General features: G+C 59.5%; 4 protein-coding genes across 9 annotated transcripts; 3 read left to right on the top strand and 1 right to left on the bottom strand.

Moving 5' to 3' along the window:
- Positions 1–466: 466 nt before the first annotated feature.
- On the top strand, positions 467–4347 carry MED31 (mediator complex subunit 31). Its single transcript, XM_045083171.1, has 4 exons — positions 467–589; positions 1368–1445; positions 1733–1829; positions 3938–4347. The coding sequence occupies exons 1-4, from the start codon at positions 562–564 to the stop codon at positions 4128–4130; spliced, it is 396 nt and encodes a 131-aa protein (XP_044939106.1). The 5' UTR covers positions 467–561; the 3' UTR covers positions 4131–4347.
- Positions 4348–5553: 1206 nt separating this feature from the next.
- TXNDC17 (thioredoxin domain containing 17) lies at positions 5554–7555 on the bottom strand. The gene is made up of 4 exons (XM_004760495.2): positions 7340–7555; positions 7006–7087; positions 6552–6627; positions 5554–5734 (listed from the first exon to the last, which is right to left on the bottom strand). Exons 1-4 carry the CDS (start codon positions 7482–7484, stop codon positions 5666–5668), a joined length of 372 nt encoding a protein of 123 aa, XP_004760552.1. The 5' UTR covers positions 7485–7555; the 3' UTR covers positions 5554–5665.
- Positions 7556–7744: 189 nt separating this feature from the next.
- Positions 7745–50456, top strand: KIAA0753 (KIAA0753 ortholog). Of its 6 annotated transcripts, none has more exons than XM_045083166.1 (19): positions 7747–7915; positions 12673–12838; positions 15957–16548; positions 18944–19050; positions 20055–20117; positions 20720–20935; positions 22592–22796; positions 29349–29581; positions 30915–31081; positions 31992–32111; positions 32829–32921; positions 33211–33333; positions 35717–35795; positions 36669–36752; positions 39171–39356; positions 40237–40318; positions 42977–43097; positions 43487–43711; positions 49212–50456. In XM_045083166.1, the coding sequence occupies exons 2-19, from the start codon at positions 12743–12745 to the stop codon at positions 49327–49329; spliced, it is 2910 nt and encodes a 969-aa protein (XP_044939101.1). In that variant the 5' UTR covers positions 7747–7915; positions 12673–12742; the 3' UTR covers positions 49330–50456. The 6 variants fall into 6 exon arrangements, 5 of the variants coding, with proteins under 5 accessions (XP_044939101.1, XP_044939103.1, XP_044939104.1 ...); XM_045083168.1 differs by having other exon boundaries at positions 32832–32921; XM_045083167.1 differs by lacking the exon at positions 7747–7915 and adding an exon at positions 12159–12558.
- Positions 8145–11339, top strand: LOC123392922 (collagen alpha-1(I) chain-like). Its single transcript, XM_045083165.1, is given in 2 exon segments — positions 8145–11246; positions 11249–11339. Coding segments are annotated over 2 exon segments (3162 nt in total). The 5' UTR covers positions 8145–8174; the 3' UTR covers position 11339.
- Positions 50457–52201: the final 1745 nt, after the last annotated feature.

The following is a 52201-nucleotide window of genomic DNA, read 5'->3' on the forward strand; positions in this document are numbered from 1 at the left end:
GCCCGCAGCCGCCCTGTCCGTGAGCTCAGGTGCTGCAGCCTCCGGGCCTCGGAGCCTCCTGCGCCGGCCCCATGGAAGGCGGTTCTGGGGGTCCGTGGCGGGGCGGCCCCGGGGGCCGCGCGGTGAACGGCCGCATCCCGACCTCGCGCATCTGCGCCCGGGCCCAGGTCGGGGCGTCTCGGGGCGGGGGTCGGGCTCCGTGAGCGCGGCCGCAGGCCCCCAACACAGCGGGGGGTCGTGTCCCCGCTGCAGGCGCTGCCGACGCGCGGGGGAGCCCCAGGGTGAGCGTGACGCCATCGGGTGCAGTCACCGCAGGCGCCAGGATGGCAGCATCGCGGGGCTACGGGAGCGCGTACCCGGCTCCACGCGCAGGGGTCCCGCGGCTCCCGCGCTCGGGGACACGCGCTTCGCCTCGCGCGTGCGGGGTCGGTGGGCGGGGCCTGCGGAGGCCCGCCCCGCCCCGCATCCCACACTGCTCCGCGACAGGAAGAGAGGCGTGTCTTCCGGAACTTCCGGGCGGTAGCTGTTTGGGCGTGTGACGGCTTAGCGCCTTAGCTCGCGATGGCCGCGGCCGTCGCTATGGAGACGGGTAAGTGGGGCCCGGAGCGCTCGCGGACACCGCTGCCCCGGGCTTCGTGTCCGCGGCTCCGTCCTCCTCACCTCACCGGCGTCGGCAGACGCCGACCCCTTCCGGCCTCCCGAACCCTCGGCTCCCCGGCCACCCGGTCTCGACCCCCACACCCCGCCTTCTGACTCCCGGGCCTGACTCCCCTAGCCTCCCGACTCCCCCCCCTTCCCCGGCCTCCTTACCCCCGGACTCGACTCCCCCAGCCTCCTGACCTCCGGCCCGACTCCCCCAGCCTCCCAATCCTCCGGACGCCTCGGCTCCCCGGCCGCCAGCCACCCCGCCCCAGCCTCCTGAACCCCCGGACCCCGCTCCCCCAGCCTCGAACCCCCACTCCTCGCCCTCCTGAACCCCCGGACCCCGCTCCCCCAGCCTCGAACCCCCACTCCTCGCCCTCCTGAACCCCCGGACCCCGCTCCCCCAGCCTCGAACCCCCACTCCTCGCCCTCCTGAACCCCCGGACCCCGACTTCCCCAGCCTCGAACCCCCACTCCTCACCCTCCTGAACCCCCGGACTTCCCCAGCCTCCCGACACCCCCCTCACCTGGCCTCCGGACGCCTCCCCCCCTCCCCCAGCCTCGCCGGGAGCAGTAGCCCCCAGGGGTGAATACCCTGCCCGGCGGGGGCACGTGTGTCCTCGCTGGGGAGCCCTGCGGAAGCGCACCTTGCTGTCCTTCTCTTCTCCACGCGGGGGGACAGACCGTGACCCTGACTCCGGCCGGTCTGGGCTGTCTTACTCTAGACGACGCCGGGAACCGACTTCGCTTTCAGCTGGAGCTGGAGTTCGTGCAGTGCTTAGCTAACCCCAACTACCTGAACTGTAAGTGGTTGAGCCCTTGTGCCACCGGCGGCTTCGAGTGCGCTCTGCCTAGGCATCGCGGTGCCTGTGGTGCCTGTTTCCAAGTACTCGCGGTCCTGGGTCGCGGCCGCGTACACTTTCGGGCGCATGCGTGCGGGCTGAACCCGCCCGGGCTAGTGCTTGGACTTGGGGGTGTGCGGGCGGTGGGGAGGTTGCCGAGCGGAGGCTTTCCCTTGGGGGTCGCGCATCCATCGTCCGGGGTTGGTTTGCTCTACAGACTTTTTTTTTTTTTTTTTAATGCCTTTCAGTTCTGGCCCAAAGAGGTTACTTCAAAGACAAAGCTTTTGTTAACTATCTTAAGTACTTGCTTTACTGGAAAGAACCAGAATATGCCAAGTATCTAAAGTAAGTTTGCTTTTTACAGTCCTAATATGTGTACAGTTTGCTGTATTCCAGAACATGGATATCTCACATGTGCTCTCCTTTCACATTGGAAAAATACATTCTGAATCTCCACTTGTTTCAGTTGCCTCCATCTTAATACAGGACGTTCTCATCTCCAGCTGGGATTACTGCGGCGTCCACTCCCCGGTTGTCCCTGCTTCTGCTCCTTCCGCCCTCCTAGGTTCTCCCTCCCCCAGGCCAAACCAAGCAGAACAGTTTTCTACACAGAAGCCAGCTCCGTCTTTCAGAAGTGTAAATTAGGACACTTAGAGCCGTTCAGTGGCTTCCCACTGCGTGCAGAACAAGGTCCTGTCTTTTTCCCTGGAAGAACTCTGCGGTCTGGCTCTGTCCTTGACTTTACCTTTCCCCGTGTGTGTGTGTGTGTGTGTGTCTGTGTGTGGCTGGGGGTACCATGTATGAGTCTTAGCATCAACAATGCAGCTGCTTGGTTTGAAATAATGTGTCTTAGAAAATAGGAATGTATATATTCTTCACCCAGATACTGTAAATGTTCACATCTTCCTGGGAACATTATCTAGTCTGCAGACCTCATTCTGATTATGTCCAGTGGCTCATTAATGCCCTTTGTCTGGGACAGTATGTAGTCTAGGCCACTATGCTACGTTTTGTCTTTGTGTCTTCTTAGTCTTTAGTCTGAGTTTCTTGATCCCTCCCTCCCCACCGCCCCGTGACTGTGACCCAGAAGTGATGCTATAGGCTTCTTGTTGCATCCTGTCGGAGTCGTCTTTCCGACCTACTACCGGTGATGTTCATTTTGATCACTTGGTTGAGGTGATGGCTGCCAGGTTTCTCCTCATCAAGTTACTAGTTTTCCTTTGTATTTAGTAAGTATCTTGTGAGGAAATATTTTGAGACTATGTAAATACTTTGTTTCATATCGTACTTTTATCCACTAATTTTAGCATCTGTTGATATTGCCTGAAACAGTTTTTTACTGTGATTTTCTAGCATTCTTTCTACACTTATTAGTTGTAATTTAGGTTTAACGAAGGAACATTCTCTAATTCCTTATTTATTTGTTTAAAAGAGTTATATTAGCATGGATTCTTGGATTCTTATTTTTATTTTTTGGATTATAATTATGTGTTTTCTTGTTCTAATGATTCCAGATTTGGCTCCTCAGATTGACTTCTGAGTGCTTGGGACATATCCCCATAGTTTTTTGAGCACTTGACTTTCTGGTGCTACATAATGTTCCTGGTTCACCTTGTTCTTTCCCAGCATTAGTCCAGGAATCAGCCATTTCCCCCAAGAAACCCTGGAAAATGCTGTTGAAAAATCCACAATCTGGGCACAGAATATGCTCATTGGTACCATTGTCATTGCTTCTAGGCCCTTTTTGGCACACACAGCCAAGAAGGGGAGAGAGTGTGTGTGTACACTGTGTCTCCTTCTAATCCTTGTCTTTGTCTCTGTGCGATAAGCCAGGGGTTCATGCTGATGTTTTCAGTTGTAGCTCCGTAACACAGGGTCCATTCTAGCCTACCCCCTTCCTTGTCACTCCTTTTCTGATAGTTGGAAAGTTGGCTCTCTTTACACTGCACTTACTAACTCGGTTGTTCAGTCTTACAGTATATGAGAAGTAAGTCCCCGTGGAAGACTAGGACACAGGATTCATGCATAGTTCTTTGTGAAACAGACTCAGTTTTGAATAGAAGTTGTCCTTGTCACCATTGATGAAAAACCAGTAGTTACCAATTAAAAAGATGATTACTGAAGTTCCAAAGTGTACCTATTCCTGACCTTGGACACCACTAGAATAGCGTAGTTTGCCCCCAGAGTTTGCCTCTGCTTACCCGTTCCTGTGTGGTCTTGGGCAGTATTGAATCTTCCTGAACTGAAGTTTTCTCACGTTTGAAAATGTGGCTTCATGCTGACTTGGGATGACCGGCAGAAGCAGGACACGCAGAACCCCGTACTCCCAAAGTGAGCCGAGTTAGTGTTCGAGAACTGGTAGGCGGCCTATCCTTTCTGAATGAGTACCTGGATTACAGCTGGGCGTTTCTGACCTGAACCCTGTTGGTGATTAGCTTGTGTCCCTGAACCAGGTACCCTCAGTGTCTGCACATGTTGGAGCTGCTCCAGTACGAGCACTTCCGCAAGGAGCTGGTGAATGCGCAGTGCGCCAAGTTCATCGACGAGCAGCAGATCCTGCACTGGCAGCACTACTCCCGGAAGCGCATGCGTCTGCAGCAGGCCCTGGCTGAGCAGCAGCAACAGAACAGCGCCGCGGGCAAGTGAGGCGCGGCCGCCACGGACTCTTTCCTGCTCTCTTTGTGGGGGGTGGGGGGCACCCAAACCTGCGATGGGCCCTTGCCTCCGGCTACCTCCCTCCAGCTCCCTTTGTGTTGTTCCTGGGCCACTGCTGTCACACAGTTGTACTTTGGTTTCCTGTGGGTTTGTAAGTTATTAATGCTCAACCAACTGAATAAAGACACACGTCAGGTGCTTTAAACCACTGGAAGGCTGCAGTGACGGACGGGGTACGGGGACGGCCCCCAAATGTCCCAAACTCCAAGTCTAGCTCTGTTCCTCACGTACAGTGGGGCCTGGACAAGTCTCCTCTGACCTTCTGTCCCTCAGTGAGCTGCCCTACCCCTCACCTATAGAACGAGTACAAGGGAGTCGGTGATTTCCTTTGGCCAGAGATAGGACCCACAGAAGGACTCAGCTCTGAAACCGCTTGCTGTGCGAAGGGCGAGATAGGACCCACAGAAGGACTCAGCTCTGAAACCGCTTGCTGTGCGAAGGGCAGGGGTGCTTCAAGGACTGGGTATGGCTAGGCCTAGTGACGGTGGGGAAGATGGATGGTTAATGTCTAACTGGACTCTTGACTTGGACCGGTGCAGTCATCCAGCAACGCTGACATTTACGTGGTAGGGGCTATGATCCATGCGTCGTCCTGTTCACATCTCGCTTGCAGAACCAGCCTTGTCTATAAAGGAGGAAACGGAGGTATAGACTGGTTATGAAACTTGCCTCCTGTTACACAGCTAGGAACTGGTGATCAGTGGCACCGACTCCTGGGCCGGGGCTCCTGTCACCACTGGGTTCTCTGGGCTCTGACCGCTCTCTACCACTGGCCTCACCCAGAGTGGGAAGCACGTTCAGACAGCGAACTGCACTGCCTGCAGGGGCCAGACGCTGGGTTAGAGGTGCCCTGCTCTCCTCCATGGGTTACGCTAGCATTTACATTCTAAAGCCAAAGAAGATGCTATAGGACGAACGCTCTTTGTCAGTTTGTGCCATTGCAGGTAAAAGATCTGAACTCCTTTTGCGATTTGGAATTTGCCTTCTGCACTGGTAGGGGCTTTTAGATACTTCTGTCCCCTCTAGTAATGCATGCCCTTGTGCTATTACTGTCACTGCTGCAGACTTAGCTTACCTGTATTTTAAAGGTTCCCACATACTACAAGCAAACAGAAGAGTTCGTGGGCATTTTTTTTTTTTAAAGATTATGTTCCTTTATTTGACAGACACAGCGAGAGAGTGAACAGAAGTAGGGGGATCGGGAGAAGGAGAAGCAGGCTTCCTGCCAAGCAGGGAGCCCAATGCGGGGCTGGATCCCAGGACTCTGGGATCATGACCTGAACCAAAGGTAGAAGCTTAACAACTGAGCCACCCAGGTGTCCCTAATAGCACTTTATATTTAGACAGAAACCAGTTTGTTTCACATCATCATTTCTTTATTGCTAACATGAATTCAAAGCAGGTATGCAGTTGCCTTCGTACTAGAGCAAATCAGGACATCAAGACACAGTTGCCATCATCAAATCTTAATCTTCGGAGAACAACATCTCCACGAGGTTGGCCTGAAGACACTCAGATTCCACCAGTTTTTGGGGCTGTAAAAGAAGAATGGTCTAATCTTTTTTTTTTTTTTTTAAAGATTTTATTTACGTATTTGACAGACAGAGATCACAAGTAGGCAGACAGGCAAGCAGAGAGAGAGGAGAAAGCAGGCTCCCCGTTGAGCAGAGAGCCTGATTCGGGGCTCGATCCCAGGACCCTGAGATCATGACCTGAGCCCAAGGCAGAGGCTCAACCCACTGAGCCACCCAGGTGCCCCAGAATGGTCTAATCTTAAGCCACAGCTACGAACATGGTATTGGGAGGACAAGTGGCCTTCTGCCGTGAGTGACACAAATCTTACAGCAGAGAAGCCATGCCATTCAGAAGCTATCAACTAGTTGTAACAGGTCTTCGGAAATAGTTAAGCTGTTTGCCTTAAGATGAATCACTTGGCTCTGCAGACTACAAGAGACAGCAAGTCCAGTACCATTCTCTTCCCCTCAGGTCTTTAATTTAGGATCCCAGGGCCATGGCTAACCTAGAGGAGGTGCCCTTTCTTTTTGACCAGAGTGTTCTGGGTTAAGGGGAAAGCAACTGCTGGTGTTTTAAGGAATGCTGTGTTGAGCAGCTTTCCTGAGCCTTGCTTTGAGAGTTTTAAAACGGAGTGGCTTTCAGAAACCATGACAGAGACCAACTACCTAGATACGTGCATTATTAACAGTTTGTTGGGGTTGGCCATAGGGATGGACAGCCAGGTGGTGTATTTTTCATGCACTCTGAACACCAATGTGCTACTTGGGATGAAATGTCAAGATCTCTTCTAACGAGGGTGAGCTGAGGCCCCAGCACAATGAAAGGAAAGACACTTACTGTTCCGTATTTAAGTAGTGTAGGCACTGCCGTCACTTTCAGATTTTTTCTGAAGTCATTATTTGGATCTTTCCAACTATTTTGAAAAGAAGAGGTGATCAGGTTTCTCACAGGTTACTTAATATTCGATACATTCCTACATCTAGTCTGTTAGAACTCATTGCTTTTGTTGCAAACGTTTATTGAGCCTTGAGGACTATGACTTTGTGACTGCACAGTTTTCCTTAAGAGCGTGAGAACAATATAAAATAAAGTTAAAGACAGATTCTGGACTAAAACCAGGCCAGACGTATTGCATCCCCTGCAATGGCTAAGTACTCAGAATTTGTCTTTAATCACTCCTAACGGCGGGACTTACCGACTACACGGAGAACCGGGAACCTCTGTCCCGAGGCCCTGCCCACCCAAGCTGCGCACGTCTAGTGCGCGTCTGGAACAGGGAATCGGCACTTACTAGGGTTTCTCTCCCACCTGGCAGTAGATGAACACACAGCCCTCACTCATGTGCTTCAGCCCCTCTCGAACGACCGGTTCAGCTGGGAACGGAAAAGACCGAAGATAAGCCCCGACGCGCCGGGGCAGCCGGTACCGAGAGCCCGTCCGCTGCAGGGAGCGGCAGGCGGGTCCTGAGCCCGCTCCGGGCGAACACCGCTCCCCTGCACGAGCGAGTGCTCGGGGCCTGGCGCAGTGCGCGGGCTCCGGGCCGGGACCCGGAAGCGCGCCTGGCCCCCTCGTCCGCCGCTTTCCTGCCCCCGCCGGGCCCGTGGCCGCCCGCGAGCCCGCCTCACCCTGCACGCAGTCGGGGCACCAGCTCTGCCCGCCCGCATCCTTGGAGCCGGTGAAGTAGGCGAAGATGGTCTTGTCGCGGTGCCGCTCCACTGCCCGGCTGAACTCCTCGAAGCCGCGCACGCTCAGCTCCTCGCAGCCAGCCATCGCTCCGCCGGCCGGGGTCTCGGGGGGCGCGGCCGCGGTCTCGGGGCGGGGTCCCGTGCGGGGCGGGGCGCGGCTGCTTCCGGCCGGGCTGGCGGCGGGGCGGGGCCCGGGGCTCCGCGGCGCTACGGGGGCCTCGGGCGGCCACACCGCGTCGGCGCCGCCCGTCCGCGCTTGCTTGTCCGCGCCGTCCGCGCCGGCCCTGCGCAGGCCGCCGCGCCTCTGCCCGACCCGCCCCGGCCCCGGCCGCGGCCCCATGAGCGCCGGCCGCCCAGCCCGCCGCCGCGCAGCCCCGGGACCCCTGGCGGCTGGGGAGCCCTAACGGCTCCCAGGCCGCCCTGCGACGTTGCCATGGCGACCGGGCGAGCGGCCGGAAGCGCGGCCTAGCGGGTCCCCCGCCCGCCTCCCGGTAGCCGCGCCGCGCCCCAGGCCAGGTGGGCTCGGGCCGGGGCTGGGGGGGGTTCTGGGAAGCCGCGCCCGCAGCCGCGGGCCTGGCGCCCGGGAGAGCCGGAGCAGCGGCCGTCCCCGCCGCTGTCCGCGTCACTCGCGCTCCTGCGGCGGCCGTGGGCGCTCCCGGGGGGCCGGGCGGGAGCCGGGCGGGGGTCGGGCCGCGGCGGCCGGAGCGCGAGTGCGTGCGTGCGTGTGCGCGGCAGCCGCGGCGGCGGGCGGGGAGGCGCGCGCGGGGCTGCAGCCATGAGCGGGGCGGCGGGCCGCTGCGTGGGGCCCAGCCGGCTGGGGCGCGGGCGCGGGCGTCCGTGGGGGAGGAGGTGCGCCGCGGGGACCCCCAGAGGTCGGGGAGCCGGGCGCCGGCCGCCCCCCGCGGCCTGGGAGACGCGCTGCGTGAGCGCCGACCGCTTGCGGGACTGGCGGCGGCCGCGGGGGAGGAGAGGCGAGGCCCGGGCCGCGGGCGCCAACGAGCCGGCGGCAGGCGGGACCCCTGGGGCTGCGGGCCCAGCCGAGGCGGCTGGGGACCCTGGGGCCGTGTGGGTGGACGGGGCCGTGGGGGAGCCCCAGGTGGTGGGGCCCATCGGGTCAGTGTGGGTGACCGGCGCCGGGCGGGAGGAGGAGGGCGCGCTTGACGACAGCCCCCGGGGCTGTGAGCGGAAAGGCCGCCCGGGCTCCGCGGGGCACGAGAGCATCCTGGAGCTGTGGCTGAAGGTGCGAGCCATGAGGGCAGCCTCCGGCCGTGGGGAGGGAAGCAGGGTGGAGCTCCACCCGGTGCCTGTGGGAGAGGGCCCCCTCGAAAGGGGTGTCCCTGGCCGGGCTTCCTGGGTAGAGACAAGCCGGGCTGGCCTCACAGGCCCCTGGGTGAAAGGACAGGCCAGGGCAGCCCCCGGGACCCCAGGAGGATCTGCAGCTGTGGGGCTAGGGGTATCTTGTGCAATGGCCTCTGGCTCGTGTGGGCAGGGACAGGCCATGGGCCTGCTTCCCGGGAGTGTGCCTGTGGCCCTGGGGACAAGTTCCGGGATTATCCCGTACCTGTTGAGGAGAGGACAGGCTTTGGGGGTGCCTGGAGCCATGGGGTGGCCTGAGGCTGTGCAGAGAGTGGTGGGCTGTGGGGCTGCTCTGGATCTGTGGGATAGGGGGCAGCGGGCGCAGGTGCCGGGGGCACTGGCCCGAGAGGCAGTCTGTGGGGACACCGTGGGCCTGTGGGGAAGGGGACAGGCTGCGAGGATGCCTGATGCTGTGGGGGCACACAGAGGCGTGGAGGAGGAAGCAGCTTCTGGGGGTGCCCTGGGCATGTGGCAGAGGAGGCAGACTGTGGAGGAGATGGGCTCTGGGGGTGTCTCTGGCATATGGGGTGTTGGACAGCCTGTTGGCGTGCCTTGTGCAATGGAAGAGGAAACCAGATGTGAAGGTGACCCAGGATTCAGGGAAAGGGGACAAGGCGTGTGGGTAGAGACCGGGTCTGGAGGTGACCCAGGGCCATGGGCAGCTGCACAGACCGTAGAGGTTAGTGGCCTCGATGAGCAGGAGGTAGGCCCTGGGGGTGCTCCAGGCCTGTGGGGTATAGGGCCGGGAATGGGGGTACCTCCGACTCTGGGGAAGGAGACAGGCTTTGGGAATGTCCCGGGTCTCTGGGGGACCGAGCAGCCTGTAGGGGTGTCGCAGGCTGTGGTGGGACCACCAGGAACCCTGGGAGAACAGGAGAACTATGGAGGTGTCCCTGGCCCGTGGGGGAGGCAGCAGGCTCTGGGGGTGCCTCTGGCCGACGCAGTGCCCGGGACCGTTGGGGAGGATACAGGGTCCGGCAACGTCGTGAGCCTGTGGGAGAGGAGGCCGGCTGTGGGGGAGCAAGAGGCGCTGGTGCCTACAGCTTCAGGGGTTCCTGGGCCCGCGGATCAGGAGGCCGGCTGTGGCGACGACCCCTGTCTGTGCAGAAGGAGACAGGTTGTGGGATGGCCTGACCTGCAGGGGATGCCTGAGGCTGTGGTTTTGCCCAAGCACAGGTGCGCCCTGGCAGGGCTGCCCCCAGCGGTGGGTATGGCTGGGCCTGGAAGGGGCCCTGCCAGGGTGCCTGCCGCTGTGTGGGTGTCTGGCCCTGCGTGGCAGGAAGGCAGCTCCGGAGAGGTCTTAAACCTGTGGGAGAGGGTTCAGAGTGCCACAGTGCCTGTGGCAGCAGGGGTCCCTGCGGCTCCTGAGGAGCTGTGGTCTCTGCGGGAGGACGCTGGCTCTGTGGGTTTCCCTGGGTTGTGGGGAAGGAGACAGGCTATCGGGGTTCCTGAAGCACCTGGGCTCGGGGAGGAGACAGGCCCCGGGTGTGTCCCGAGATTTTGGGGAAGGAGACCGAGTACCAGAGTGCCTGGGACTACTGAGGAGCCCACAGCTGCCAGGGTGTCCGGTCCTCTGGGGGTGGAGACCGGCTTGCCAGGAAGGAGGCAGACTGCAGAGGTGTCCACAGCTGGTGGGGTGCCCATGGTCCCCAGCACACCTAGGCCTGTCCTGGAGGAGTCCACTGCCAGAAGTGTTGCAAGCCTGTGGGGGGAGAGGGAGACAGCGGGAGGATCTGTGGACGCCTGGGCTCCCACAAGGATGGGGGTGCCCAGCACCGCCAGGATGCCCGTGCCCACGGGGGAAAGTCTGGGCCCTGGCGGCCCCTCAGGCTTGTTGGGAGGGAGACGGGCTGCTGAGATGCCCACAGCTGCTGGCCCTTCCATGGCTGTGGGCACCTGTGGACCAATGATGGCTGATTCCTGCTCTGGGGACTTCTCAGGTATGTGGGGACGGAGACCGGTGACGGACGCGCCCACTGCTGCCAGGGCTGCAGGAGCTGCTGATGGGGCGACTGGCTCCGATGGGGTCTCAGGCCCATGGAGGAGGAGACCCACCGGACCAGCCACTGAGGCTGTGCGGGTGCCTTTGTCTTCGGGGGTGCTCGCAGCTATAGGGGTTCCTGTGACGGGACGCGCGCCTGCCGCGGTTTGGGTGACAGGGTGTACGGGAGAAGAAACAGCTGCGGCTGCCTCGGGCCTCCTGGCGCCGAGGAGACAGTCCATGGAGGGAGCTTTGGGGGAGGAGGCAGGAGGCCGAAATGTGGAGCTGGCCCGGGGGAGCCAGGTGGCGGAGGTGTCTCACACCCCTGGCTGTGGGATCAGGTTGTGGAGCTGCCCGAGGCCTGGTGGGGGAGAGGCCGACCACGAGAGCTTGTGCTCCGCATCCGGGACCAGAACTGCCGTGGGGGTGCCTGACGCGGTGGGGGTGTCCCTAGTTTCAAGGCCGGAAACAGGCGTCGGCCGTTTCAGGGTTCCCCTGCAGCAGAGTGGGGGGGCCAGGCCAGAGGAGCATCTGGAGGGAGGGGGAGCCCTCTGGGAGAGCACGTTGTGGGGGAGGACCGGTTGAGGGGGGCCTTCCAGTAGCACGTTAGGGAGCAAGTGGGGGGGTCCTGGGCTCTGTGGGAGGGGACAGGTGGGGGGAGGTCTGGCCTGGGTTATGGACCGAGACACAGCTTGTCGGGGTGTCTCAGGATCGGGGTGAGAGGCTTCGTAGAGATGTCCTAGGGGATGTCAGGTGACAGACCGGGAAGTTTACTGGAGTGGCGGAGAAGGAACAGGTTGCAAAGAGAGGCGTGTCCCGGGCATTTGTACAGGGGGTCAGTGTGGGGGTGGGTGTCCCTGGACTTTGTGTTTGTGTATGTGCGTGTGTGGCGTCACTCGGCATCACCTAGTGTTTCCTGGCGGAGAGTGGGAAGGGGCCGACCTCGTCAGACTTGCCGACAGGCTCACCCGCCTCTGCGGGCCACGTGATTCTGTGGCTGCAGCCCCCAGACTGTGGTGGGGTCAGCCAGCAGTGGGGTCGCTTGCTCACCTGCCCCTCCCATCTCGACAGCTCTAGGAATCGGGGGTCTTGAACAGCTGCCCTGATGTTCCTGCTGATGTGTCTCTGGAAGCAAATCCTATCTGCAAACGTCGGGTTTACTCAAAAGCTGAAATTAGGGGTTTTTTCTTTAAGACCTGGATTTCCCTATTGATTTAGCATAGGGTTCTTTGACAGAACAAATACCCCAGTACATTGAGAACTAGTCAGTTTGTGGAAAATCAGCTTAATTCAACACGTGTTGAGTTCATGTGTCTGCCACGCTCCAAGCACAGTGTTGTGGGAAATACTAGAGAAGAGCAGGACAGGTCCTTCCCCTCCTGGAGCCTTGTCTAGCCGGGAAGATGGGACTGACCCTGCAGCATAGGTAAATAACAGCGTGAGGCAAGAAGGCGATGAGCTCCTGCTGAGCACAGGGGTGCCGCTGTGTCTGGGGGTGGGGGCCCAGCCCACGGCAGCTCCCAGACCTCCTTCCTGTCTCGGCCCGCTGTGGGCGGGGGGCTCCAGCTAGCTCCGCAGACCCCACCGCAGGCTTCCTCCGAGTCCTGCACAGTCCCGGGAGCTGCTCACAGTTGGTGAGGCTGCCCTGCGGGAGGGTGCTTGCCTGCCGCGCTGCAGCTCCGATCTTCTGGGTGACCCTTGAGATCTGACACCTGGAGCGGCTCAGCAGCGAGTCGTTAGAACACTGTGACCCGTATTCTCTCAGGAGGATTCCCAAAGGGAAGATGCTTTGGTGCCGGTCCTGGAGCCCTCGCTGCCACACGTGAGGCCGCTGCGGGTGTCTCCGGAATGTCGCTGCACGGGCATGACGCCGTGTTGGCCGCCTCTGGCCCGTGTCGGAGTGCTGCGGCTCTGAATCGGCTTTCTCTCGTTGTAGGCAATGACCGGGGAAGAGCAGGGCCGGCCGGCGGCTGGGCTCTCGGCAGCGTCCCGCGCGCTCTGACCTGATGGGTCCGGGAAGGCCGGCCGCCGTCGCCGGGGCTCACCTGGCAGCCTGCGTCCAGCTACATGGGAGCAGCAACCCTAGGACCCTCCAGGCCCAGGTAGTTCTCTTGCCTTGCTGTCTTCAGATTTCTGCTGTGAAATATTTTGAACAAGAATGGGAAGAAAAGGGCAGTGAACACCGTTTAGACAGCCTTCAAGATTCAGTGGTGGTGTTTTCTCTTGGGTGCTTGCAGACCTGCTCCCAAGGCAGGAGTCACGGCGCTTCCTTTCTACATGTTCTGGAATACTCGGTGTTTTAGGATAGGCCTAAAAGTGAGCTCTCCTGCCTAACCAATATCACACCTAACAAAATGAGCCAAAAACCATTCCCTGATACGATCTAATAGCCCATTTTCCCTCCGCTTCATCCAGTTATCCCCAAAAAGGGTTTTCCCCCCAACACTGAATGTATGAAAATCTTCCCACAACGCTGGATTCTGCAGCGAACGCCCAAGTTGCGGGATGGTTGCGTTGTGTTTGTTTCATTGCGCATCTGACCTTGTCTGCCCTCCAGAGTCCGTCCATCAGCCCATCTTGCCCCAGTACACGTGGGAGTCGGGTGCAGACATGGGAGTTGGGTGCAGACATGGGCATCTGGCGTACCTTGGTGTGCACATCACATGCTAGAATTCGTTCTTGGAGCTCGTTCTGAGAATTTCAGCTTTCTCTTCTGATGCAAGCTTCACATCTGAAATGAATACACCAGAAAGTATGCATGTTGTCACATTTGCTGAGGTTTGACGAATGCATACGAGGTGTTGCATGTTCCTCTGTCAGGCAGGGTCTTTGCCGTTTCCCCAGAGAGGTCTCCTCCGCCCCTTCCTGCCCTCCTGTGGCCACTAGCATTGGGATTCTTTCCACTGTAGATGGGTTCTGCCTGTTCCAGGCCTTCCTGGAATCCTGTGCCACGGGATCTTGTATGTCAGGCCGCTTTGGGTGTGAAGTCTGGAGCTCTGGCAGCGCGGCTTCTCTGGACCACTGAGCGGCGTCCCCGGTAGGAGCTGTGACTGTTTGTTCTCTGGCTGCTGGTTTGGGTTCTTGCAGATGCAGCTGCTGGGGGCTTCCTGGTACATCTCTGTTTGTAAAGGTGTTTTCACATCTCAGGCACATACCAGGGAGTGAAGTCGCCGGGACATGGGACAGCGTGTGTTTAGTTTAACAAACCAGCAGACCTTCCTGGGGCTGTGCCATCTCCCGTCCCTACTGACAATGAACGAGTGCCCCAGTTGCTCCGCGTCTTAGCCAGCCTGGGTTGGTTTTTTAAATTAGGGCCCTTCTGCTGGGTGTGAAGGAATGTCTCATTGTAGTTTACCAAGAAAATTGAGAAAGAATATTGATGTAGTTTGAGACTGACAAGTTAGAGCAGTGGAATGTGGAATTCCTGGGCACGCTTCTTGCAGACTTCCCAAGTGTCAACCCTCCTATTACATTTCCCCTCCATCTCCCCTGTGTCTCTGCCTTTCTGTAGACACGTGCACTTACACGTATATGCACTCGTGTGCTCACATGGACACAGGCATTCATGGGCACACGTGTGCTCACACGTACACGCACACCTGTCCACACACGAGCACTCACGTACACACGCACCCATGTGTGTGTTCACACGTACACAGGCACCCATGTGAAGACATGCTAACATGTATACCCGCACACATGTGCAAGTGTGCCGTCACGTAGACATGGGCCCATGTGTACACATGCGCTAACACGTACACATGCACACATGTGCAAGCGTGCCATCACGTACACACGCACACATGTGCAAGTGTGCCATCATGTACACATGCACCCATGTGTACACATGCGCTAACACGTACACACGTGCAAGCGTGCCGTCACGTACACACACACCCATGCACACACGAGCTTGGGCTCTTACACACCCCCCAAGGCATTCTGGTTATTTTTACTTCTGCGGGTTAGACTTGTCCAGACAAGGCTGTACTTCTCACGGGCTGTCCGTCAGTCCTCGCCCTTTAGACGACGACCCTTTGTTTCTTCTCTCAGAACTTCCAGGGAGGCCTTAAAGTTGTGTCCGAAATACTTTCCTGAAGTCTGACCACAGTGGGTTCATTTTAAATGGACCCTTCATCATGTGACACACAAACACCCTCTATTACGAGGCTCGGGAGGCTGTCCACGGGGCAAAGGGCTGGCAGTGGAGGCAGGGACTTGGGCTGCTGACCTGCCGTGGGGCCTGCAGTCATAAACTCGCTCCTTGTCCTTGACTTGTAATCCTGGAACAGGTACTCCATCCTAAAGAAATTCTTTAAAATGAGAAAAAAAGGGGGGCTTGGGAGGTTCAGTGGGTTAAGCCTCTGCCTTCGGCTCAGGTCATGATCTCAGGGTCCTGGGATTGAGCCCTGCTTCCTCCAGTCTCTCTCTCTCTGCCTCTCTGCCTGCTTGTGATCTTGGTCAAGTAATTAAAACAAAACAAAACTTTAAAAAAAAATGAGAAAACAGCTGAATGCGTGGAAATATTATTTTAAGTCCTATTTCTGTTAGTGGAAACCTGGAACCATCTAAGTGCTTAAGAAGGTTAAGGGCCATTTGTGGGATTTTGGAAAAAGCCTCCATGAAAAATGACAATGTTAGCTTTTGGAAACACGCCTTTGCTCCTTAAGGGAAAAACCAAACAAAACTTACACCTATTATAGTTCAAAGGACAAAGCCTGAGGCCTGCGTGAGAAGGGATATGTGGACCTTGGGGTGCGGGATGCCCTCAGGTGCGGGGTCAAGGTCGTGGTGGAGCCACCAGGTGCATGGCCTCGTCTGATGGCGGCTCCTGTGTGGCGGGGTGTCTGGGGGCCATGTCCGCAGAACTCGTTCCACCTGCATTGTCTCTGTCAGAGCCTGATCTTTTGAGACCATGGCGGGTGAGGGGCGGGGGGACCCCATGGGCCACTGTGTGAAGCTCTGCAGGTTGCCTTTCGGAGGAGCAGCCCATGTGCTGCTGGGAGGGGGCAGGGTGGGACCGTGGCCTGGGGACGTGGGCAGGGACCACAGGCATGTGATGACGTCAGGGGTGTCCAAGAGTGGCTGCCTGGGTCCTTGCAGGAGAGTGCGTCTTAGCACTCAGGGTTGTGTGGGGGAGTTGGAAATGGGGCCTCAGACGCACAGCGTGTGGGACGTGCTTTCCTCACGGGCTCTTGTGCTCGTCTGTTTTGTTTAAAGAACCAGCTGCAGTTCAGCAGGAGTGCACCCGAGCATGCAGGCACCCTGGCCGTGCGCTACTCCTGCCCGCACGCCATCCGGATCGAGAAGCTGAAGCACTCATACCGTGAGTCATACGGCTGTGAGGATGCGGGCTGGCATGGCAGCGGCCACGGGAGCGGCTCGGCCTCGTTCTCCATCATCTCGGAGGAGCGGCTCAGCTACGCCGTGCACCTGGCCAAGAGGGACGTGAAGCGCAGGCAGCTGGAGGAGCGCGTTGGGCGGCGCCGGCTCGGGGGGGAGCCCCGGCTCTCTCGTCTGCACAAGGTCCCCGAGCCCAGCATGCAGAGGAAGGAACCGGGGAGCCGGGACACATGCCCTTGTGGCCACCAGCCGTCCACGATGGGAACGTCCTGCGCGGGTGCCAAGGTGTATCTGTACGCACCTCATCCGGCCCCGTCCCACCTGGCTGTGCCCCACTCGCCCCCCACCCACGACCCGGGCCTGGAGCCCCGCCCCAAGCTCGGCGGCCACCAGCAGCTGCTGGATGTGCAGCGGCTCCAGAGGGAGCTGAGTACTTGCATCCACAAGATGGAAGAGGTCACGAAGAAAGGTGAGAGCAGCCGGACTCTGCGGGTGTGGGACAGCCCATCACGCTCATCCCGGTTAGTCCACCCCCTCCCTCAAGGGCCCTCAAGGCAGGTGGCCCATGGGTCTGACCGGAGTCTGTCCTCCTGGGAGTTGGCCCTGGCCTGGCCCCTGTCAGGCAGAAGTGCCCGACACGCCTCGTCCTGCAGGCTGCCGCATCGGCTGGTGACGCCTCGCGGTCGGGGCACCTGCTGTCAGCCTCGGGTCCGATGGCTCCTGAACGCAGACCCTCCTGCCATGTTCTGCTCTGGAGAATTATCTTTAACTTGCCCAGAAACGAGCATCGTGTGTGCACATGCTTCCAAGCACAAGGGCTATGCGTGGTTCTCCACCACCGTTCCCAAGTTGCTCAGTGTGCTCTGTCCCGTGTTTCCCCACCTCCTGGTGGTGGGTTTGGGTTAGGCTGGTGGGTTGGAGAGAGGAGCCTCTCTTCCCAGCTGCAAGGAGCGGGGGGCTGAGCAGCCCCCTGACCACTGCTAGGACCCCCCGTGGCTGTGGGGACCCTCCGCAGACAAATGCAGGTGCCACGGGGAATTTATGCTGCCTTCCCAAGATAGCTGTGGCCCAACAGCACGACTACAGAACGCAGCGAGGGTATGGTGGCACGGGGCAGATTGGACTTGTGTCCGTGCTTCCGAGCCGCTGGCTGAGGGGGTGAGGGGGTTGCTGCAGAGTTCACAAGGTCTAAAACAGCACCTGGCTGGCTGAGAAAGACCTCTGTCCCCTGTCTTCCTGGTGAGTGTGTCATGCAATGTGTGGTGGTGGCAGGAGTGTCACGGCTCGTGTCTGATGCCGTTCCTTGGTGTGGGCCGCCGGGTCACCCCGTGGCCGCCTGTGCTGGAAGCTGTGCTGTCCGGGGACGGAGCCATGGGGACCCCCACTCTGATGACGTGGCCTGACCCGGGACCTTTCCAGAGAGCTCCTCAAACTCTCTGGGGCAAGACCGGCTTGGGTGATTTCTCGTTTATTTTATTCTGTCTCTCAAGACCTTATTTTAGAGAGAGCACGTGTGCACATGTGAGGGCAGAGAAGGGGCAGAGGGAGAGAGAGTGGCAAGCAGACCCCTGGCTGAGCACGGGGCTCGGTCCCAGGACCGTGAAGAGCTTGATTGTAGCCAGAATCAGGAATGGGAGGTGAAACCAGCCCATCCGCCCAGGCACCCCCCCACCCCGTTTATTTTTTTAGTTTAAAATTTCAGTTTGTCCCAAACCCATACGTTTTGAACTATAGCAGAAGTGTCACCACAGTGGCAAGTAGCTGTAAAAACCCGTCGTGCACACTGTACATTTTTTCTGCACTTAGTTGTCGTGGGCCAGGCACAGTTTGCCACGGCCCCTGCGGACCACCTCCAGGGGCCCCGATGTGCCCAGAGGTGCTCCCCGGGGGCGGCTCCGTGGATCGGCCGTCTGAGAACCACCTGCAAGGCGGCAGCTCGAAGCCCCGTCAGAGCCAGCATCCGGGACGTTCATGCACACGTGCGGTGCCCGCATCTCCCCACGATGCATGGCTGACGTGAGACGCAGGTCTGGCTTGTCGCTCCGTGACACGGTGTCTGTACCCACAACTCCTGATCTCAGTGTGTTGATTTTTTCAAAAAAGATTATTTCATCATTTGGCTTCCTTTTTTTTTTCTTTTTTACCCCCATAATTTGGTTTCTCAATGAATAAATGTTAAATATTTGTATTTATAAAATACACTTGCACTAATAAAACACGGCTTTTCCTGACTTGTATCTTGGAATTTTGCATCAGACTCTTTTCGGGATAAATGTATTGGAAAACCACTGCCTCGGCGATGGGCACCTGCGCAGCTCTGAGTCCCCCAGAAACGGCTTCTCTGAGTGCACGTTCTGCGAACCATGTGTGAGGGTCTCCCTGACAGACACGCAGGGCTTCAGACGTTTGAGCAATCTTAACACATTAAGAAAGGATTTCTCTGTCGGATTCAAAATAAGAAAGCGTCGGAGAAATCTTGCCGAACAGTAAATCAGGCAGTAAAGGGTTTCTGAAAAAAATAGAAAGCATCACCGGTTTGGGCTCAGTAGAAAGAACTTCAGAGTGGTGGGCGGCGCTTGGCAGTGGCCGAGGCTGTCCCCTGGGGGTCTGGTTCCTGGACGCTGCGCGGCGGGAGCTCGGCTGGAGGTCCTTGCGTCTCTTCCCACCGAGTCCCGCTCTGGCCCGCTTTTTCCTCCCTTCTTGGCTGGTGGAGAATTTGTGGTGGGGGCCCCATTGTTGTTTTTTTTTTTTTTAAATAGAACTAGAGCTTCAACTTCAACTTCATGATGTCTCGGAATAATGGACATTTTCATGCATTTCCGTATGTAGCGTGTAATCCACTTTTGGGGAAACGCTATTTTCAGACAGGACGGAAGTGGCTTTGGACCCCGATGAGGAGCGACGCGCCCGAGTCAGGAGGCAGGAGCAGGCCGTGAGCTCGGCCCGGATGCTGTATGTCCTGCAGCAGCAGGTATGGGGAGCGGGGGAGCGGCCGCTGGCTTGGGGGGCCCCGTCGCAGTGGCACAAGCACAGTGTCCCGTGTGACTTCTGCTGCACTGTGGACACTCAGTTTCCTGAATGTGTGGCCCTGAGGTCTCTCTTCTGTTGTCTGCCGTCATGCGCATCTGTACGGCGGGTAGGGGGTGACGTCCTTCAAGGTGGTTTTTGGTTTCTTGGGGTCATAAGTTCGTGCAAACCTGTGTGAGTCCTCTGGAAAGCAGTGCTGGTACAGTGCCTGTTTCTGGGCAGAGTCTGGTGAACAGTGGCTCGGGGGCCCTGAAGCCCCCAGGCCCTGCTGGCTCCCCAGGATTAGAGGGATGGGGCCTCATCACTTGCACACCTGCCTCCTGTCCGTGCGGGGCTGGAGGCCGAGTACTGTGGGTCACATGGCTGTCTCCTCTCCTGGCAATGCCGGAGGCGTGCCGAGGTTCTCGTTTTGTGGCTCGTGAACAGACGCTCACGTTGCTTATGTTGCGATGCTTCACAAGTCTGTACTGACTGTGGTGCTTTCCTCATGAACTCACCTTTGACTCCTTTCCTGCCACTTAAGTCACATGTTGGCTTTATTGATTGAACTGAAAGCCAAATGTTTTCATTTGAAGGAAATTACCTGAGTTAGACTTTATTCCGTATTGTCCTGGGCTTGTGCACATGGCTGCCCCTGCGATCGTTCCAGAACACACACCTGCCCCTGTCAGGGCTCTCTGGACACAGTGCAGCCCGCGCCCCAGCATGGCCTCCCCCCTTCCCAGTGCCGCCCCCACCTTCACTCCCTCCTGGGATGTTCCTGTGACACTGGGACCAAGGATGGGAGGGGAACACCGTGCTCCATTCACAGTCACGGGGACTGTGTTTCGGGTCACGAGTGGAGGGCTTTGTCTCATTCCAAGTGACTTGAATTAAATAGTGTTATATTTGAGCAAGACAGGTCAGCGGACAGGTCTGAGGCCTCCACTTTCCCCCTTTACGGAACAGGTGAAGGAGATCCAGGAAGAGTTGGATAAATTGAGCCCACGTGAGACCAGACACACGAAGAAGGTGCTTGGGCGGTTCTGCCACCATGAGTACTGCTTGTAGATAAGTTGCATTTCCAGCATCTGGGGGGGACTGTGTGCGTGGGTTTTCCACAGTAACGGGTGCACAGCTCTTACAGAGACGTGTCTAGGGGGGCACGAGCCACGTACATATCCTGCATTTGGGGTGGCCCTCCAGGGCACAGACTGAAAATAGATTCTGTTGCTGCTGGTGTGAGAGTAGGGGCTGCTGTGGCACTCGGTCGGGGAGCTCCTGCCTTCCACTGGGGTCATGGTCCCAGGGTTCTGGGATCGAGTCCCACATCGGGCTCCCTGCTCAGCAGGGAGTCTGGCTCTCCCTCTGCCCCTCCCCCAGCTTATGCTCGCTCTCTCCGTGTCTGTCAAATAAATAAATAAAAATCTTAAAAAAAACAAAAGAAAGAAAGAATAGAAAGGTAAAAGCTCTTTGTCGGAGAAAACCTCTCAACTTTGTAATCGCCCGCCTTACTGTGAACAAGTGTCAGGGTACGAGGCTGTATGGAAAGAAGACAGGCCACAAGTGCTGGTGGGGGTGGGACCGCCGCGAAGTTTGAGGCCTCACCCGCTCCCCCTGTCCTTCCTCACCAGTCATGGGCCATGTCGCGGCTGGCAGCTGCCCACCGAGGAGCCATCCGGGCCTTACAGGTGTTGGTGACGCAGCTTACGGACCGCGGGGAGCACCCGGTTCCTGCGCGCTGTCGGGAGCTGGGCGGCCTCATCCGCCAGCTCTCACTCTGCTCCGCCAAGCTGCACGCCGACCCCTCCATCCGCAATGTGGTTGCGGACATCCTGCGACAGATTGAGGTACAGAGTGGGCTCCGGGTTTTGCTCAGTTTTTTTTTTTTGCTTAGAGTGCTGTGTGTCTGATCAGGGAGGTGATGCGTGCCGTGGCCTGGTTTGGCTAGGATTGAAAGGAAGACAGGAGGAAGCTGCCGCCTGGGGAACTCCAGCTTCGCAGGGGGCGCAGGACGGCCTTTGTTTTCATTTCATCACTTTCAGAGTTGGGTCTATAACGTTGTATCTCACTCATTTGAGAACAGGCGGCTTGGGTGTACCACCAGTGTGGGCTCTCACCCAGGTCTGCTGACTCAGCAGAACGTTCCGTCCCCTGACTGAACTTGCCACGAGAGAGAGAGCCTGTTAGCACAGAAAAGGAGAGCAGTAAAGCACTCTTCGCTTAGTGCTTGCATGGGAGTGCCAGAGTGTAGTCTGGGTGGGCTTCTGGGAAGAAGAGGTGCTTGAAGTCCTAAGGGAGCACAGCCTCCAGTCCGGTGTGTTGGCTGGAGATGTTTGGCTGTTCCCCGGCAGGTACTAGTCAGGACAGAGCCAGCAAGAACAGGGCGCCCTCATCTGTGCTGTCTCGGCCCTTCTGCTGTGCCGGCAGCCACGCGGGCTTTCTTACTGGCATGCCACCGCCATTTTCCTCGCACACTGTCCCCGCAACCCCGTTTCCGGAGTTAGCTCCACCCCCACCCATCCACGGACAGAAGGCGACCTTCGTGTTGGTGAGACAAGGGAAGACAGGTGCACCAGAAGGAGCCTTCTGGGCATTGACTAGCCCTCGGTGGCCCCTGTGGCCCCTCTGCCTTGACCATCGCTGGCGCGGTGAGTTGGGGGCAGGTGCAGGAGGCACCAGTGCCTGGAGGACACAGCCCGGGAATGTCATTGGGCGCAGACCCTCCCCCCCCATGACATTGTGGCAGGGCACCTGGTGCTCTGGGCACTTGCCTGTCACAGACAGCGTGGGCACATCCTCATGGTCCTGGAAAGATCTCAAGGTTATAGAGCCTGTCCCCAGAGTCCGAGCAGGAGCACCTGAACGTGATGCTTCTTATACGCGTCTGTCTGTCAGTAATGCGAGGAACTCAGTCCTGTTGACAGGCTACAGCTGCCAGGGCTTGCTGTCCTTGTGCCTCCCTGTCCCCAGAGTAAGTGTTGGTTTGCACGGACCCGCTGGAAGCCAGGCCTTCACTGCTGCTGACGAGCGAGGTCTGCGTCCTGTGGGAATGGGGGCCGTGCGGGTCCGGGCGGCCAAGGCCCTGGGCGTGCTGCGTGGTTTATGAAAATATCTGTTACACGCGGTTCCTTTGCCCACTGGAAGTGTCATTTGAGTGAGTGGGATTTCGACTGAGAATTAAGACATGTAAAAAGCACGCAGGTGGAGCTCTGCGGACCATGGTCGGTTTCGGGCACGTGGATATAGAGCCTTCAGACGTCCTGTTCTTGAGCTTTGTGCTGCTGGTTTCAGTGGACTAGATGTGTAAATAACGTGCACATTTTTTTTTATTAATGATGCGGGCATCCTCAGTAATGGCGTTTCCCAGCTAAATGACAGCCATTGGCCACTAGACAAGGCCGTGCTAGTGATGCTTGTCTCTGGGGGCCTGATTTTCGGGTTTGTGATGAATAGTTAGGCTTCAGTGAGATAATCTAAGACGGTAATGGACTATCTCATTGTAGGCTTTGGAATCCCTCCTGGAAAAGAAATTGTCACCAAAAAAGAAGAAAAGTTTCACGGAAATTCGGAGCAGGTTTCCTGTTGGTGGCCGTGGGGCCTTAGAGAGATGGCAGAGTCCTCCTAAGAGTGCGAGGAGAACCCTTGTAGCAAAGGAGTCGTTTCCCGAGGAAGCAAGGTGGCCTTCAGGGGCGAAGACGCTCCCGGCTGGTATGTGTCCTGAGACATTCACAGTGTGGTGTCTGGTTCCTCGAGGTCATCTGGCCGACACAGACGCTGCGTGAGGGGAGGTCAGGATTTAAAACCTGCTCACCAGCAGGTGCACTCGAACCCAGAGAAGCAAGTCGCAGCTAGACTGTGTCCTTGGGTGGGAAGCTGGAGGGTCCCCCTGCAGAGGAAGTGTCCCTCCATAGAGGAAAAGTATCCCCCATAGAGGAAGGCTCCCCCATAGAGGGAGGGTTCCCTGTAGAAGAAGGGTTTCCCATAGAGGAGGGTTCTTATAGAGGAGGGTGGGGAATGTCAGGTTCCCACACTGTCGTGCTTGGGTCCCCTAAGGGAGATTCCTGAAGAGCTGGAAGTGAGAACCCCGCTTTTTAAACGCGTATTTGTTTAGATTTTAACGATAGGCGCACGCACACACAGACACCCACGTGACGGATGTGTGTGTTTAGTGCAGGTAATGACTGGTCCCCAGAGCCGGAGTTGCTGGCCTTGAACCTGGGCCTACAGGGATATTTTGGGGAGCAGTGAGCAACAGAGTATGTTTCCCGCATCCTTGCCAAGTACCTTATGTCATGAAACTGGGAGACTTTTCCAGTGTCTGGATGCAAATATCCCTTCCTGTTGGTCCTGTCCTGTCCCGACTCTGGGAAGGAAGGTCATCGGTGCTCCCAGGCGTGTGCTCCCTCCTCCGGGTGCCCTCCACCCTCCGGGGGCTGGCATCATGCTTGCGGGCGTGGAGACTTTCTTCCTGTGCTCTGGGCCTCCTCTCTGGGTTTACACGGGTGGTGGCGGGTCTCTCTCTTAGTCACTTGCTTTTCGCTTGGTTTGCAACCCCTCTCCTGGTACGGAGACCTGCACCTGGTGCGCGGAGCCCACATTCTCCTGTGTTTTCCTCTGTCGGGAGGCTCTTCTCATTCTTCACAGTTGGTTGACGGCGATGATGTGTCTTCAGAGCAGAAGGTGCTTGTCAGGTTCCGGGGCAGAGGCCGTGGGGCTGGTGATGGGCCCCTGAGCTCACGGGCTGGCCTGTGGGGACAACATCATCCTGCCCTTTGTCCACTCCCACAGGTGAAGGGCACAGTCGATGGCCAAGGAGAATTCCTGACGTAGGGTTAGTAGGAATTCCTGGATTCCTTGTTAGGTTTGTTTCCAGTTTTCTCATTTTATGGTTTTTATTTCTGCTGTGAACGGGATTGTCTTTTCACTGCATGTCGAAGTGGGTTCTAGCTCCTTCTGGAAGAGCCCTGCGATGCTTCCCAGACCCCCGGGTGGCGACCACACTGCGTGTTGTTGGTTCTGAGGGATGTGGTGGGACTTTCCTGAAATCGGGATGCATTCTTAGGTTGATGGTACCTTTCAAGTAATTGGTCATGTTTCCAAATTTGCTGTTGGTGCATAAAATAAGGGCATGTCTTATAATCAATGTTTTAGATTTGATGAATTACTGAGATTGTTAGTTAATTCTTCCATGTTTTTCTGGATACACAAGATCACCGACAAATAAGTAAAGTTCTGCTTCTCTCTTTGCGATTTTTATACCGTTTCGTTCTTCTCTCTCTCCTTTACTGGACAGAATTTAGTTCAGAATAACACTGGGTGACAGCTGCAGAGGGGCCACCGCCGCCCTGGGTTTTGTGGGGTCTGTTTCCATGCCATGCTTGCTGTTGGGGTCGTGCATGTCCACGTGCAAAGTGGGGGAAATAATCTTCCGTTTCTTCTTCCAGCTTTGCGGAAAGATTTTCTTTTCCTCTATGTTTTCCTTTTTTTGAGTTAAACCGATAGAGGTATACATTGATAGTGTTTTAAAGTAGTTCCAAGATTTTAATGCTGTATTTTTTAATGGGCCATTGATGTCCGTGTGGATGAACCTAGTGAACTTATTTTCCTGTTTCAGTTGAAGTAGAACGTAGAGTTGGACAAGTGCACAAAACGTGGGTGTGTCCCTGCATTTGCTGTCAGAAAACAAACATCTGTGGAGCTGCTACCTATGTCAAGAAATCGAACATTCCAAGCACTGAGAAGTCCCCTCCAGTCTCCACGCCTTGTCTCCTTCCCCAAATGCATTGTTCTTCCAATTTTTTTGCTATACTTTGGTTTCTGTCAGATCTGGAACTTCGTGAGCTTTGTAGGAATGGAGGTGCACGATCCGTATTTTCACAGGATGGGCCTCTCTCCACTCGCATTTTGTGGGGGTCGCATTTGTGTGGCTGTGACCTGCTGGTGCTCGCGGCTGCGACCCACCGTAGGAGCGTAGCACGACTCCGTTGTCCTCACCGTTGGGGCTTCCCAGGTCTGGGCGATAGCGAGAAGGCTACTCTTCTCCTGTGTGTGTCGGTGCGTGTGCACGTGTTTTTGTGGTGGGTGTGTTCCCGGGTACCATGGTCGGGGTGTAGTGGCTGGTTCCACCGTAATAGTGAAGATTCTTTTCAAAGTGGTTTTACCAGTTTTATGCTGACCAGCAGCGTGTGGGAGCCGCTGCCACCCATCCTTGCCCACACTTGTCAGTTTTTGTAAGTGTAGCCCCTGCTTGGTGTGTAGACCGTCATTCTGGTTTTGTGTTCAAAGATTGATTGACTTGAGAGAGTGGAGGCGGCAGGGGGCGGACCCTGCTGAGTGCGGAGCCCGACACAGGGTTTGACCCCAGGACCCTGAGATCAGACCTGAGCCGAAACCAAGAGTATGATGTTTAACCCACTGAGCTGCCCAGGTGCCCCTCATTCTGGCTCGAATTTACATTTTCTGTGTGTGACAGTGTGAGTGTTCTCTTGTGTGTGTGCCCCGTGTGCACACCTCCTGCTGGGCAGTGCCGGTTCAGGTCCCTGGCCCGCCCGCCCGCCCTCTTTCACATTCCCCTTCCTTCCTTTCCTTTTTTTTTTTTTTTCTGTTGTTCCCAGAATTGGATTTATAGGAGTTCTATTTGGGACTGCTCTGCCTCAGGTTTCTGTACTGTAAACACACACTGGGACGTTACTGCAGCTTCTGCCACGGCAGCGGTGCTGGGACAGACAGAATCGGTCATTCGCTGGGGTCCGACGGAGCACTGTTTTCCTGTACATCTTTTTGCCTTTGTTTTTATGTCCTATTGAAGCTTTTTCTTACGCCAGAATTAAGACCTTTTCCTGCGTTATTTCCTTGAGAAGTTTCATTTGAAAAGATTCCTTCCTCAGAGCGGCAATGAATACCACTCGTGTTGTAAATTCAACATCCACACAGTGGGTCCATTTCTGGGCCCGTGTCCTGGTCCCTGAGACCATGGACCTTGCTGCTGGTCTCTTTGCTCATGCACAGCGTCTCTGTTCTGACTCTTGACTGGACGCTCGGCTGCCTGCTCTTCTGGAATGCCTTTGCTGACCTCGACCCTCAGCATCTGCACGGAAGTTTCAGGATCAGAATATGAGTTCCACAACAGCCACCCCTGCCACACACACAGTGATAGCCCACAGCGGACGGCCGACAGCAGATAGACAGCAGGCAGCTAGCGGACAGCCAACAGCCGACAGTGGATAGCCGACAGCAGACAGCCGACAGCGGACAGTAGACACCCACAGTGGACAGCTGACAGTGGATAGCTGACAGCCGACAGCGGACAACAGATAGCTGATAGCTGACAGCAGACAGCCGACAGCGGACAGCCAACAGCGGACAGCCGACAGTAGACAGTGGACAGCCGACAGCGGACAGCTGACAGCCGATAGCCGACAGCAGACAGCCGACAGCGGACAGTAGACACCCACAGTGGACAGCCGACAGTGGATAGCTGACAGCCGACAGCAGACAGCTGATAGCCGATAGCTGACAGCTGATAGTGTCCTGGGATTCTGACGAGTTAATGCCTCCTGAAGTCCCGATTCACAGACGGAGCCTCTGACTCAGTTGTCCTCAGATCCTCTCGCGCAGCTTTCACTGCATTTACCCTGCGGCGTGCCTGTGCGTGGCATCCGGGAAGCCCTCTCACTGCTGACGTGCATGCAGACATGCAGACGTCTGGCTGACCTGCAGACGCTCCTGTTTTCTTACCACTTTGTCAGCAGGTTGTGCTCTGCTGTGTGTGGAATCGTGAACGACCCTGACTCACTCCAGCCTTTGCTCCTTTCTTGCCTTTTCTCCCGTGCTCTTGTGGCTTCGTGTATGATCTGTCGACGGCTCGAGTGTCTTGTGTAGCATGAGACTAGCGCTTTCCTTGGGCTTCTGCTTTGTCTGCTTGGAACCTGAGCCGTGAGACACTAGGCCTTCGGGGCTGTGACGTCGTTCCTGTCGGAACCTCGGGGCCACCCCTCAGGTGGGGCTTGTATGAGGTCGCGTGGCGCTCACCGATATTCGCACCCCGTCCCAGAGCTCTGGCCTCCGCTGCCAGGCTCGGAGTGTCTCCTATGAGTAGCTGGCTGTTGCATGGTTAACCCGCTCTGGTGTCCGAGGTGCAGGACACCCTTGAACGTTCAGCCTCGGCTCCTGAGTCTCATCTGCCGACGGTTTCTCTGCCTGCGTCGGACTCTCCTGTGCTCATCAGCAGCTTCTCGGGTCACTATTTCCTCTGCTGGGTTGGAGCTTGCGTGTCGCTGTGCGTCTGACCTGTGTCCCAGTCTGCTGCCGATGCTGTGCATCACCCTGGCGTGGATGTGTCCAAACTCGCTGGAGAGCGGTTAGATGTGCACGTCCCATGGTGTGGTTGTCCCTCCCCCTCATGGCTACACGGTAGAACGCAGCCCCAGGTGGGCGTGCTTTTCCCTCCCACGCCTGTGAGACAGGCTTCCGGAGGCAATGTGTCTGAGGTGGGGAAGGCTCCTGGCCAGCCACGTAGTATGCTGCGGTCCGGGTGCCCAGGGGAGACACGGACAGCTTCCTGGGCCTGCGCAGACGCGTCTCCTAGCTGGGTTAGAAGAGCGCAGGTGCCCGCAGCCGAGGTGGGGAAGCGAGCGCCTGCTTTGGGGGCAGCGGGCGGAGAGCTGCCTGCTTGCGGCTCCCGTGGAACCAACGTGCAGAGTGGGAGCGCTGATGCGTGTCGTGACTCTGGGCAGAGGACGCTGTCTCTCAGTGTTTTGTTTTTCCGTCTGTGAAGCGAGGACACTAGTCCTTATCCTGCGGGACAGACCCGGGTGTAAGTGACACATTGGATAATCCCGAAGTGCCCTAAATGTGGCAGGTGTTTTTAGTTCCTTGCCATAATTTCAAGTTACCGCGGGAGGGGCAGGTTGTGGTAGGCAGATGATAGCTGAGGAAACAGGTCTTTAAAAATGAGTTGGCCATTAAAAAGGAGTTGTTTTTTTTAAAAGATTTTATTTATTTATATGACAGAGAGATCACAAGTAGGCAGAGAGGCAGGCAGAGAGAGGGGGGGAAGCAGGCTCCCCGCTGAGCAGGGAACCCGATGCGGGGCTTGATCCCAGGACCCTGGGATCACGACCTGATCCGAAGGCAGAGGCTTAACCCACTGAGACACCCAGGTGCGCCTAAAAATGAGTTTTGTCCATTTCTAAAATAATAAAGTGATTGGGTTGTGGAGGAGTGAGCAGGCCTGCGTTGCCAGGGAAATGGGTTTCTGCGGAGCAGTTCCCCTGTTCCTGAGTGGAAGGGACAGACCCAATCTTGGACCCTAAGTTAGAAGGTGCATCCCTGCGCATGTTTCGTTTTGTCCCCCTAGGCTGGCCGCTGGCCCCTGTGCTGAGCGCAGCCTTGGGGTCAGGGCATGGGGGAAACCCTGGGGGTCCATCCCCTCCCGGGGAAGAAGGCTGTGCTTCTCAGGCACTGTCGGGCCAGCCTGGGGTTGTGCGAAGCACTTTAGGCGAGCCTGTTGGGACCCACTGAGAGGCCTGCTGGGACGCCAGCTGAATTTGTGCTCGAAATGACGGGCTGCCGAGGGGAGGGCTCGCACCTCCACAGAAACGACTTACTCGGATCTTCTCTCCTGTCTCTAGAATAGCTGTGAACGCATCTTGTTAGTCTTCTTCCTAAGTGCCTGAGAGTTCTTGCTGCCGACACTGACAGGATGTTTTCCCTTCTATTCTCTCTGGTCATCTTGATACATGGGAATGATACGGATTTTCGTGTATTTTTTTCTCATCCAGAAACCCTCTTCCTCATTTAATTCTGTATAGATCCTCTTGAATGTCCTATATGGAAAACATCTCATCTCCAATCAAAGATCGTTCTATTTCTTTTCCCGCTGCAAATTGAACGGCGTGGATGGATGGAGGTTTTAAGAAATGGCAATTTGAATATTTACATCTTAGAAAAAACACATTTGGTAGCCAGGCGGGGTGACCATAGACGAAGAAGGGGCAGGTCAGGAAGCGCTGTGGTCACAGTCACGGGATAGCGCACGTCTGCCCTGGCTGGTAGGGGCAGTCAGGGCTGGGGTCCGAGGGATGACGAAGGAGCACGCGTCGAGGGGAGCCTGGGCGTCAGCCACGGCCTGCAGGTCTCTGCCTGTGGGTCCCTGTAGGAGTCACAGAGTGGGGAGTGACTTTGGCAGTAAAACGTGTCTCTGCTGGCAGGCTCGGCTAGGTGTCTGCAGCTTCTCTGTCCTTCTGAAATGTCCTACAGATAACTGTCCCGCTGGGACAGCGCCTGCTGCGACCTGGAGGTTGGAGAACGGGCTGGATGTAATGGGTGCAGAGAGCCTTCCGGACGAAACCCTGTCTGCTCCAGACCACAGCGCCAGCTTCTCGGGGCATCCCCTGGCCCTGGCGAGAGCCGGAGCTGCAGCGGGGAGGCCCACTACCAGGAGTGCGGTGCTCCGGAAGGAGGAGGCCCGGGCGCCAGCGAGGCCACCTCAGGTGCGGAGCGGCCCCTTCTGCGGCCGTGTTTCTGGTTGCCGGCTGAGCCCATGGTCCACCAGCTGGGCCCACCGTCCGAACAGCTAACTTAGCTTGGCTCTGGGTAGTGTTTGGGTTTTTTTTTTTCCTTAGAGATTTTATTTATTTATTTGACAGAGACGCAGTGAGAGAGGGAACACAAGCAGGGGGAGAGAGAAGGGGGAAGCAGGCTCCCCACTGAGCCAGGAGCCCAGTGCGGGGCTCAATCCTAGAGCCCCAGGATCATGACCTGAGCCGAAGGCAGACATTTTAACGACTAAGCCCCCCAGGTACTCCTAGTGTTTGGCTTTTTAATGAAAAATAAGAGTTTCTAAAACTGCTCCCAGGACCAGGCGTCTCTGTTGTCCTGGTTGGAGAGATGCACGTGAATTTGACACCGCAGCCTTCATCGGGCAGGCTGTCCTCACATTCTGCTGCTTCTGCTTCTGCTTCAGAAATGTGGGATTGGAGGGGATTGAGGTCTGCTTCCTGCTGAGGATAAACATCGGTAACTCATTCTTTGGTATAAAAAGGCCTCACAGGGCCACTGCTGTGGGTTTGGGAGGCAGGTGACTTGAAGCTGTGTCAGACTCTAAGCTTCTGTTTGTGGCGTGACTGTAGCGGAGAACCCGCTAGAAGATGGTCAGGAGGTGCTGTTGTCACAGTCACGGGATAGCGCACGTCTGCCCTGGCTGGTAGGGGCAGTCAGGGCTGGGGTCCGAGGGATGACGAAGGCCCGGTCCAAACAGTGTGCTTGGCACTGGCAGGCCTGCGTGTTGTCAGGTGGCCCCCAGCATGACGTGGAGTGCTGGGCACTGGGACTGAGGTCCTGCATTGACTCCACCTCGTGGGGCGTCATCAGGCAGGCAGGACTGGTCCTGGGCCATGAGCCCATTCAGCCTTCTGGAAGCACGGGAAGAGGTCTGTCCCGGTGCACAGATGAGGCGTGACACGTTTCAACCAAGATCCTCATGTAGCTTCTCTTTTTCCTTTAAGAAGAAACATAAGGATAAATGTATTGGATGTGTGTATTTATGTGTGTGTAAAAGGGTAGTAAATGCAGGGTGTCCAGCTTCACCTTTCCCCTGACTCCCATCACCTGCCTGGGGGTGCGGAGTAGAGCGTGTATGTTCGGTATAGGAGTGCTCGGCGTGAGGCGCGCTTGGCGTGAGGCGCGCTTGGCGTGAGGCGCACCCGCCCCCAGGTTTTGCGTGCTCTCCATGCCAGCTTCCGGTGCAGCGTGGGGACTCCTGAAGCCTCAGGCGAGCTTCCCTGATACCCGTGTGGCTCTCGAGCACGTGTCCGTCTCCTGTAGGGACTGCACAAAGCTGGAAGAGGAGGACCGACCCGGTCCCAGAGCAGAAGCCGACTGCAGCGCACCACAGTGTCCTCCAGACTGAAAGTGAGCCAGCAGCCTGTGAGGGACAGCAGGGCCCCTTGGGTGCCTCCGAACCCCACGTCCCCGCCAGCGTCTCCCAAGTGGTACGTGGTGGGGTGTGTGCTCCGCAGGGCGGGTGCCTGTCACTTAGGGTTGACGCACAGCTGCGGCCCGAGTTCCCACTAAGCACAGAAGCGTCTGCGGCTGAGAAATATGGGAGAATGTTTGTCCAGAAGCCTCTTGGTGCCTTTGTCCTTCCGACGGGGGCGGGAGCCTCTTGTGGCCACCGACCCACTGTGGGCGTGTGGTTCTGTGTGGGGGTCACAGGTGTGCGCCAACCTGTATCGCACAGGGGACCTCGCAGCCCAGTGCTGGGAGCTGTGCCTTCCTCGTGCGGAGTGTTCCGTGCCAGCGCGGGGCCTCAGCCCTGACGGTCTTGGGGACCCTTCAGTTGGCCTTTGCTGGGGGATGAGTATTTAAAGAGAACCTTAATCTCAAGTCGAAACTATGAATCCTAAAACCATGGGGCTCTCGCGGCCACTGGGCGCAGTGAGGAGGAAGCGGACTTTCCGCATTAGCATGCGTGGGGGCGCGGCCCGTCCCACCGAGCGAGGCTGGCAGGTCTTCTGGGGGCCACTGGGGGGCCAGCAGGTGGCGGGGAGCAGCCCGGCGGGCCGGCCGAGTGTGCGGCTATGCCTGCTCGTCAGCCCTCAGAGCTGACGCGGCGGCGACTTGGGTGTTAAAGGTTTTGCTGACGGAGCAGGGCTGGATCCGCTGTCAGGCCTGGTTTCACGACTCCGCTCTGAAGCGCGGGCTTTCCCGCGCAGGTTGGAATGAAAACACGGGTTCCGCCGCTGGGGGCTCATGTGGACCTCCGTGGGCGGATGCTGCTGCAGCCCCAAGTGCGGGGGGAGGGGGTGTCCGGGCGGCGTGCGGGGCGCGGGCGGGAGGTGTTGCGGGAGCCGGCGGCCGCCGCCACCATGCTCCCCCAGCGGTGCTCTCCCGCGTTCACAGCGCTGCCTGGCTGAAGGTGAAGCCGAGCCCCAAGAGTGCTGCAAAGGAAGCGTGGCTGCAGCAGGACGAGGCTCCGGACGGGAGTCCGCGGAGGGACGCCGTTGCGCAGGAAGCTGTGAGGTTTGTGCAGCCTGTTTTCCACCTCTGGGAAAGGAGGGGCCCCGGCACTCAGGGTCTGATGCGCGCGATGCCAGTTCTGTCCTGCCGCGCTCTGCCGCCCCACGGCCGTGCTCTGCTGCCAGACGGCCCCATGCACACGGCGACCCCTTTCCCTCTGTTCCTCACCACTGGGTGCTTTGTCACCGGCTGCTTGTCTGTGCGGCGCAGCGGTGAGCTCTACGGAGACTTCCAGAAATGGCTGGAAGAGCGAATCCCAGCCCCCGTTACTTACAGTCGCAGGAGGGGCTGGTTCCGACCGACCTGCGGTGGAGGTGGAGGGTGAGGAACAGTGGGTGGAAGGGGACGGGCTGCTTCCGGTGCAGAGAGACCGGCTCCCATCGGGCATGAGATGAGAACGTTCTGGAAGGAGTGGTGATGGTGGGGCTCTGCGTTCATGTGGCCAAGACTGCTCTTGCCTTATGGACTGTTGTGTCATTGGATGCTAGTCCCGTGTCCCAAACTAAAGGACACAGAGCCCTCCGTGCGACAGCCCTTGTTCTTGAGTGTGCGTGGGTGGTTTGGGTGGCCGTCCACACTCACTGGGAGTGCGTGTGCACAGAGCCGCCCATGAGGAGTTCCCGCGGCAGAGGTGGGGATCCCCATGGAGCCCCGGCCCCGGCCCTGACCCGGGTGGCATGCGGGGAGAGGCAGGGTGGTCTGACACCGTTTACTGCCCAGCAGGCTCGCTTGGCTTGATGCCGAAACTTCCAGAACAGTGAAGGAGCTGGAGGAACTGAAAGCCGGAGCCTCGGACGAGATGCGGAGGCGGGGGTGAGTGCCCGTGTCCCAGGTGGAGCGCTGTGGCCGCTCCCCACGGGCAGGGGCTGTGCACACCTGGGCAGACCCCAGCGGGGTGCAGGTGGGGCCGGGATGGCTACTGGGCTTCTGTGCTGTCCCTGAGGTCCGCTTCGCTCACTGTGGACACTGGTGGGACAGAGGGACCGGTGGGGCTCGAGGCTGTGGGAACGGCCAGGAAGCTGGCATAGAGGGGGGCGTTTGCGTCTGAGCGGGAGTCATGAGGGCTCACCTGTTGCTACGGTCTGTGTGCTTGTGCCCCCAGGACCGCTGCGGCCTGGCCTCGCCACATGGACGTGTACCCGTGTGACTGTGTGTGTGGTCTTTGCTACCAAGTGTCCCTCCTGGGCAGAGATGCCGAACGTCGGGGGGCTGGGAAAGCTGAGAGGTCGGCCTTGCGTCTTTTTGTCCCCCGCCCCTGGGTGCTCTGCTCTCAGCCGGCGGACTGGACGTGCGTCTGTCCCCGGGTGCTGTGCAGCGCTTTGCTTCAGAGTTGACTCGAGTGGAGGGAGTTAGCGCCCAGCCAGACGCTTGCGGTCGGAGGGGTTGCTGGCGCCCTGGGGCCGGCTGGGCTGCTTCCCGCCTCCGGTCATAGCTTGCCCTGTGGCTGTCCTCATGGTGTGTGTGCTGTCAGCCCTCATGACACGCTCGTGCCCTGGCCGGCAGGCTCTGCGCCCTTCTCTTCGTGGCAGGGGCGTGGTCGGGGGCATGGCCAACTTGGTTTCAGCTCGGTTGAAGGGGTTTCAGCTCGGTCCTGGTCTTGGGGTCTGGGATCGGGGCTGCGTTGGGCTCCTTGCTCAGGGCAGAGTCTGCTCGAGGTTCTCTCCCTCCCTCTGTCCCTTCCGCCCACTCACTCATGCAGTCTCTCTTGGACGGACAGGACAGAACAGGTCACAACCACAGAGCCGTGGGGTTGGAAGGGCCTCACTCGGCCGACCTGCCCACGCGGTCACACATGTCATCTGTGACGGGATGGGCCTGCTGAGGCAGTCCCTTCCTCTGCCTCCTAGCCTTCAGGAGCAGCCCTGGAACCCCTACCCACTGTCTTTTGGCCAGGGAGCAGGACAGCAGCCCACTGGGCCCCGTCATCCCTTTGGGCGGTCGTCTGTGAGAAACGCACGCACGCGGCCCAGAATAGTAGGGACAGGAGGTTCCTGCGACAACAGCTCTCATGGGAGTGGGCCCCCACTGACTGTCCGTCCTCAGTCCCTCCTGGTTCCTCCTCAGTCACTCCTCCCCTTCTGGAGCGAACCACTGTCCCAACTCTGCTGTTCGTCTTCCCATCGCCCCCACCTGTGAGTCTGTCCCCGACGGCCGTATCCCTGATGGTTTGCTGTGCAGGGCTGAGGTGCTGCCGCTGTGAGGGGCGTGGCCCGGGCAGTGCGGCTTCTGGCTCCCAGGCCATCCGTGGGCTGGGTCACAGGCCGGGTCACGGGCAAGTCCCACGTACGTGTCGGGGAGGTGTCGTCGGGGTGGGGTCCCACGTTCAGTGTGGGGCTCCGTTCCATCCCCCGACCTCGCTGACATCTACTGCTGTCTGCTAATTCTGGCCCCTGGGGTGAGCGTGTGGTGGCACCTGTGCTGTGCTCCTCCTTGCGTCGGCTGAGGCTGCGTGCTGTCTGGCGTCGGCTGAGGCTGTGTGCTATCGTGCCGGCTGTGAGGCTCTCCATGTCCGGGCGTGATCCGGCGCAGACGGGCGTGCAGCAGCGGGGGCTTGTCTGCGAGCGAGCTTCCGGATGAGGTCTTGACAAAGAAGTAGTTTTGGGTCCTGACAGAGAGGAGTTTGTCGGTGTTCTGTTGGACGGCCGCACAGATCGTCCGTGCTCTCCCCAAGTGCTCTGCTGGTGTGCTGTGTTCTCCCGTTGGCGGCCGGCTCTGAGCCAGCATCTGTGTGGGACACCAGTGCAGCTCCATGCGTCTCTCTCCCCGCGGAGACGTGCCGTTCTCGCGCTGTCCGCTGGGAGGGCTGTTGGGCTGCGCTTTACTCCAGGGCGAGCGGCCGCCCTGCTGGTGAGGGAGCCTTGAGGGTGGTTAGTCCTTCCCTTGGGGCGGGTCAGAGCATCTGGACGCTTAGCCTCTGGTGGCCAGTGTCCCAGGAGCGTCCAGCATGCCTGTGGGTCCAGAGACGCTCCTGAAGGGGCGGCCAGACTTCCCTGCCAGTTGGAGAGGGGCCCCCAGGCTCCTGTCTCCCACGTTTAGGCCGCCCCCAGGCCCCAACCTGCCTGCTCCCACCAGCCCCGTGCCATGAAGTCAGCAGGGCCGCGCGTGGCCCCTCTGCTTTCCCCATGACTCATCCAGAGTTGAGCTCAGCTGCTGGACGCAGTTGGTTACCACGCTGTCCTGTTTTCCAGAAGCATTTTGCTTCTTCTCTATGGGTTTGTGTCTGACTCCGGGATAGCGGGGTTTGGAGAAGGAACAAAATAAGTTTGACTTGTTAGGTCTCCTGTGTCCTCGAGTTGTTGAAAGATGGTCACTTCTCTTTGGAAATGTACTGAGAACCTCGCGTACTCATTGAGACGTCAGAAGTGGCCTCAGCGGGTCCCAGACCGGCGGTGCACGGCTGCAGGGTGCTTGCTGGAAAGGCTGCATCCCGGCCGACTGCAGGTCTGCTCTTTAACAAGACCCCTGGGACATCGTGTGGCTGTCAAGATTAGAGCAGCTCTGTGGTTTTACAGTCGTTTCATTTCCCTCCGCCCGGAGTGGTACCTAAATATACAGACTAGGATGTTTTCTTGCGTCGGATCTTAATTTTGGATTTTATTTCCACGTAGAGTGTCAGACACCCAGCTAGCAGACAAGGTGGAGAAGGCAGTCCTGGAGCGTTTGAAGCCTCTTCTGGTCACGGCCCAGGTAATACCATCGCTTGCCCTTGGAAGCGCCAGACTGAAAGGTGGCCCTCTGTGAGGCCTCGTGGCTGCCGGGCCACACTGTGCTGTGTGGTCCGCCTGCGGTGCTGCCTGGCCCCGCAGGGTCCACAGGTAGGTCCGCAGTGCACATAAGGGACCGAGACGGGAAGAGAGAGTCTCACGTCTGAGAAAGGGGAGCTTTCAGTTTAGGGAATGAGCTGAGGCTCCAGGCTCCGTTGTTGATGAGGTAGATCTGCGGTGGTGTTGGTGCTGCTGTGTCTGCGCGAGTCCTGGGCGCGCTCACCTCCGTGGGCGGGATGGTCGGCGCGATTTCCCGCGGGCCCAGGCCTGTGTGCAGATTTTCCCCCCCTTGAGGAGGAGGTGTCATGCAGTGTCACTGGCAGCTGCGGTCCTCCCGTGGGCGGTGAGCCGGAAGCGCCGGCCGGTAGGGCATGGGCCGTGGAATAGTCTTGTCTGCGTGCATATGGGGGCCATGGGGAGTGTCGTAATCTCACCTGGAACGAATGGTGTTCTGGGGCCCTGAACGACCATTGCAGTCCGTACCTCCAGTGTAAGAAGTGCATAGTCCTCGCGAGAGTCCTGGGACATCTCAGGGCAGAGCAGAGGGGCAGCTGTCCCCGGCCCAGCCGGCCACCTCCTTGTCTCCTTGCTGAGTGAACCGGTGCAGAGATGTGGAGCAGCTGCTGAAAGACACACGGCCAGAGTGGAGGAGGAGGAAAAGGGGCACAAAGCCAAGAGCAGCACGCAGCCTTTCTGTTCCCGAGGACATGAGCCGGGAACTGCCGCGGAGCCTGACGGAGCCACAGCCGATGCCGGAGATCATGACGGCTCACGGGTCACGCTTGTCTGTTTGCAGAGGGTCAGCTCTTCTCAGGAAGCAGATCATCAGCCGAGGGACCGGCTGTCAGCAGACGTGGCAACCGGCCAGCCCGTGGAGGAGGTGAGTGCGCGGTGGTGTCCTGCCGACACTGCCTTTGTGTCGTGAGAGCGTCCCGGGCCAAAAGGGAAGTACATGGGTTCCCGTGAGCGCTGGGGATCCTGCTCCAGGACGGGGAGGCGACGGTTCTTCTTGGCTGGCTGACACACGCAGCGAGATCTCGGGAGCCACAGGGTGCTGTCCATGGTGCCATTCTCTCCTGAGGACAGGATGTGGCTGTGGTGTGTGGCTCTGAGTGCTGGTGGCCTGCGGCCCGAAAGCAGCCACCATCTCATCTTGCCATGCAGCCTGGCTTTGCTCGCAACGGGCCTGACGTCCTCTGTGCTGAGGGTCACTGCTAGGCAGGCTCGTTCACTGAGTGCCGGATGGTGCCCGGGACTGAGCAGAGAAGGGTCGGTACGATTTGGGGAGCACGAGAGCACGTGCGGTGGCCAGGTGCCCTTGCGTGTCCCCCCAGAGGACCTGTGTCTGGCCCGTGCGGGAGTGTTGTTGCCCGGCGGGGGCTTGGGCTGTGGGGGTGGGGGTGGGGGTGGGGGTGGGTCTCCACCGGGTTGGAAAGCAGCCGTGGCTGTCTGCACCTGGACATGGGGCCGAGCTGGTGTGCAGGCCCAGGCGTAGGGGAAGTGGGACCAAGCCATAGCGGCCCGGTGACACCGGGTCAGGAGGAGTGCGGATTGAGAGGGCGTGTCCCACGGTGATGCTCAGGCGGAGCTTGGCTGCCTCCTGAGAGAGAGCCTGGTGGATGCGGCTCCCACCTCACCGCCCCAGCCTCTTGTGACAAGTCGCAGGTTCCACAGCTTCTGAGGCCAGAAGCTGAGAGCGTGACCCACGCACCCGGTGCAGCCCCCGTGTGCCCTCTGCAGCCCTGTCCCCAAGTGGTCCTTCCTCCTGGCCTAGCGTCTCAGCCGGGGCGGCGTCCCCAAGGGACCGGCAGGGCCGTCAGCAGAGCCGTCAGCTGTGGGTTTGAGGTTACCAGCCTCGCATGTGAGAATTAGACCGTGTAGATCGTGGCACTAGGTGGTCTCAGGGAGAGTTAGTGACAAGGACTGCAGCCCTGTCAGCAGCTAGTGTCCCGGGCTCGACGTGGGCGTCCCCGTGGAGGTTTCCAGGCAGCCCTTGGAGGGTGTGCGTGTGAAGAATCACTGAGTCGGCCCGGCGACGTGGGAACAGGCGTGTGCTGTGACCCTGTAGGACTGGGGGCCTTCCCTTCCATGCAAACGCTCCCAAGTCCCATCTCGAGAGGGAAGGAGACGTTCGTGTCCCACTCTCGCCGCATTCGCTTGCGACACGACATGAACACCTCAGGGGTCCCTTTCCGAAACATTCGAGTGTTTTCCGAGTTGAAAGCTGTATGTGCATGTGGCTAAAAATGCAGTCATTCAGCGCAAGTGTGGTGTGGAAGCTAGATCGTCCTGCACAGGAGCGACCTTTCGTCTTTCTGTGTCGGTGACTTCCGGTGACCTCTGGATCAGCGTGTTGGAGCATCCTCATCTTTTCTGAGGGCACACGGGCTTCCTGACGTCCTGTCGTCCGTAGATGTGAAATGGGACACGTGCAGACACGTGTCTGCATTAACGGACCTGTGTTCTTGGGTTCCTCTGTTCTAGATGTTTCTGTGACTCCATTGTCTGATTATTTGGCTGATTTTTATTTAAGTTAAGGTTGGGCATTTGTTCCTCTCTCTATTGGCTGCTAACACACATATTTTTTCTGATCTGCTGGAGGGTTTTTTGAGTTGCTGCGGGGAGTACTGCTGGGTCACGTCCCCACGCCCGTGCTCATGAGCCCTTCTAGCTCCAAGACAGGACAGCCCCCGTCTCCCTGCTGAGGGTGAGAGCAAGGCTTGGGCTTGTGGGCACAGCGGGCAGTGCCAGGACCGTGCGCCCCACAAATGTCTCCTTCCAGAGCCTGATGCCATCGCTTCCCAGCACACGTTCCTTGTATAACCCCTCAGAGCAGGTCACAGACGCATCCTTGAGTATGAAGAGCCGGAGTGTGCAGACGCTTCGCAGATCGTAAAGTGCTGTGGGGCGTCATGGGCACGGGGTCAGGAGAAGCTGGCGAAGTGCTCCCGGGTGAAGGGTAGAGAGCCTGGCATGAGGGCAGAGCATGAGGAGCCCCGTGACGTCATGAATAGACGTTCTTCCAAAAGCCTGGATCCGCACAGGAACAGACCTGTCATCTGGGCCCGACCCGTGGGGTAGCGGGCTTTTTCTCTGGGTGTGGCACAAGGCGAACGTGTGCTTCACCGGCTGGCAGGTGCTGCTCTCGGTCGTGTGCCTGGTTCGCCGAAGCATCTGAGTGGCCGGTGGCCGCTGTGCTGATGTGGCTGCTTTGGGCAGTGGTAGGGGTGCAACGGAGGGGATGGCCACCGGCCACCTTTAGATCTTTCGTTGCCTCTCCACCCACCTCGCTTCATAGGCTGCAGCTGTGGACCGTGCAGCCCACAGCCTTCACCAGCTGGGGGACTGCTTGGAAAACGCTGCCCATGGGCCCTGGACCACGACCCACCATGGGGGCTTGGAGTCAGAAACCTCAGTGCCGATTGGGGACGGCAGAGGCAGCCCGGATCTGGAGAGCCTGATGCTGCGGGTGGAGGAAATGGAGGTAAGGTCCGGGGCCGCCCCCCACACTTCTGCAGCCCGGATGCTCGTCCCGGCCCCACTGCGGCCAGCATCAGGCCTTGGGAGATGGGGTGTTTGTGAGGTGTCAGCACCCTGCCGGACGCAGCTCAGGACGTGGTGTCATCGGTAGGTGAGGGAGCCCCCCTGGGACCAGAGCTGGGGCCTGGACTTCCCACCCTGGCACCGGTTCCCTGCAGATCACACAGCATCTCTCTTCTTCACTTGCCGTGATGCCACCTCGGGACCTTTCATCATATGAGCTTATGCCTCCGGCAGGACCCAGCCTGGGGCCTGGAGTGTCCAGAGTGGGGAACTGAGGCCCGGTGAGGGAGCGGAGGACACGGCTGCCGTCACCAGGGGTGTGCTGGGGCGCTGGGCCTCCTGGTCCCCCCCCCCATGCCAGCCGGTCCCGTCTAAGAGCCCCATGACCGAGTCTCTGTTTGGATTTGCTGCTAAGTAGAAACAGGAAGACCGTCTTTTCTTGGTTTTTAAAAACATAAAGTGTGTCGTTCGCCCCCGTGCTAACACAGTTACCCTTCCCGGGGGTACCCGTCCGGCCTGCAGCATCCAAAGCGGCTGGCTCTAGCCCTGTGGGGCGATGGAAACCTATTCCAACGGGGCCCACGGCTCACGTTTGAAGTGGTCAGCGGCCCGTGGGACAGGCCGCCCGTCAAGACAGGTTCTTGTGGGCAGTGCTGGTCTCCGTTAAGATGGGTCAGATGAACTCCCCGTTAAATTTTAGACTTGGCCTCGTGAACGCCCTCGCCGCCTGTTTCTGGCAGTGCGCCACATCGCATCGGTGAGCCGTTCTGGTGCGGAATGAAACTATTCATTGCTCATCGTTAAACTTGTTTCTTTTACAGAAATACCGGGAGATAATTTGCCAGAGATACAGTAAAATCGTATATGCTGATCCTCACCTGTGGGGGCAGGAAGGAAAGATGGGTGAGTGTCCCCCCGCATCCCCCCCACGCTCCCCCACACCGTATGCTGCAAGGTTTTGGACGCACAGGAATGTTGCAGACCTTGGGGACCTGCACGTGCCTGCACGCGCCGCCCAGCAGCCCGTCCCGTGTGTGGGTGCGTGTCAGAGCGTGGCAGGTGTGGGCGCGCGTGACCCTAAATGTTACAGCGTGTGTTTGCAGCTAGAGGGTCGCGTTTCTCTGTGGCTCTGTTTCCTTTTGAGATTGAACTTACATGTGATAAAAGCACGGATGTTAATTGTGTCCTTAGCTGGGTTGTGGCAGACGGGTACACGGCGGGCTTCTTGCACGTGAACACGCCTCCTGTTGATCCGTCTGCCTGCGGGTCCTGGGCTGTTGGGGACCAGCGCGTGTGAGCTCGTGGGTGTGTGGCCTGCGCGGATGCCAGCAGGTCCCAGGACAGGGCTGTGCTTCACTTTGGGGGAAACTGCCAGGCCTGCACCCGGGCGCCCGGCGGTCTGGGACTGCAGCTGTGGTGAGGGGCGTGGACTCGTGTCTGGTGGTTGTTTCATGCCCTCGATGAACAATGACGTTTAGAACGCCTCTCTGTGATCGTCAGCCGTGGCGTCTGTCTGCGTGAGGCTTCCTGGTGCTTCGTACGTTTTCGAACATCGTGGAGTCTTTTGTCTGGAATCGTAGAGTCCAATGTGTTCTGAGTTAAGTGTTTTGTCAACTGCATCCGTTGTCCTCCTCACGCCAGCTTTAGTGAGCTGCGACTCACCTTCCTTGGACTCGGCCTTTGGAGCGCGTGGCTCGGCGGTTTCCTGTGTGTTTGCGGAGCTGCCAGACCCCGGGACACGTCGTCCCCGCGTGCCGGCCCTGCTCTCGCGGCCGCGGGTTTCCTCAGACAGACGTGGGCCGGTGTTTGCCAAGCTTGTTCTCAGGTGTAGCTTGTTGTAGGGACGTTTCTGACTTCGAAAAATCTAACACCAACTTTTTCCTTTTTCCTTTGTCTAAGGAACCTTTGCCTACCCCCAAGTTCGGAAGGGGGTGTCTTGTTTTCTTCTAGAAGCTTTTCAGGTTTAGCTTTTGTGCGTACGGCTGGGTCCATCTCGAATGAAAGTTGTCCTGTGACGTGAGGTGGAGGGGAGGGTCTGGTTTTGGTTCTCCTCCCGAGGGATAGCCCTGCGGTCCCCGGCTGTTTGCGGAGGAGATGCCCGCTTCCCGCTCCCCTGCTCCACGTGGACACAGTTGCTGTCTCCTGTCACGGCTGTGGCCGGAAGTGCCACTCGTCAGCGGCCACCTCATGGCCGTGGGGAGGTGCCGCACACAGGGCGTGAGTGCAGAGCGTTGGTGGGGGGGTGGCCGCTGCTCTTCTAGAATCAGGCTGTGGGGTATGGCCTGGGGGGACGTGTGTACTGTGCCACATGCTGACGGACGTGAGCCATCTAAGCGCAGCGCTCATTTTGGCCTTTCGTGTGTTCTGTGGTTCTCAAGCCCCTGCCCCCGCTCGTGGCATGTGCCCCCCAGCCAACACCGTGAGGTGCCACAGCTGTGCAGCTGCTCTGGGAGGCTGGGGTCCCCTGGCCCCACCTGTGCGGGGCTCCTGCCGCCCCCACTCTGGAGCTCGGCTCCTCCCTCCCTCCCTTGCCTGCGAGCTCCCTGGCCGTCGTGCCCGTCGTGCGTCGGGGTCGCTGGTGAAGGGATCTCCCCTCCCAGCCAGGCCGCAGAGCTGAGGCCGGAGTTGGTGCCCTGCCGAGCGCGTGCAGCAGGTTGCGTTGTGCAGCAGCCGGCTGTACTGCAGGACTCTGCTCTCGTTTCAAGGACAGTTCGGGCCAGTCACTGCTGCTGAGCATGTGAAGGCTCGACGTGCCCCCGACAAGCGCGGTCTACCCCGAGAGTGAGCACTCCTTGCCTGGGAAGTCCCAGAGTCCCGTGTCTATCGCTCTGGTTGCGTGCCCGGCTGTACCACAGAACCGCCCCGAGAGTGGTTTTTCCTTCTCTTGTTCTCTGCTCGTGTGAACAGTGGACAGCTGTCCTGTGTGGTGTTTTTGCAAACACTGAGGGACGTAGCAAGGATGTAACAAGGATGCCATAGGCGCGTCGGCGTGAGTCTGGCTCACCGGGCTCCTTCCCAGAGAGCAGCACACGTTTTCTTCCTCTACGTGAAACACCCTTCAAGTTTCAAGTGACCCAGAGCTCAGAGGGCTGTCAAGGTCAAGGCTCGTTAGTAAGTCCGTGTCCTGACTGCCGTCGCAGCTCTCTCCCGGCGATGCCCAGAGACAGACTGAACCAGCTAATTAAGCGTTCCGCCGGGAGTGCTTCCTTCCTTCCCTAGTAATCAGACCATCTCAAGATTAACAACGAACCCAGATGCTCAGGCATCCTTGAGTGCTGGCCCTGACGGGAGCCGCCTCTTCTGGGGCTTCGCACAAGCCTCTGGCAGAGCGTCCTCTGGGCTCCCGAGGCTCCTGAGCGGGCTCATCGCGTCTTAATGCCAAGTCCTTGTTGTGACTTTAAGTTCGCCTTTTCTTTGCAAACCGGAGCATTTCTGCCCTGTTGGACCCTGGTTAGGTTTGAGAGATGGGCGTGTGGCCTCGCCACGGGCCCAGCTGCGAGGATGGCTCTGGGAAGCCTGCCGGCGTGTCTCCGCGGTCACTGTCTGCTTCTCCTCTTCTAGGGCAGGCCCCCCCAGCAGTAAGTGAGAGGCCTCTCTCTCCTCATCCAATCAGGATCACAAAGACCCCAGCTCGCAGAGACCCCGACGTGAACATCGTGTTGGAAGAACCCAGGAATGCCAAGTGAGTGGAGCTGAGACCAGCATCAGACCCGTGTCCAGGCGCTGGCTTGCCCCTGGGAAGCCCTGGGGTCCTTTGATTCCCACAGGACAGAGCCAGACCTCCCAAGCTCCGGGAAGGCCCTGGGAAGTAGCGTGCTCGCGGGGCGGGCAGGCCTCTGAGGGCAGCACCACTGTCCCGGCTCATCTTCTGTGACAGACCTGCTTCGAGCGCCCACTCTGGCCTCCGGTGCAGGGGCTCCCGCCATGGGCAGGGCGAGCAGGGCGCAGTGGGGGGTGCTGGCTCTGTTCAGGCGGGAGGGAGGCCTTCGCCCGTCCACGTGGCGGGTGGAGGGAACCACTCAGCCCTGCTACGGTGCGCTGGATGCTTTCCTGACCGCCTTCTTCCCTCAGTTCCCTGGACGAAAGCGTGGGGATGGATGAGAGGTCTGAGAAGAGCGGGGCCTGCCTTGCACCCCTCCCAGAAGAGTGTCCGCAGAAGGACGGCCAGACCGTGCTGCACGTCCCCCCAGGCCTGCGGCACAGCATTGGCGACTACTGTAGCCGCTTCGAGCAGTACCTCCGCCTGGTTGCGCACGAGGCTGTGGGCACCTTCAACCCGTGGCTGTTGGCCGAGAGGTCAGTACGATGTCGTGGCTGCACCAGGGGGCCAGGCGCTGAGCGGGAGCGCCCAGAAGGCTCACAGAGGGACAGGCCGGCATGTGGGCTCCCCAGGCGGGCTTTCTCTGCCACCTGCCTTCTCAGGCAGAGGAGCTGGCGAAGCAGGTGCCTGTCGCTGTGTCAGGCGGGCTGGGCCAGCTGGGCCGGGGCGCCTCCCAAGAGGGGTGGCTGCCTGGGGTTCTCCCGCTACTGGTACTTGGAGAAGGAGTGTAAACCGTGCGTTTAAAGGCACATGTAACTTTGTTCCTTTGCACTGTGGCGCACGTGGGGGTCCTGGCCGGCACCTGACGCAGCCCTACGGACGGCTGCCGTCCTGGTCTCTGAATGGGTGCTGGGCCTCGGCCGGCCCTTCCTCTGGCCACTGCGGGCTGCTGCCAAGAAATCCTTCCCACCACGCCCTGCACGCCTGCCCTTCACGCTCGCTCGCCCCGCACCCACACCCGCCCCGCATGCCCACTCGCCTGCACGCCCGCAGTCAGACGCTCCCCTCGCGATGGGTCTCTGGCCTCCACGTCCCACTTGTCTCCTGAGACCCTCTTTCCTTCCCTCCCCACAAAATGGGCCTGACCGCTTTCTGGATCTGCGGGGTGGCTCTTGTCCTGGGCCGTCCTTCTCTCGGCACCTGTGCAAGCAGCCCCCACCCCGCCTTCCCGGGGGTCTCCTCTCTGGTTTGCCAAGCACACGCTGCCCCGCGCAGGGAGGCCAGGCTGACACTCCGCACCTGTGCCCCTTCATGCCATCTTCCCCACAGACTCGCGGTGCTGCGTTTCCATTGTGGGTGTCTTGGTTCCGAGCTCGCAGCTTCCTTCTCTTGCAGGAGTATAGGGGGCCCTGCCTACACACTTGGCCCTCCCCTCCAACCACCTCCACTCGGGGAGGCCTTTGTGCTCAGTGGGTCCATCAGCGGCCCTCTCTCCCCCGACCCTGGGTTTTTCCCTTCTTTGCATGGCCCCTTAGGGTTCCAGTACCTGCCCTTCGCCCTCCCCAGTCTTGGGTATTTCTCCTACACGTCTGTTGTGCGCGGTCTCCTGCCGAGGTCTGTGATCCTGTTTCCTTGTCTTGCTCTGAAGTGGGACCAGGATGGTGGCTCATGTCTGTCCCCTGTGTTGCCCCCAAGCCTTCCCTTTCCCATGCCCTCCGGGCCTCTCGATTCTTCTGCGTGTGCTGTGTGTTTGTTTTCTGGGGAGGAGGACGGGGAAGCCTGCTGGCCTTGTGTGTTCCCTGGCATGCACAGTGGGACGCTCCCTCCTCCCAGACCTGCCTGTGTCGGTTAGGCTGATGGGCCTGTGGCACATCTGAAATGAGCCGAGGAGGACAGAGCGTCTGTCGAGTGGCCTTCCCATGATCTGTGATGCCTTTTATCTGTTGTCCCGCTCCGGGCCCGGAGGAGTCCGAGGGTTAGGGGCAGCGGCCTTTCTGTGGGCCTTCCCGCTGGGTCCTGCAGGGACTGTGCATGTGCACGTCCCGGCTCCGAGGGCTCCCGCTCCGGTCTTGTTCTCTTGCGGGCTTCTGGAGCCTCTGAGGGTCGTGTCCACCGCATCCTGGAGTAGCCGCTAGGATCAAGGGAGTGAGCTCAGCTTTACTTGTGTTTTTCACGCCTCCACTGCCTGCCGCCGAGAACAGCGCTGTTCCCGTGTGGGAAAGGAGCGGATGGCGTGATCGGGCATAAGGGTGCTGGTGGGAGCGGCCAGGGTGGTGTTGCTCTCGACAGGAGCAGACTCACGGGGTCCCGGAGACCTGTGGCCAGAATGGGCAGGGGGAGCCGCAAACCTACCCATCCTTTGTGAATCCCTGTTGTGCTCCGTGTCACCCGAAGGCTGTGTGGAGCCATAGATGACGGCCAGCAGGGACAGGCAGGAGCATTGGGAGCTGTCGAGCCGCAGAGCGGCGGAAGGAGACCCAGCTGCTGGAAGCGCTGCGGAGGCCAGGGGCGTGGGAGCCGGGTGCCTGTGGGCAGAGGTGTGGGTGAGTGGGAGGGGTGGGTGGACTCTGAGCAGGGCTCAAGCTGGACCAACCAGGACGCGTGTCCTCGGGAGTGAAGGACGCGGACACACGGGGACACAAGCTTGGGACACTGAAAGAGGAGGTCCTGAGGAGAAGTGAGTTCTCAGAAATTACGAGTACGATGGCCAGAGTCACCGGAGAGTTCACGAGCCAAGCCAGGCCCCCCGAGGCAGGCAGCAGAGCGAGCAGAAGGCAGGAGAGACAGGACTTTACAGATCCGCCGCTGGTTCTAGGAGTCACGAGTCTAGGAGACGTCCCGGGGCTGTGGTGTTCAGCAGCTGGACCGTGGGTCACGCTCTGGAGGTGGGGAAGTCTGAGGCCGGTGTGCGAGCCGTCTGCTCTCTGGGGAGATGGCGGCCAGCCCCGGGGCCCCTTCCTGCAGGGCTTGAGCGCCCTCCGCCCCCTGGGGCTGAGGCTTCAACAGGCTTCTGTTGTGGGGACACGGATGTTCGGGCTGTGGCAGCAGCCTCTGGTGGTGGGAGCCGCGACCATGAGAACAGGGAAGCGGATGTGGGAGACGCCCCGGAGGCCACCCACCCGCGGCGAGTGGGTACGTGAGGAGCGACGGCACAGACTGGGCAGAACGCGCCTCGGGACATCACTGCAGGAAGCCACGTGGGCGTCCCGTGTGGGGGGCAGGCGACAGACGGTCCCAGGGAGTCCCGCGGGCCCCTTCACGAACCTGATAGGAGAACAGCATGTCGTTTTCAGCTCGACTCCACTGGAAGACGTCCAAGCATCCCGCAAAGTCCCCCGAGCTCAGAGCTTGGCGAAGCCATTGGATGAGGTGGCAGAGTGAAGGCGCCATCCGGATTCCGCCGTCACATGCAGCGCCCAGAAACCTGGTGGCCGGGCAGCAGTCCTCAGTGAGCTCCTGGGAACATGGGGCGCCAGCACAGTGCGGGCGTCAAGGAAAGCAAGACAGGACTTAGGAAGTGAGACCCCGGCGCGGGAAGCCCTCATGCGAGGGAATTATTGAGTGGGGTGGGGAGCACCCGCCCCTGTGGAGGGAGGACGGAGGGCTAAGGAGGGTCGGTGGGAAGGTGGAGACAGGAAGGAAACGGGCTGTTACCCGGGGCACAGCGGCACCTTTGCATCTGTTTTGTAGTTTGGGGTGGGCGAGGGCCAGGAATGTCAAGAGCATAGTGGGTGATTCTGGTCGTGGTGGTCCTGGAATCGGGACCACCTCCTGCTCAGGACAGATGGAGCCTCCACAAGCTACAAGCTGATGGTCAGCCCGGGGGGTACGGGGGCCTTTTGAGGACCTTCGGAGACGGATCCCAGGGGTGGGAGCCCAGGATGTGCTGTGGCAGCCTGGGAATGCTCCTGGCGGGGACCGGGACCCCTTGGGCAGTGCTCTGGGCATCAGGACGGGGCTGGGCATGCTGTCCACACTGCTGGAGCCTCGGACCGTGGGTTCCAGAAGGTCTACAAGCCCCAAACACGGAAAGCGAGAAGAAATCCATACATAGGCGCATGTCGCAATTTTCTTGAAAAATAAGAGGAAACGTGAAAATCACTTGGAGGAGGGCAGAGCGGGAAGCAGAGCGCTAGAGGCTGGGGCGTGTGGCGTCCCGTAAGGGCAGAGGGGAGAGGGCCGCCACTCTGGCACGGGTGCGTCGCGGAGGTGAGGGGTTCCGACGAGTGAAGTGAGGACGCTTGTCACTGGCTGCTTCACCATGGGAAATGGCAAGTGTGCATTTCTGGGGCAGAGCAGAAGCGGGGCCAGAGGAGAGGTGAGCGTGGGCATGTGTGCGGCAGTGGGTGTCCGTGGGTTCGAAGACGCCCGCCCATGTCATGGCAGGATGAGCGTGACGGCTACTTCAGAGCCTCTGGGAGCCACCAGGGAGACGGCAAGAATGTCCGCGGTCAGGCTTGGCATCCAGGCACATGGGAGCAGAGTGTGCAACGTCCACAAGAGCAGCGAAGAAAAAATACCACAGATCTCCACGGAGTGGAGCAGGAGATGGGAGGGAGCCCGCGGACGAGGAGCAAGTACCCGTTTCGCTGGCAGTGAGGGGCTCTGACGTGTCGGGGTTGCGCTGAGTGGAGAAGACCACACATATCAGGGGAGGACGGTCTGAGCCGCAGAAGCTCCGCACGTCTGGGTGGGGGTGGCTGCACGCTGTGGCTAGGCTGTGGGGACCCACATTCATGTTTCTCACCTGTCCTCCCAAACCCCCCAGCTTGGAATGAGCGGAAACTCGAACCTCCCGGTATTTCCCACCAGTAACCCGATCTAGGGAAAGGGGCAGACGGCATACGGTCCAAGCGGCTTGGACACGGCCTGTGTGCCCTCGGTGAAGCCCAGAGAGCCGTGGCCGCATGTGTTTCTGCTCGGTGGGCGTCTGGCGCGGACACAGGAGGGCCGATCAGATTAGTGCGTGTGTCTGTGTGCCATGTGGGGAGGATACGGGATGGACGCGGCAGGTGTCTGTCCGTGTGTCTGTCTGGCCTGTCTGCTGAGAGAGCCTCCATGCTGTGGCCCCAGGAGCACAGAGCACCTGGCTCCTGAGCGCCGTACTCCCTAAAATGTGCCCGAGCCCCTCGGGGAAATGGCTGGGTCTTGGTGCGGGGCTTGGAGTGGGCACAATGGCCGAACCGTCCCCCTGAGCCAGGAAGGAGGGGTCAGAGAACCAGGGGGCAGTTGGGGGGACCCAGGAGCAGCTAGGGGTGGGCGCCCATGGCCGTGTGGGGCACAGGTATCAGAGGGGCAATGTGTGCACAAATACCCCGGATCAGTTACAGGCGAGGCCCCCTGCTGGGAAGGAGGGAGGGAGGGGCGAGCACGCGAGTCTGTTTGGGAAGGGGAGCCCCCCTGCAGCCATCCGACGGCGGCCGGGCCTGCACCTGTGCCCGAGTCCTGCGGCAAGGCCCCCCTGTCAGGGGGGCCTGGCGCAGCCAGAGAGCTGGCCACGTCCCCGCAGCGCCCCAGCAAGCCACGTAGGGTGGCCGGATGCACTGAGGGACACGGCGTCCCTTCTGTGGCCTTGGTTCCATAGGCCTGGACTGGGGGACATTCCACAAATAAAGACTTTGCTCTTTTGGAAAACGTCCAGGTTATGAGAGAGGCTGGGGTCAGCCGCAGACTTGTTGGGGAGCTGGAGAGGCGGTGGGCAGCGGCTACAGCGCTGGCCTGGGTTGGGTCCTGCCCCAGAGTAGATGCTGTGTGGCACTTGGTGGCCGTGAGCCCATGTCTTGTCAGTGGCAGCATGGGGGTGACTGTCCCAGAGGAGGTACCCGGGGGCGGGGGCGGGCAGTGGGTAGGGCATCCGTGGGGACGCCAGGTCCTGCCGCAGCCTGGCTGTGGGGTCCCGGCAAGCGGGGCCTCTGGCCTGGTGTTCCCTGTGCAGAGGTGCCACGGCCCCGAATCTTACGTGAGGCTCAGGGCCGTCCGCTGGGTGAGTCCCGGCTCCCATGGCCATGCCCCTACAGCTGTGTTGTTTGTCTTCAGCTTCTCCGACGAGCTGGTAGATGAGGCTCTGGGGGCCGTGGCCGCGGAGCTGGAGGACGCGTGCGAGGACTACGCGGAAGCCGTGTTCACCTCAGAGTTCCTGGAGGCCGCAACCTGAGGGCTCCGTCTGCAGTGGATTTCCTCCCCGGGGCGCATGGGAGCCCCTGAGCCTGGCTGCCCCTCTGTGCCTACTGGGTGCTGCCCGCAGCAGGGGCCCCTTTCCATCCTCTCGTGGTCGTGGTGATGGCTCTGGTGGTTGATGATGGAGGGCAAGGTGTTTCTCAGCACCTGGAAATTGTGAATTATGACAATATAATAGTTTTTCAATGTGTAGTTTCCCCATTGAAATCCTATGTTTGTTTTGCCACTGAGTCTGGTAACAGGAGCATGGGGAAAGGTGCTGGCAGGTGTATTTCCCGAAGGTCCACGTTGCTGCCCAGCCGCCTGCACCCGTGGCTCCTGTGCTCCCGTCATCCCGAGCTCCCTTCCGTCGGTCCCTGCGACGCTGCGCCATGCAGACAGAGCCCACCGGCCCTCAGCGTCCCGCCAGCCAGTTCTCACTCCGGCACCGCACCATGGCCCGCAGCCTTGTCTCGCCCTAGCGGCCGTGTTCTGATGTCCAGACTGTGTCAGCACGCGGGGGCCATTGGAGGCCGTCGGGAGGGTCCCGGGCTGGTGTCCCTGTCCTCTGGGCCAGCATATTCCACGCCTGTGGACCCGCAGAGGACCAGGTGGGAGGAGAGGACTGGGCCAGAGCAGAGGACCCGCCTGGATGCGGAAAGCCCGGCAGGTCCCCCGGGAGAGGAAGACACCTGAGAGCCACAGCCGATTCGTTTCGTCCCCTCCAAGCTGTGTTTTACCAAGAAGTGCCTCTGGCTTTTCAGAAACAGAAAAGGAATGTGCATGAAAGTAAGGTCACTTCCTGGAAGAAGGTTCTCTCCGTCAGCTGGCCTGGCTCGGCTCGGCCAGGGATGATGTGACTCCTTAGGACGCGGTCGGTATCACAGCTGGACTTTCTCTGGCGCGAGCGAGTTTGAGGCAACCGCGGGAGCGGCTTGGCCATACAGCCGCGCGCACTCCTGGGCCGGGGTGGTGCTGGCCTTCTGCTCGAATTAGTGTGGCCTCAGGACCAAGAAGGCTCTGGGGCCAAAGGTCGTCCCTGTGCGGCGCACGTGGTGGTTCAAAGTCATCTGTGGGGCAGTTTGTACTGCACTGATTTTTAAATAAACTAAGGATTTTCCAGTACGTGCGTGTCTGCCTGAAATGGGCCGCACCCCCTTCTCGCCCACAGCAGACGCCGCCAACCGACCGCGTCTCATGGGGGCACAGGGCCGTGGAAACGAATGGTAGTAATGTGAGGGTTGGACGTATGCTCCGTGCGTCCTGCCCGCGTACCTGCCCCTGGTCTCTTTGCTCCCGCGTGCCTCCCTCCTGTGTGCTGGGTGCTCCGTGCATCCTGAACTGCATGGAGGGTGGCACCGCTCCCCTGGGACGGGCTTGTAGGGCGGGGGGCCTAACCTGTCTCCTCGGTGGCCTGAGGCAGGGTGCCATGTCTGAGGCGCTGCTGCCCTGGGAATGCTGGGTGGTTGGAGAAGTGCCCCTTGCGGTGGCCGACAGGACCCTCCTCCTCCCTCTGCTGGTGGCACTGGGGCGCCAGAGGGAAGGGGATGGGGGTCTTCTTCGTCCCTGCCTGCGAGGGGCCGAGGAGGAGGAAGGGTCTCAGGGAAGCCCTCGGGGCCAGTGGGACAAGAAGGGCCTCGGGACAGGGGCAGTGAGTTTCCGGCCTTTCTGGCAGCAGGAAGGCAGTGAGTGGCAGGTGGGTCCCCTTGCCGGGGCTGGCCTGCTTGTGGTGGACGTGGGGTCCGGTTAGAGCTCGGGGCTGGCCTGCTCGTGGTGGACGTGGGGTCCGGTTAGAGCTTGGGGTGGACGTGGGGTCTGGTTAGAGCTGGGCTGTGGGGCTTCCTCCAGACCTCAGGAGTGTGACCCAGCGTCCTCGGTGAGGGTCCTGGGAATCCCCTGTGGGGACCCGAGTGAGCCCTGGTCTCCCAACCCAGCCCACCAGCTCCCTGCCTCCAGGCCCTCCAGGCCCGCCCAGGGACTCCCCCTTCTCCTCCTCCCTGCGGCCTCTCCCATACTGCCTGGCTGGGCCGCAGAGCCACGGGTGGGCCTCAGAAGCCCCCGCCCCACTGGGTGGGACCCTCAAGCCCAGAGGTCCGGGTGCCCCTTTCTGGCCCCTTGAAGAAGGCAGAAGTTGAGAAGGGCCCCCTGAGGCCGGGAAGGGGAGGAAGCCGCCCGCAACCTGCCTCCCTGCGCCCCGCTGAGTGTCCCTCCGCCTGGCCCTGTGTGCCGGCGGGGGCCGGCCAGCTGGGGGTGGGGGGCCAAGAGGGCAGGTCCTGCGGGACCTCCATGCCTTGGTTTCCCAGTCTGGGACATGGAGAATTGGGGGAAGTGAGCCATGCAGACGTCTCGTCGTGGGGCTGGTCTGGCTTCTGTCCCCAGGGGCCCTCCCTGCCTGTGACCCCAAGGCCAGCACGGGGTGGCTCCAACCGCTGCGGACGGATGTCCCTCGGGGCCCCTTGGACGCTGCTCCCGTGAGCTGGCAGGCCTTCCCGTGCCGGCCACATCCTTGGGGCAGGAGAGGAAATATCGCCAGTCCCACTGTGTGTGGGAGGCTTCAGGGCCACGGAACCAGGGAGAGGCCTGCTGGGGTCTTACGGGCACCGTGGCACTGTGTTCTGTGTCCTGTGACTGACTGTTGAGTAGATGACGCGGGGACAGTCTGCAGACCGTAGCAGACATCACCTGTGAACACAGCCTCCATCTTCGCTGATGGTGGTCCTGCCCGCGCTGGGCACCCCACTCCGTTCTGGGTCTCCCAATAGGCCCTGCCCTGTCCCTGCCCCCCACCGGGGCTGGACCCAGCAGCCACTGTCTGCCACGGAGTGCCCACTATGCTCTGGGTGCCTGGGGGCTTGCGCCCAACACTGAGG

The sequence above is a fragment of the Mustela putorius genome, unplaced genomic scaffold (assembly GCF_011764305.1).
Source record: "Mustela putorius furo isolate JIRA1106 unplaced genomic scaffold, ASM1176430v1.1 tig00000695_pilon_pilon_pilon, whole genome shotgun sequence".
NCBI lineage: Eukaryota > Metazoa > Chordata > Mammalia > Carnivora > Mustelidae > Mustela > Mustela putorius.

Excerpts from the sequence above, each read along its gene's own strand:
- MED31 (XM_045083171.1), top strand. The coding sequence starts at position 562 with ATGGCCGCGGCCGTCGCTATGGAGACGG. Across the intron at positions 1,446-1,732 it reads TAACCCCAACTACCTGAACT|TTCTGGCCCAAAGAGGTTAC; the intron begins GTAAGTGGTTGA and ends AATGCCTTTCAG. Across the intron at positions 1,830-3,937 it reads GAATATGCCAAGTATCTAAA|GTACCCTCAGTGTCTGCACA; the intron begins GTAAGTTTGCTT and ends TCCCTGAACCAG.
- TXNDC17 (XM_004760495.2), bottom strand. The coding sequence starts at position 7,484 with ATGGCTGGCTGCGAGGAGCTGAGCGTGCGCGGCTTCGAGGAGTTCAGC. Across the intron at positions 7,088-7,339 it reads GTGCCCCGACTGCGTGCAGG|CTGAACCGGTCGTTCGAGAG; the intron begins GTGAGGCGGGCT and ends TTCCGTTCCCAG. Across the intron at positions 5,735-6,551 it reads CACTACTTAAATACGGAACA|CCCCAAAAACTGGTGGAATC; the intron begins GTAAGTGTCTTT and ends CTTCTTTTACAG.
- KIAA0753 (XM_045083166.1), top strand. The coding sequence starts at position 12,743 with ATGGGTCCGGGAAGGCCGGCCGCCGTCGCCGGGGCTCACCTGGCAGCC. Across the intron at positions 32,112-32,828 it reads GTTGCGCAGGAAGCTGTGAG|CAGGCTCGCTTGGCTTGATG; the intron begins GTTTGTGCAGCC and ends TTTACTGCCCAG. Across the intron at positions 43,712-49,211 it reads CCGTGGCTGTTGGCCGAGAG|CTTCTCCGACGAGCTGGTAG; the intron begins GTCAGTACGATG and ends GTTTGTCTTCAG.